The 72,089-nt window shown below is 42.8% G+C and overlaps 1 protein-coding gene across 1 annotated transcript; it reads left to right on the top strand.

Moving 5' to 3' along the window:
• The first annotated feature begins 21,886 nt into the window (after window positions 1-21,886).
• Window positions 21,887-43,688, top strand: nrtn (neurturin). Its single transcript, XM_029706805.1, has 3 exons — window positions 21,887-23,132; window positions 37,736-37,985; window positions 43,191-43,688. Exons 2-3 carry the CDS (start codon window positions 37,763-37,765, stop codon window positions 43,607-43,609), a joined length of 642 nt encoding a protein of 213 aa, XP_029562665.1. The 5' UTR covers window positions 21,887-23,132; window positions 37,736-37,762; the 3' UTR covers window positions 43,610-43,688.
• Window positions 43,689-72,089: the final 28,401 nt, after the last annotated feature.

Here is a 72,089-nt window from a genome sequence, read left to right as displayed (position 1 = left end):
ATTCATTTTGCAGCATGTAGTAAAAAACACAATAAACACATGACAATAAATATACACAAAAACAAAGGATGAAGGAGAGTGTAAACCTGTTAGTTTTAAACTTAGGGAGCTTGTATCTGCGCTCTGAGGGAAGCATCGTATATTCATCAAATAAGGGATGCCGGGACTCCCTCAGAACGGATTGAGCCTTGCGTCTGACTCGTGTCTGATACAGGTGAGAAAGCTCAGTGAAGCTAATAGCAATGATCCTGCTACTTTGTTTCACAATGTTACCCAGCCTGTTCTTACCCTTTAAATGAATATTACCAAATCATCAAAGCATATTGAATGTTAAAATGGATTCAATTAATAATCTGTAAAAGATGGTCATCAGCTTCCTTGAAACTGCAGAGTTTCCTCGGGAAGAGCAGGTGCTGATTTCTCTTTGCACAGATTGCATCCACATTGGCCTCAACTCAGTTTGCTATCAAGGAATGTGTCAAGGTATTTGTAATGATCAACAATCTCCTCTAGCTCAACATCAATCAGTCTGCATTGGGGATTTTCCTCTGAAAAACAATACACATCATTGGTTTTATTGACATTAACCCTTTACACTCGTGGGAATTGACCTACTATAAATGGATAGGGCTAAATGTAAATGTTTCTTACAAAATAAATATGAAAAGCAAAACCATGGTAGAAATTGAAAGTGAACAGTTTGGAGATTATGGGAAAATAATTATACTAAAGCTGAGGACAAAACTGTTAATCTGATACAATGCTGAATCCAAACATTGCCCTATTGATTTTATGTGCATTTTACATTTACTGTTCTTTTTTCCATATTTGTTGATAATAAAATCTGAAAATACTCTGGATACAATCAGTAACATGATAAGAATACTGACAGAGCTCTAGAGTTCCTCTGTGGAGATGGGAGAACCTTCCAGAAAGACAACAATCTCTGCAGCACTCCACCATTTAGGCCTTTATGGTAGAGTGGCCAGACGGAAGCCACTCCTCAGTAAAAGGCACATGACAGCTCGCTTGGCGTTTGCCTAAAGGCACCTAAAGGACTCCCAGACCATGAGAAACAAGATTCTCTGGTCTGATGAAACCAAGCGTCACATCTGGAGGAAACCTTGCACCATCCCTACAGTGAAGCATGGTAGTGGCAGCATCATGCTGTGGGGATATTTTTCAGCGGCAGGGACTGGGAGACTAGTCAGGATAAAGGGAAAGATGAACGGCCAACAGGACAATGACCCTAAGCACACAGCCAAGTACTGAGTAAAGTGTCTGAATAGTTATGTAAATGTGATATTTAATTTTTATACATTTTTGTATAAATTTGCAACAATTTCTAAAAACCTGTTTTTGCTTTGTCAGTATCTGGTATTGTATGTAGATTGACGAGGGGGAAAAACAATTTAATCCATTTTAGAATGACAGTAATGTATCAAAATGTGGAAAAATTCAAGGGGTCTGAATACTTTCCGAATGCACTGTAGTTATGAAGATTGATGGTTGTAACTTCCCCGCCTCTCCCGACACAAACAAACTGCAATGGGTCTAACCGGTCCTGAACCTTGGCCATAATCTCACCCCTAACAATATGTTTAAAGGCTTCCCAGGACATACATATAAAAGCACAAGACATGCATGTCCTCACTGTATCTCCCTTCGGTGCACTCTGCCTAATTCTGCTGAACATGTTCAAGTTGAGGTGACAAGTAATGAGAGGGTGTCAGAGAACTGACACACCTTCAACAGAGTCATCCCCAAACAGCAGCCAATCATATTATCTACAGAGCCAGTCACCCACAGTCATCAACCAATCACTGTACACCAACAGACCTGGATAGCGTTCAGGCATTGAGTGTAGTGACACTCTTCTGTTCACAATCCAGCTTGTTGGTTTTAGCAGTATGCACATACACTATTCTTATAGTGTACCAGCTCAACTTGAGAAGTCTTCTATCTGGGCACATTGGCCTCCCTCTGCACCCAGGAAACAAGTGCAGGCATAGGGCCTTTCTCTTTTTAGTGCATAGCTTCCTGCCCACTTTGCTCAAGTGTTTATTTTAGCAAAGATTAGAGGGAAGAGGGTGTTACCTGGCGGCTTGTCTGATTGTCTGCTGTGACACTGCCAAACACAATACAGAGAGAGACAAGAGTTCCTTGTAGAGTTATAGTCCCTGGCTGTGAAATATTGGATTAACACTGAAACACAGTAGTTGATAATTGGTGGAATACTCCCTATTTTCCATCCACTGAGGCATTTTAATGTGAATTTACTCTTAAATGTCCAACATACTTTGATGTTTTTTAACATACAATGCTTTTAGAAAGTATTCAGACCCCTTCACTTGTTCAACATTTTGTTACGTTACAGCCTTATTCAAATATGGATTGAATACTTTTTCCCCCTCATCATTCTACACACAATACCCCATAATGAGAAAGCGGAATTTTTGTTGTTGTTGCGAAATTGAGCTCAGATACATCCTGTTTTCATTGAACATCCTTGAGATGTTTCTACAACTTCATTGGAGTCCACCTGTGGTAAATTCAATTGATTGGACATGATTTGGAAAGATACACACCTGTCTATACTTTATAAGGCCCCACAGTTGACAGTGCATGTCAGAGCAAAAGCCAAGCCATAAGGTCGAAGGAATTGTCTGGTCATCACCTGGACAATACCATCCCTACGGTGAAGTATGGTGGTGGCAGCATCATGCTGTGGGGATGTTTTTCAGCGTCAGGAACTGGGAGATTAGTCAGGATTGAGGGGTAGATGAACAGAGCAAAGTACAGAGAGATCCTTGATGAAAACCTGATCCAGAGTGCTCAGAAACTCAGATTGGACAGGACAACAACCCCAGGACAACAACCCTAAGCACACAGCCAAGACAACGCAGGAGTGGCTTCGGGACAAGTCTCTGAATGTCCTTAAGTGGCCCAGCCAGAGCCCAGACTTGAACCCGATCGAACATCTCTGGAGAGACCTGAAAATAGGTGTGCAGCGACGCTCCCCATCCAATCTGACAAAGCTTGAGAGGATCTGCAGAGAAGAATGGGAGAAACTCCCCAAATACAGGTGTGCCAAGCTTGTAGTGTCATACCTAAGACTCAAGGCTGTCATCGCTGCCAAAGGTGCTTCAACAAAGTACTGAGTAAAGGGTCTGAATACTTATGTAAATGTGATATTTCAGTTTTTTTTGTTTTTATAAATGTGCTAAAATGTCTAAAAAACAGTTTTTGCTTTGCATTATGGGATATTGTTTGTAGATTGAGGATATTTATAAAAGAAAAGAAAAGTGAAGGGGACAGAATACTTTCTGAATGCACTGTATTCTCATCAATCATTTTGTCCAAGCAAAAGCTTAGAATAATCATCTTTGTGAACTTTCCACGCCAGTTAGGATGTTTTTGACACTTTCTCTTTCAACACATTCACTTCCACATCCTCCCCTAGGTGTCCATCATGCAGTGTACTACTTATTGTGCTCAATGTTGAGGAAGCCACTCTAAACATATAGTTTACCAAGCTACCAATTACTTCACACTGGAAGAAGTTAAACTACACTAAAGCAACCCTTAAAGTTCCATTGCAGTCAAAAACTGTGTGTTTTATTTTTCTACACTGAGGTTGGAATAATACTGTGAAATTGTAAATATGATGCTGATGCCCTTTTAGTGTAGGAGCTTTTTGAAAAGACTGCCTCAAATATCAACCTGTTTTGGTGGGATGGAGTTTTGGCTGCCTAGTGACGTCAATGGCCGGTAAATTAGTTAATAGACCAATACGAAAGAGTTCCAAACCTCTGCCAATAACAGCTAGTTTTCTGTTTTCCCCTCCCCACTACCAGACAGTTCTAGTGAGTTCATAAATGTCAAAGTTCACTGAATGTCAGCCAAAGTATACTTAACACTGAAAGGTCCTTCACAGAATAGTTGGAAACACTTCATTTTAAGGGGTCCTTATTACACTGTAATTACATATGTAATTACACTGAAACAAGTATTGTAATTAATCGTAATTATCACACTGTAATTACATATGTAATTACACTGAAACAAGTATTGTAATTAATCGTAATAATTAGTAACACTGTACTAGCAACATGTAACTGGTGGTAATTGCAGTCTGTATTTACAAAGGTGTAACAACAAATGCCTATTATCATGCTTTATAAATGCACTTATTTATTCAAGTAATGGTTGAAGAACATTCTCACTTTTGGATGGGATGCATTGGTGCACTTATTTATTTAATTAAGGCATCATGTCAAGATCTGCCCATCTGCGCAACCCATTCGAAACAACGATCACCTTGAACGTGCCCACAATTTGCGTTGACACTGACATCATAGAGACAGTGTGCAAAGAACCGGGATCGAGAAGAAGGTGTTGTGCAAAATCCAAACATAAGACAAAACGTCCACACAGGAGAGAGAAGGTTGGTTTCCCATGCAATGTGTTTAGCTTTTTGGATACAGAAATGGTGCTGGACAATTTAGCATAAGTAGTTAGCAAGCTAGCGAGCCAACTACCCATGCTCAATCATTCAAAAGAATACAAAAAACTAGATAGCTAGCTAGTTAGCAAACATAAACATTTTTGGCAGGCCGACCAACTAGGCTAGCTAGCTAGCTAGCTAAATTAGTTAACATCTACAGAATAGACTTTTCATGTAATTTATTGATTTTGGGGGGGATTAGCGTATTGCTAGCTAGCTAGCAAGTTTTCTAACCTTGACAGGTAACATAAAGATTTTTATAGCTAACCCAAGACAGACCACAGCCTGTCATTTCTAATGGTAGCAAATTAATCATAGTGGGCAGAACAAGCAAGGATGTGGGCAGAGCCAAGCACAAGCTAGCAAGATCCTATTGGCGCATTCTAGTATTTATGTTTCCGTAAGGGAACTCCTACTCTGTGAAGTGCACGTGTGCAATAACCCAATTCGCTCTCAATTCGTTAGTTATGGGAACAGAAAACTGTTTTGAGATAAAATGTTTAATCGAGTTCCATTGTTACTTGTAATTATAAAAATGCAGAAAAAGACAATCCCGTTTTCTCTGAACTAGCTAGCTATACTACTCCCCACACAATAGGCTGCAGATTTGAGTCACCGATAAAATAGTTTGGTTATTGAGTAGACCTATATATTTGTTTAATCTAATTAATCAAAATATAATCCTTATTATTTTGTAAGAAATGATAGGGCTTTTTACATGTTGCAATAAAGTTGACTAAAGTATAAGCTCATCTTTTGTTTGTAGTTATTTTCACTTGGTTATGAGTAGTAAGTAAGTTTATGGTAATCAGGGGTGGAAGTAACGAATTACAAATACTCTCGTTCCTGTAATTGAGTAGCTTTTCCAAGTATAAAAAAAAGAAAATGGGAGTGTTTAACAAAGTCAGTAATTTTACTTTTACTTAAGTATTTTTTGAATTAAGTTATGGGTTCGATCCCAGACTGTGTCGCAGCCGGCTGCGTTCGGGAGACCCATGAGACGGCGCACAATTGGCCCAGCGTCGTCCGGGTAATAGGAGGTTTGGCCCGTCGGGATGTCCTTGTCCCATCGCGCTCTAGCGACTCCTTGTGGCGGTCCGGGAGCATGTGCGCTGACTTCGGTCGCCAGCTATACAGTGTTTCCTTTGACACATTGGTGTGGCTGGCTTCCGGGTTAAGCGAGCAGTGTGTCAAGAAGCAGTGCAGTGCTGCAGTGCAGCAGCATTACTCTCAACCTTCACCTCTCCCAAGTCCGTACGGGAGTTGCCGCGATGGAACAAGACTGTAACTACCAATTGGATTTCACGAAATTGTGGGATTTTGTTTTGTAAAACATATGCTCATCGTTATTTAGTCAGTGATCTTTCAAATTTCACGCATTGTGCCAATACAGGCCAATTAAATCAAGCTTTGCATACAAACTGAACAATGATGGTCGGAAGATTTTCCAAAAGGCAAAAATAACTTTGTTTGAGACGTATTGTGAAAGAGAGAAAAGGTTTTTATCAAAGCAGTGTGTGAAAACAATGGAGCGGAGGAGACTGTGACCAGTTTTCCTTCAAGCACAGGAGAGGCGACGCAATGCAGCCCAGGATGGCGGAGGAGGCAGCCTACAAAAACTCTGCCTAGAAATATTGTAGAGGTAAGATAGCTAGCTAGCTATGAATTATCAAATACTTTCGCGTTAGCCTAGTTGTCTAGCATGCTAACGTTAGCAAGCCGGAAGTTAGCATACACCTTAGCCAAATACATTTAAACTCAGTTTTTCACAATTCCTGACATTTAATCCTAGTAAAGATTCCCTGTCTTAGGTCAGTTAGGATCACCACTTTATTTTGAGAATGTGAAATGTCAGAATAATAGTAGAGAGAATAACTTATTCCAGCTTTTATTTATTTTATCACATTCCCAGTGGGTCATAAGTTTACATACACTCAATTAGTATTTGGTAGCATTGCCTTTAAATTGCTTAACTTGGTTCAAACATTTCAGGTAGCCCTCCACAATCTTCCCACAATAAGTTGGGTGAATTTTGGCCCATTCCTACTGACAAAGCTGGTGTAACTGAGTCATGTTTGTAGGCCTCCTTGCTCCCACACGTTTTTCAGTTCTGCCCACATATTTTCGATAGGTTTGAGGTCAGGGCTTTGTGATGGCCACTCCAATACCTTGACTTTGTTGTCCTTAAGCCATGTACTTTTCACACCAAAGTACGTTCATCTCTAGGAGACAGAATGCGTCTCCTTCCTGAGCGGTATGACGTTTGCATGGTCCCATGGTGTTTATACTTGGGTACTATTTTTTTGTACAGATGAACGTGGTACCTTCAGACATTTGTAAATTGCTCCCAAGGATGAACCAGACTTGTGGAGGTCTACAAGAAAGCACAGGGGCAGAGCTTCGGTGGCGTGCCCGAGCGCTGAGAGAGCACGGCTCCTATGCCAGCCTCGGACGCGTCCACCTCCACCATGAACGCCAAAGAGGGATCTGGATGGGCCAGCACGGAAGCCTAGGTAAACAGAGCTCTTAGGTGCCCAAAATTCCTGTCCGCCTCAACCGACCACTGCAGACGTACAGGATCCCCCTTCAGCAGTGAGGTAATGGGAGCAGCCACCTGGCCAAAACCCCGGATAAATCTCCGGTAGAAATGGGCAAACCCTAAAAATCGCTGCACCTCCTTTACCGTGGTGGGAGTCGGCCAATTACGCACGGCTGCAATGTGGTCACTCTCCATCTCCACCCCTGATGTGTAAATGCGATACCCTAGGAAGGAGATGGCCTGCTGAAAGAACAGGCATTTCTCAGCCTTGACGTACAGGTCATGCTCCAACAGTCGTCCAAGTACCTTGCGCACCAAGGACACATGCTCGGCGAGTGTAGCGGAGTATATCAGAATGTCATCGATATACACCACTACACCCTGCCCGTGCAGGTCCCTGAAAATCTTGTCTACAAAGGATTGGGAGACTGATGGAGCATTCATCAACCTGTACGGCATGACGAGGTACTCATAATGCCCTGAGGTGGTACTAAACGCTGTCTTCCACTCGTCTCCCTCCCGGATAGGCATCAGGTTGTACGCACTCCTGAGATCCAGTTTAGTGAAGAAGCGCGCCCTGTGCATTGACTCAATCGCTGGGGCTATAAGAGGTAGCGGGTAACTGTACCTCACAGTGATCTGGTTTAGACCTCGATAGTCAATACACGGGCGCAGACCTCCATCCTTCTTCTTCACAAAAAAGAAACTCGAGGAGGCGGGTGAAGTGGAGGACCGAATGTAACCCTGACGCAGGGATTCGGAGACATATATGTCTCTGCTTGCGACAGGGGATACACGTGACTCCTGGAAAGTGTAGCGTCTAGCAGGAGATTTATCGCACAATCCCCCCCGTCGATGGGGTGGTAATTGAGTCGCCTTCGTTTTACAGAAGGCGAGAGCCAAATCGGCATATTCTGGGGGGATGCGCACGGTGGAGACCTGGTCTGGACTTTCCACCGTGGTAGCACCAACGGAAACCCCTACACACCTCCCCGAGCAGTCTCGCGACTACCCCGTGAGAGCCCTCTGTTGCCAGGAAATGGTGGGGTTATGACGAGCCGACCAGGGAAGGCCTAGTACCACGGGAAACGCAGGAGAGTCAATGAGGAAGAGACTGATTCTCTCCTCGTGACCCCCCTGCGTCTCCATGACCAGGGAGATGGTGGATTCCCTGATTAGCCCGGACCCTAATGGTCGACTATCCAGAGCGTGTACCGGGAAAGGTCTAACCACAGGAATAATGGGGATCCATTTTACATTTTGGGCGAACGCTCTGTTGATAAAATTCCCAGCTGCACCTGAATCGTCGAGCGCCTTATGCTGGGAATGCGGGGAAAACTCAGGAAAACAAACAGGTTGACAACAGAAGACTCTGGATGAGAGTGGTGCAGACTCACCTGGGGTGACGCCAGAGTGCCCTGCCTGCTGCCTCGACTATAAGGAGGGACCAACCCGGCACCGACTGGCAGTGTGCCCTCTGCAGCCACAGATGGTGCACGTGAAGGCCCCTCCTCCAGCCTCCCTACGCGCAGCCCCTCCCAGCTCCATGGGCACCGGAGCGGGGGTACTGGAAGATGGAACCGACAGAGCCCCCTCTGGACGTCCGCGGGTGACCAGCAGGTAATCCAACCGGATGGACAGATCCACCAGTTGGTCAAAAGTGATGGTGGCATCCCTGCAGGCCAACTCCCGTCGGACGTCCTCGCGCAGGCTGCATCGGTAGTGGTCGATGATGGCCCTGTCGTTCGATCCTGCTCCGGCGGCCAAGGTCCGGAATTCCAGTGCGAACTCCTGTGCGCTCCTCGTCCCCTGCCTCAAACGGAAGAGCCGTTCCCCCACCGCTCTTCCTTCGGGTGGATGGTCGAAGACAGCCCGGAAGCGGCGGGTGAACTCCTCGAAGTGGTCCAACACCGCGTCTCCTTCTCCCCATACGGCGCTTGCCCACTCCAGAGCTCTCCCCGAGAGGCATGAGACGAGGGTGGACACTCTCTCCCTTCTCGAGGGAGCTGGGTGAACGGTGGCCAGGTATAGGTCCAGTTATAAGGGGAACCCCTGGCACTGTGCTGCCGTCCCATCATACTCCCTGGGAAGGGAGAGACGCATCCCACTGGAACTGGATGCGGACGGGACGGGTAGAGGTAACCCCGGTTGCGCTGGTCGAGGCGCTGGAGAGACTGTCTCTCCCAGCGGTCCATGGTCTGAACAACATGATCCATCATGGCACCGAGATGATGCAGCATTGCTGAGTATTCCTGGAAGCGCTCCTCGACTCCTCTGACCGGACTCCCTACTCCTGCTGACTCCATGGTAGGTGTGAAATTCTGTCAATGGTGTGCGTACTGGGAGCGGAGTCAGGTGCAGGAGAACAGAGAGTTGTGAACAGGTGCACACTTTATTTAGGCAGGAGAACCAACAGACGGACGCCACTGCGTCAATCTCCAGCCAATTGGTAAAAGTGCAAAGCGCGCTAACAGTCACAATAATTATATACAAACAAAATAACATACCTTGTGAATAAAACACGGAATAACCGAACCCCAGTCTAGCGTGTCAAAATTGACACGTAACACAAAACAATTTCACACAAAGACATGAGGGGGAACAGAGGAATAAATACATGTAGTGTGATTGGGGAATGAAAACCAGGTGTGCAGGGAACAAGACTAAACAAATGGATAAATGAAAAATGGAGCGGCGATGGCTAGAAAGCTGGTGACGTCGACTGCCGAACGCCGCCCGAACAAGGAGAGGAGCCGACTTCGGCGGAAGTCGTGACATACATCCACAGGTACACCTCCAATTGACTCAAATGATGTCAATTAGCCTATCAGAAGCTTCTAAAGCCATGACATCATTTTCGGGAATTTTCCAAGCTGTTTAAAGGCACAGTCAACTAGGTGTATGTAAACTTCTGACCCACTGGAATTGTGATACAGTGAATTATAAGTGAAATAATGTCTGTAAACAATTGTTGGAAAAATGACTTGTGTCACAAAGTAGATGTCCTAACCGACTTTGTTAACAAGAAATTTGTGGAGTGGTTGAAAAACAAGTTTTAATGACTCCAACCTAAGTGTACAGTCGAGGCCAAAAGTTTTGAGAATGACACAAATATTAATTTCCACAAAGTTTGCTGCTTCAGTGTCTTTAGATATTTTTGTCAGATGTTACTATGGAATACTGAAGTATAATTACAAGCATTTCATAAGTGTCAAAGACTTTTATTGGCAATTACATGAAGTTGATGCAGAGTCAATATTTGCAGTGTTGACCCTTCTTTTTCAAGACCTCTGCAATCCGCCCTAGCATGCTGTCAATTAACTTCTGGGCCACATCCTGACTGATGGCAGCCCGTTCTTGCATAATCAATGCTTGGAGTTTGTTCAGAATTTGTAGGTTTTTGTTTGTCCACCCGCCTCATGAGGATTGACCACACGTTCTCAATGGGATTAAGGTCTGGTGAGTTTCCTGGCCATGGACCCAAAGTATCGATGTTTTGTTCCCCGAGCCACTTAGTTATCACTTTTGCCTTATGGCAAGGTACTCCATCATGCTAGAAAAGGCATTGTTCGTCACCAAACTGTTCCTGGATGGTTGGGAGAAGTTGCTCTCGGAGGATGTGTTGGTACCATTCTTTAATCATGGCTGTATTCTAAGGCAAAATTTTGAGTGAGCCCACTCCCTTGGCTGAGAAGCAACCCCACATATGAATGGTCTCAGGATGCTTTACTGTTGGCATGACACAGGACTGATGGTAGCGCTTGTTTTCTCCGGACAAGCTTTTTTCCGGATGCCCCAAACAATCGGAAAGGGGAGTTCATCAGAGAAAATGACTTTACCCCTGTCCTCAGCAGTCCAATCCCTGTACCTCTTGCAGAATATCAGTCTGTCCCTGATGTTTTTCCTGGAGAGAAGTGGCTTCTTTGCTGCCCTTCTTGACACCAAGCTATCCTCCAAAAGTCTTTGCCTCACTGTGCGTGCAGATGCACTCACACCTGCCTGGTGCCATTCCTGAGCAAGCTCTGTACTGGTGGTGCCCCGATCCCGCAGCTGAATCAACTTTAGGAGACGGTCCTGGCTCTTGCTGGACTTTCTTGGGCGCCCTGAAGCCTTCTTCACAACAATTGAACCGCTCTCCTTGAAGTTCTTCATAATCCGATAAATGATTGATTTAGGTGCAATCTTACTGGCAGCAATATCCTTGCCTGTGAAGCCCTTTTTGTGCAAAGCAATGATGACGGCACATGTTTACTTGCAGGTAACCATGGTTGACAGAGGAAGAACAATGATTCCAAGCACCACCCTCCTTTTGAAGCTTCCAGTCTGTTATTCGAACTCAATCAGCATGACAAAGTGATCTCCAGCTTTGTCCTCGTCAACACTCACACCTGTGTTAACGAGAGAATCACTGACATGATGTCAGCTGGTCCTTTTGTGGCAGGCCTGAAATGCAGTGGAAATGTTTTTTGGGGGATTCAGTTCATTTGCATGGCAAAGAGGGACTTTGCCATTCATTTCAATTAATTTTATCCCTCTTCATAACATTCTGGAGTATATGCAAATTGCCATCATACAAACTGAGGCAGCAGACTTTGTGAAAATTAATATTCGTGTCATTCTCAAAACTTTTGGCCACAACTGTATGTAAACTTCCGACTTCAACTGTATGTACCCTATATTGCCTGTATAAATTAGGATAACGTCAATATAAAAGCCAGATACTCAATAAGTCTAACTGTGCATATAACTGTAACTGTGAATCTGTGTGAGAACACCGTAACTGTGTGAGAACATCTGACAACACACTTCAGTATCTGAGAATAACAAGTATGGAAAGTCTTTGTTTGAGCTATTGTTAATGTCACTGATATGATGAGCTAAGTTACCAAATGAAGCAGAATTTGCTGAAATATTCAATATGTGAATTTGACACCATGACAATGATATCTTCTCATCACTGAGCTGGAGGGGAGGGGAGCTGGAGGGGTACCTTGCCTGTGTGTCAGAAAATATAGACTTGCTTCATTCCTTTCTATACATAAAGAAGCTGTCCCTCAAACTGAATACCTGCCTCTGCCGCTTGTATCTTTTTAGCTGTGCTGGACTACTCTTCACTGCAAAGTGAGCCAGGATAGACTCAATTCACTTTGAAAATCAGCTCCTGCTGAAACTGAACAGCAAGTTCTTAGAAGTGAAGGTGTCAGAACAGAGCTCCTTTGTTTTTGCTCAAGCAACACTACATAATGTACTCTGTACATGTAGCCCATAGTTGATCAATCGAATACAACTTTTATAGTCCCTTCTCTAGTTCTGGGAGGTTTGCTCATTCATTTTTATTACCATGATGTTCTGTTGTTGCCTACAGAGCTAATTGGACATCAAATCCAGCGTGCCCTGACACTCCTCACTTGACCTCATATGGCTGAGGGAGTGAGGAAATTAACTATAAGAGGGAGTGAGTGAGGGAAAGAGGAAGTGAATGAGTGAGGAAAAGAGCGTGGTTGGGGGATTTTTTGTTTATGCACTTAATTTTTTATTGGTTATAATTCATAAAGACATTTTTATTGCCTGAATGTTTAATAAATGTTTTGATATTAATAGTATTGGCAAATCCTATATTTTTTATATACAGATGTGGATTGCTGCAACTCAAACAATAAATTAACTTAGTTCATACTATACATTCATTTCCTCTTCCATTTTCAATGTATTGCATGGAAAAGATAATGTGTAACAATGTTCAGGTAACCTTACTTTTACTCTGAGTACTTTTTAAATGAGATACTTTTACTTGAGTAGTTTTTTACACCAGTGGAGTGTGCAAAGCTGTCATCAAGGCAAAGGGTGGTGTAACGGCTGTCGTGAGAGAGAGTCGACCAAGGTGCAGCGGAGTTAGTGTTCATCATTGAATATTTAATAGACAAAAGAACACTATACAAAAATAAGAAAACCGACAGCCAAACAGTCCTGTCAGGTGCAAAACACTAACAGAAACAATTACCCACAAAACCCCAACGGAAAAACAGGCACTTATGTGTGACTCCCAATCAGCAACAACACTCTACAGCTGTGCCTGATTGGAAGCCACACGGCCAAAATCAATGAAACAAACCAACATAGAAAAATGCACATAGAACGCCCACCCAATGTAACACCCTGGCCTAACCAAAATAAAGAACAAAAACCCCTCTCTATGGCCAGGGCGTTACAGGTGGCTACTTTGAAGAATCTCAAATATAAAATATATTTTGATTTGTTTAACACTTTTTTGGTCACTACATGATTCCATGTGTTATTTCATAGTTTTGACATCTTCACTATTATTTTACAATGTAGAAAATAGTAAAAATAAAGAAAAACCCTTGAATGAGTAAGTGTGTCCAAACTTTTGACTGGTACTATATTTTTTTTTTCAGGATTTGGCCTAGGCTGAAGCATACAAAGCAGAAACACAACCATTTCCAAATAATCTGAGTGACAACAAAAATATTTGAATCCTACAGTTGTCTGTCTGACCACTACTCCCAATCACAGAATGAAAAATGCAGAGGCCATCCCACGGGAATGCAGCCCTCTACATGCAATTACACTGTAATAAGAACCCCTTTAAAATGAAGTGCCTCAATTGCTGTCCATTGAATTGAGACCTTTTCAGAATATTATGATACCTCAATGACTTTTCAGTTTCTCAATCAAATTAGATCGCTGGTACAGTGGGGCAAAAAAGTATTTACAGGCCTCTCATATTTTTAAGTGGGAGAACTTGCACAATTGGTGGCTGACTAAATACTTTTTTGCCCCACTGTATATGTGACCTACCCTAGAATCTATACAGTTGCCCCAACAAGCAGTTGTCATGAAGCAGCTACATGGGCGCGGACTCACCGGACAGAAATCCACATGAATAGCACTCCTCTTACATTCACTATTTAGTTCATGCCCTCCCTGCAAACATAATTTATTATGTAGAGGAGAGAGAGTCATTTTAGCAAACAAAGTGATCACTACTACTGTCCATTCTTTTAGACCACACCCACCACCCTTCCTTTTTTATTTGACATTTTTATTTAACCTTTATTTAACTAGGCAAGTCATATTGGTGTATCTATTGGAAAACAAAATGGAAAACATTGCTTTGATTTTTCATTTTAAGCGCTGTAATCCCAAACAAGTAGAAGTCTTGTGAATGTCATTGAATTTGAGCCAAAGGCTGCATCTGGACATTTTCCAAATGTCTCCCATTGGAATGGAGTTTGACAAAACGCTCGCATTGATTGTTCTCAAATCCACATATTTCTCTCCTTAGAGATGCGTGTGTATCCACGCGAGGAATGTATTTAATATGCAATAAAATACTTTTAAATTATACTTTTTATTACAGAAGGCCAGTGTTGTGAATGAGTGGAGTGAATGATCATGACAACAGGAGTTAGGGGTTGTCATGGGGTTGGCCTTAAACGGACCATTAAATGTAAATGAATAGATTAGCACTGAAACAACACTGTCAGAAGACTCCTCTTATATAGGTGGGGCCTGTGTGGGCCTATTGGCTTTTTGCTTTGAACCATAGTCTTTGGGCTGGTGAAAAGCAGTTGGAAGGTAAATGTAAACCCGATACCTAAACATTTGTAAGTATTTTCCAGGTCTTTATGTATGTGTACATATGTGTTTATGGATGTTAAAGACCCAACCCAAATGTGCCTCCCAAAACCCCTTCCATCTGCATATTTCTTGTCAGGATATTTATGTTCAGCATAATGGACTTTTCGCACAGTTGATATTGAAAACCAGATTTGATGTCTGGTAACTAGCCAGAACATTTTTTTTTACAAATTGTCACGGTTGTCGTCGGTGAAAGAGGACCAAAATGCAGCAGGTACGTGTATGCTCATTTTGACTTTTATTTAACTATCAAAAGAACACTCCAAAACAACAAAACACGAAAACGAACTAACAACAAACAGTCTGGCAAAGCCTAGGGCTGAACACAGAACAATCACCCACAAATCACAAACACACCCTTATATATGGGACTCTCAATCAAAGGCAGATAGACAACACCTGCCTTCAACTGAGAGTCCCAACCCCAATTAACCAACATAGAAACACACTCACCAGACTAGACATAGAAATACAGAAACAGACTATAAACCAAAACCCCGGAAATACTAAATCAAACACCCCTTAACCAAACACACCACCCTGAACCACATAAAACAAATACCCTCTGTCACGCCCTGACCAAACTACAAAACAATTAACCTTATATACTGGCCAGGACGTGACAGTAACCCCCCCCTTAAAGGTGCTACCCCGGAAGCACCTTAACAAAAAAAAAATACCCCTAAACAATACCCAAAAGAAAAATTCCCCCTTACTAAAGGGAGGGAAGGGAGGGTGGCTGCCGTCAACGACGGCACTGTGCTACACCCCCCCTCCCCAACCCACCTATTTTTGGAGGTGGCTCCGGCTCAGGCCGTTCCAGGCTGTCTGGGCAGTCTGGCAGCTCGGGACAGTCTGGGCAGTCTGGCAACTCGGGGCAGTCTGGGCAGTCTGGCAACTCGGGGCAGTCTGGGCAGTCTGGCAACTCGGGGCAGTCTGGCAACTCGGGACAGTCTGGGCAGTCTGGCAACTCGGGACAGTCTGGGCAGTCTGGCAACTCGGGACAGTCTGGGCAGTCTGGCAACTCGGGACAGTCTGGGCAGTCTGGCAACTCGGGACAGTCTGGCCACTCGGGACAGTCTGGGCAGTCTGGCAACTCCGGCAGTTCAGCGCAGTCTGGCCACTCCGGCAGTTCAGCGCAGTCTGGCCACTCCGGCAGTTCAGCGCAGTCTGGCCACTCCGGCGACTGTTGACTGGCGGGCAGCTCCGACGACTGTTGACTGGCGGGCAGCTCCGACGACTGTTGACTGGCGGGCAGCTCCGACGACTGTTGACTGGCGGGCAGCTCCGACGACTGTTGACTGGCGGGCAGCTCCGACGACTGTTGACTGGCGGGCAGCTCCGACGACTGTTGACTGGCGGGCAGCTCCGACGACTGTTGACTGGCGAGGCTGGGTTTACGCACTTGCCGTTTAGTGCGGGGAGCGGGAACAGGACGAGTCGGACTGGGTGGACGCACTTCCGGGTCCGCACGAGAGACAGGAGCTGGAAACCCAGGGCTATGGAGGCGCACAGCCGGTCTAGATCTTACCTCCTGCACAACCCGCCTTGGCTGCATGGAACTAGTAGCCCTGTACGAGCGGAGTGCTCGTACAGGGCAGACTGGGCTGTGCAGGGGCCTGATGGTAGCCGTGCGTAGAGCGGGAGTTGGGTAGCCTGGACCTCGGAGGCGTACCGGCGACCAGATGCGCTGCGCAGGCATCCTCCTACCAGGCTGGATGCCCGCTCTAGCACGGCACCTGCGAGGGGCTGGAATAACTCGCACCGGACTGTGCATGCGTATGGGTGAGAGTGCGCTTCTCAGCAAAACATGGCGCTCCCCACCTCATACGCTCCTCCATATAACCACGGGTAGCTGGCTTCCGGCTCTTCCTTCGCCTAGCCAAACTACCCATGTGCCCCCCCCAAAAAAAATTCTTGGGGGTGCCTCTCGTGCTTCTCCCTCAGCGCGTCTCTGGCCTCGTACCATCGCCTCTCCGCCTTGGCTGCCTCAATTTCCCACTGCGGGCGCTGATAATCCCCAGCCTGATGCCAAGGTCCGGCCCCGTCCAGAATTTCTTCCCAAGTCCACTTCTCCCGCCAGTCCAACTCGAACGCCGTCTGCTCCTTCCTCTGCTGCTTGGTCCTTGAGTGGTGGGTGATTCTGTCACGGTTGTCGTCGGTGAAAGAGGACCAAAATGCAGCAGGTACGTGTATGCTCATTTTGACTTTTATTTAACTATCAAAAGAACACTCCAAAACAACAAAACACGAAAACACGAAAACGACCGAACAACAAACAGTCTGGCAAAGCCTAGGGCTGAACACAGAACAATCACCCACAAATCACAAACACACCCTTATATATGGGACTCTCAATCAAAGGCAGATAGACAACACCTGCCTTCAACTGAGAGTCCCAACCCCAATTAACCAACATAGAAACACACTCACCAGACTAGACATAGAAATACAGAAACAGACTATAAACCAAAACCCCGGAAATACTAAATCAAACACCCCTTAACCAAACACACCACCCTGAACCACATAAAACAAATACCCTCTGTCACGCCCTGACCAAACTACAAAACAATTAACCTTATATACTGGCCAGGACGTGACACAAATAATATAACCGATTGACGAAAAGACTAATGAATCATTGTATTTAAAAGGAAAGTTCACCCAAATTACAAAATGACACATTGGTTTCCTTATCCTGTAAGAAGTCTATGGACACGGTACACTATATATACAAAAGTACATGGACAACCCTTCAAATTAGTGGATTCGTCTATTTCAGCCAAACAACTTGCTGACAGTTGTATAAAATCGAGCACACAGCCATACAATCTCCATAGCAAAACATTTGCAGTAGAATGGCCTTAGTGAAGAGCTCAATGACTTTCAATGTGGCACCGTTATAGGATGCCACCTTTCCAACTAGTTAGTTTGTCAAATTTCTGCCCTGCTAGTGTTGCCCCGGTCAACTGTAAGTGATGTTATTGTGAAGTGGAAACGTCTACAACAGCTCAGCCGCGAAGTGGTAGGCCACACAAGCTCACAAAACTGGACCGCCGAGTGCTGAAGTGCATGAAAATTGTCTGCAACACTCACTAGTGAGTTCCAAACTGCCTCTGAAAGCAACGTCAGCACAAGAACTGTTGGTCGAGAGCTTCATGAAATGGGTTTCCATGGCCGAGCAGCCGCACAGAAGCCTAAGATCACCATGCGCAATGTCAAGCGTGGTGTAAAGCTTGCCGGCAGTGGACTCTGGGGCAGTAGAAACGCGTTCTCTGGAGTGATGAATCACGCTTCACCATCTGGCAATCTGATGGACAAATCTGGGTTTGGCGCATGCCAGGAGAACGCTACCTGCCCCAATGCATAGTGCCAACTGTAAAGTTGGTGCAGGAGGAATAGGGTCTGGGGCTGTTATTCATGCTTCGGACTAGGCCCCTTAGTTCCAGTGAAGGGAAATCTTAACGCTACAGCATACAATGACATTCTAGACCGTTCTGTATTTCCAGGTTTGTGGTAACAGTTTGGGGAATGCCCAAAGTGAGGTCCATGCAGAAATGGTTTGTCGAGATCGGTGTGGAAGACTGGCCTGCACAGAGACCAGACCTCAACCCCATTGAACACCTTAGGGGTGAATTAGAATGCCGAATGCAATCCAGGCCTAATCGCCCAACATCTGCACCCGACCTCACTAATGCTCTTGTGGCTGAACGGAAGCAAGTCCCGCAGCAAAGCCTTCCCAGAACAGGCCATTATAGCAGCAAAGGGGGGACAAATTCAATATTAATGCCCATGATTTTGGAATGAGATGTTCGACGAGTAGGTGTCCACATATCTTTGGTCATTTAGTGTATGACAGCAATCCATGCTTTGGTTTAGTGTCCCTGGCAGTGGCTGGCACTGTTTCCAAATGCTAACGTTTTAGCAAGTCATCAGACCAATATTAGCATTTTTTTCTCTCATCATGTTCAAATAATCTATAAATGACTTTCAAAGCATCTATAAATTACTGTCAAATCATCTAGAAATTACTTTTCAATTGAGCTTCACAATCAATTTTAGATACTTTTGAATAATTTGGACATTATTCGACAAAATTATAATATCGATCCCACAACTTGCATGGGATTTGTGCCAGGGAAACAGTGCCAGAGAAACTAAACAAAAGCATGGATTAATGTCATACCTTGTCTATAGACTGCTGACAGGGTAAGGAAACCAATATGTAATTTTGTATTTTGGGTGAACTACCCCTTAATGAATAAATCAGACCAGCCATCAGCACACAGGATAGAAAGGATTGCATTATGTCGCTTACTCTTTTGGCTCCTGCCATGTACATACATAATTCATGTTCCGTGGTTGCCATGGAGCTGTAAGGCAGCCTAAACAAAGAGCTCTGTACATTTTGCACATATTTGAGATGTCTTTAAGTGTTTCTTGTTTTCTATCAGCTTTTTTTGTGGCATCACCATCATCAAACCATCAAATTACTCAGTTTAGGAGCCCGAGATCACTGATCTACTGAGGAAATCCTGCTCTATGACAATGTTGTCCTGTCCTTTGTTTTGTTATGTACTATACAGTGCATTCGGAAAGTATTCTAACCCCATGACTTTTTCCAAAATTGTTACGTTACAGCCTTATTCTAAAATGGATTAAATCGTTTTTTTCCCTCATCAATTCTGGATAATGTGTATCCAATTATGTAGCGTGTTGTGGTGTCAACAAATTGCAAATCTCCTTTCATTGGAAATCCTAGCTTTTGAAAACTATCAGAAATAAACAGCGCAACGCGGAAGCGTCAATTATCACTTCGCAACGACTATGGAGGAGAATGTGGCACTCTTGGAAAGTTCAGACAGAAACTGCATTGGCACAAATCTCTCCATACGGTGCATTCGGAAAGTATTCAGAACCATTGACTTTTTCCACATTTTGTTACATTACAGCCTTATTCTAAAATGGATTCAATCGTTTTTTTCACTCATCAATCCACACACTACCCCATAATGACAAAGCAAAAACTGTTTTTTTTTTACATTTTTGAAAATGTATTAAAAATAAAAATGCAAATATCACATTTACTATTCAGACCCTTTACTCAGTACTTTGTTGAAGCTCCTTTGGCAGCGATTACAACCTTCACTCTTCTTGGGTATGATGCTACAAGCTTGGCACACCTGTATTTTGGGAGTTTCTCCCATTCTTCTCTGCAGATCCTCTCAAGCTTCGTCAGGTTGGATGGCGAGTGTCGCTGCACAGCTATTTTCAGGTCTCTCCAGAGATGTTCGACCAGGTTCAAGTCCGGGCTTTGGCTGGGCCACTCAAGGACATTCAGAGACTTGTCCCGAAGCCACTCCTGCATTGTCTTGGCTGTGTGCTTAGGGTTGTTGTCCTGTTGGAAGATGAACCTTCGCCCCAGTCTGAGGTCCTGAGGTTTTCAGCAAAAATCTCCCTGTATTTTGCTCCGTTCATCTTTCCCTTGATCCTGACTAGTCTCCCAATCACTGCCTCAAAAAGAAATCCCCATAGCATGATGCTGCCACCACCATGCTTCACCGTAGGGATGGTGCCAGGTTTCCTCCAGACGTGAAGATTGGCATTCAGGCCAAAGAGTTCAAACTTTGTTTCATCAGACCAGATAATCTTGTTTCTCATGGTCTGAGAGTCCTTTAGGTGCGGACTGTCATGTGCCTTTTACTGAGGAGTGACTTCCGTCTGGCCACTCGACCATAAAGGTCTGATTGGTCGAGTGCTGCAGAGATGGTTGGTATTCTGGAAGGTTCTCTCATCTCCACAGAGGAACTCTGGAGCTCTGTCAGAGGGACCATCGGGTTCTTGGTCACCTCCCTGACCAAGGCCCTTCTCCCCCGATTGCTCAGTTTGGCCGGGCAGCCAGCTCTAGGAAGAGTCTAGGTGGTTGCAAACTTCTTCCATTTAAGAATGATGGAGGCCACTGTGTTCTTGGGGACCTTCAATGCTGCAGACATTTTTTGGTACCCTTCTCCAGATCTGTGCCTCAACACAATCCTGTCTCGGAGCTCTACAGACAATTCCTTCGACCTTATGGCTTGGTTTTTGCTCTGACATGCACTGTCAACTGTGGGACCTTATATAGACAGGTGTGTACTTTTCCAAATCATGTCCAATTAATTAAATTTACCACAGGTGGACTCCAATGAAGTTGTAGAAACATCTAAAGGATGATCAATGGAAACAGGATCCACCTGAGCTCAATTTCGAGTCTCATAGCAAAGGGTCTGAATACTTCTGTAAATAAGGTATTCCATTTTTTTCATTTTTAATACATTTGCAGAAAATTTTCGCAGTTGTCATTATGGGGTATTGTGTGTAGATTGATGAGGGAAAAAATTATTGTATCAATTTTAGAATAAGGCTGTAACGCAACAAAATGTGGAAAAAGGGAAGGGGTCTGAATACTTTCCGAATGCAGTGTGTGTGTAACCCAAGTATGTCTGGTAGGCTAGGTCTGTTATGTCAAGTTTGTTACTTTTTGAACCATTTATTTAAGAAGACCACAATAGAAAAAAGTTGTCAAACTGTTTTGTGTCATCCTCAATGATTTTAAATATATTATCCACGTGTGGTTGTATTTTCTGTCTGTCTGTCTGTCTGTCTGTCTGTCTGTCTGTCTGTCTGTCTGTCTGTCTGTCTGTCCGTCCATATTTTTCCTTGGTGCAGAAGGTGGGTGCAGACTGTGAAACACACACACACACACACACACACACACACACACACACACACACACACACACACACACACACACACACACACACACACACACACACACACACACACACACACCAACTGCAGTCCAGAGATATTCCAAGCCAGCATCGTTTGATTTGACTCGAGTCTGCCACTGGCCTGAGCTCTGGAGAGGTGGAGCTAGCGTGTGTGAATGTGTGTGGGTGTGCCTGCATGCGCGTTTGTATTTATGTCTGGAATGGGAGGGGAGGAAAGGAGGAGGCTGAGGGGGGTCAAAATAGTGATGAGGCCATTCAATCCCTCACCCCGCTTCTTGCACTTAGCTCCCCCCTCTGTCCATCCTGCGCTCCCATCCCTCTAAACAGTCTAAAGCTGGGTGCTCTGATAGGAGCAAGCTCGAGCCAAGCAGGAGAGTACTACTACATTACACTGTACATCAACAAAAGAGGATACTTTGAACTTTTCCAGGAGGAACATTGCTTCAGCGTCTGCCTGTTTCTCTCTCTCTCTGTGATTGACAGGTAGCAGCTGCCACACTTACAGTCAGCGGGGCTCCCACTTAGTCGGGACACTCAGTATCTCTGACACTCAGTATCTCTGAAGTTTCCATCACTGGAGCACCGAGATTCACAACGTCTCTCTTGTGTAACTAAGAACAACGCTGGAGTTATTCTCTCTCTCTCGCTGTCTGTGAGTGAGGACGGAGCTGGAATTAACTCGCAAGGACCCAAAGGAGGATACACCTTTCATGACGCACATTGATATATTTGTTTCAACCTTTATTGATGTTTTAAATGAATGGAAAACTTTGGCGGGTTACTGGAAAACCTAAACTGACATTAAGAGGTCTGTAAGAGCGTATCATGAATCAATTATGATCCTCTTTCCCCTCACTTTTCCGCAGTGTTGAAGATATCTGTGGGGTGAACAGCTCAGTCAAGCTGGCCTGGAACATCTCATATTGTTCACAGATTGTTGTGCTATAATCTAAACATAGGGAAATGGACAGACTGAACTCATCTGGATCTTGGAGTTTAAAAAGTACTCTCATGAGATTTGACCATATTTCAGTCCTGCATAAATAACATTATGTTTACTTAACAACGCACTGCAGGAGATTTTCTAGAGAATTGATGTTGTTTTCCACATTTTCTTTTCTTTGAAACACAGTGTTGGTGTATGGGAGCTGTGGACTGATTATTTATTACCATAAGAGGTGCTGGATTTCCAGGGCTGGTTCTCTCTCGGAGAGTCTGTCAGGTCTCCTTCAGCACACCTGACAGTCTGGCTGTGTGTGAAAGGGGAAGAGTCATCTGGAGGAAACAACTCTACACTACAGGCATTGTATTTTATACCTTTACAAGACTATCTGACCTAACACCTTGGCTTTACTAAGACACTCTGAGCACCTGGAGGTAAAACTATGGGGATTCTGGGCTTCTTCCTCCACCAGCGGAGCCTTTGGATGTGTGATGACAGTCTTCAGCAGATGCCCAGACACAGCAGCAGCAGCCTGGTAGTCCTGAGGGCCAGCCCCGCTACTCTCTGACTCTGACCAGCGAGTTGGACTGCCTGACCACTGGGCTGAAGGGAGAGCTGCTACGACTCTCTCCTCTACTCTGCCTCGCCTAAGCGGAGGTCAAGCGAAGAGTTAGACACGCAGACGAGTCTGGATAAGCCGGGCGATAGGTAAGGACATGCGGTATCCTCTTTTGTCTGATTAAGCTTGGGGCTTAGGTGGGAGGACGGTAATCACTGTTAAGTGCTTGGACCAACAGAACTACGTAAGGTGCTAAGTGGCTATATCCAAATCACTGTCCCAGAAGCTATTGTTAGTGCTACAGTTTCAAAATTGGTTTGGTAGTGTCATGCTTAGCAGACCTGTACATGTCTGACCAACATAATAATATCATAAAGTAAATCGCCAAACAACTCTGCTGGCTGTATTTTCTGTCCCAGAGAACAATTGGAAAGGGCAACCCTTATAAAACTTAATTCAACCTCAAAAAGATACTTTAAGTCAACATTGTGAAAGTCAAGGAACTGAAATCTCACTTGTATTAGTAGTTAGCTGCTTAGGGAGAGATTCTGAGGCGACAGTCTGTGAGGACAACATGGTCAGATCAACAACGATTGACATACGATTGACACATGAGCATAAAGCTGAATGTATTACAACCACAGGAGGTTCGTGGCACCTTAATTGGGGAGGACGGGCTCGTGTTAATGGCTGGAGTGGAATGAGTGGAATGGTATCAAATACATCAAACATGTGGTTGATGCCATTCCATTTACTCTGTTTCCGGCCATTATTATTAGGCAGCCTCCACTGTTTACACATTATGAACGTCATGCGAAGTAACGGGGGAGGCATGTGAAGGACTTTTGTTTTTAGTTCATGTCTGGGTTAGAAGCACTTGAATCTGGTCATATTGGAGTAACCCAATAATAAGTAAATGGGAAATGAGTGCCCCCCTGTCTCAAACACATTTTGCAACACTATGTTGAGGAAGAGGGAAACCTACATTCTGTAGGAAGTGCACTAACATAGCTGAAATCCACCCGTGCGAAACCGACAGGGAATAGTCAAGCCCATGCTTACCAGATTACATAAAAGACATTGCCGACATTACATTCTACGTAATACTTTGGTAGTATCTTTGCTCATTCATGTTTAGGACCAGTTGAGCTTATAGATTTATTGATTTGTTTGTTAGAGACGGAGCAGATATGAGCCCGTTCACTTGTGTCTCTCAAATGTTTCTTCCAGCTGTGATATAATTTGCAGAGAAAATAAACGCTTTTCCATCTTTTCCACGCCTGTGGCGAAGGCAGAAGCTCCTGCAATAGCTGATCACTCTTTTTGAGATATGACTCTAGTCCTAACCATACTTCCAAATACTCTGGTATTGTATATCATATGTTATACCATGCAATATCATATCATTTACAAGTCTTGACCAAAACTAACTAAACAACATACATGGTTTGGAAGCTTAGCCTACTAATGTATCAGGCATATAGGCTATAGTATAGGCCTAAATGGGCACCATACATAAACAGACAAATACACCAGCCGTAAGTGGAGTAAATTTTAGTAGCCTCGATCTACTGCTAAGACAAACAAATCTAAAAACTATTGACGTTGATTCAAGGTCACGGCTTCAGGCTGAGTTTATTTTAGTAATAGTCTCCAACTCATAGGCCTTTCTCTTCCATTTCAGATGAAAACAGCGTACTGTCTCTTGTGCCTTTCAAGATGGTATGACTTATGGTGCCATTCATGTAGGGCACTAAGGGGAATAAAATACCTATAGTGTTTACAGTACTGCCTTTACAGCATGGAAGCGTTGCCTTGATAATAATTATAATAATACATCGAATTTATAACGCGCTTTTCATTGAAAACCAATTTCAAAGTGCTACAGTAAATGCATTCAAATAAATAAAAACAAAAGACGTAGACAAGAGAATGGATATAACTAGACAGGGACACTCACATAAAGAACACAGGTGAGTCTCAAGGGACAAGGACAACAAGGAGCACAGCTATAACTACCAGAAGGCCTTCCTAAAGTTGATGTTTTTTAGGCCATTTTTAAAAAGCTCCAAGAGGCTGTGGTGCATTCCAGCTTGGTCCTGGAAACGTTGAAGAGAAGGCTATCGCTCCACTGGACGTTGTGGGTGGGGTTATGGGATAGCAGCAGGTCTTTGAGGTAAGGATGGATTCACTGGAATGTCAGCAAGAGGGTTTTGAATTTGATTCTGAGTGAGACGCGGAGCCAGAGCAGAGATTCCAGAATGGTGGTTATGTGTTCAGGCTTACTCACGCTCATCGGGATCCTGGCAGCATTGTTTTTAATGTACTGGAGCTTCTAGAGCTTCCTGCCAGGGATCCTGAATAGAGTGCTTTGCAATAGTCCAGCCTTGAGGAGCCAAATGCACGGATGAGCTTATCTACATCAGACTGAGTAAGAGTGGGACGGAGTTTGGCAATGTTTTTGATGTGACAGAATTATGCTTTGCACAGCTGTCTGAAGGGATCATCGAAGGTCACAGAGGAGTTAACACTCAGATTGGAGATTGAAGATGAGAGAGGGATGTTCTGGACTGCAATGGTGAGGTGGGTTATGGGCGAGTGCTGGACCTGGAGAGGGGTGCCAACTACAGGTGTTCACGGATCCACCTGTACCCTATAATTGGCCAGAACTTCCGGGTCCAGGTTGGGCTTCTTTAGAAGGGGGCTGATGACACGTCTTGAGTGCAGTTGGAGATGGTATTTCCTCAACACCAGGGAGGTATTAATGAAATACCTCCCCGAGTGACTTCTAGGAAGCAGGAGAGAAGCCGAGGTTGCGTTGGTAGAGGGTCGAGGGTGGGAGGAGACAGAGGTAGTAGAGCTGGAGATGAGAACTTGAACTAACCAAGCGATTCAGACCCCTGGCCCTTATGGTAGATTGAACAGTTTATTGATCAGTTTTTCTAGACAGGTTGAACATTGGGATTTCAGACCCCTGGCCCTTATGGTAGATTGAACAGTTTATTGATCAGTTTTTCTAGACAGGTTGAACATTGGGATAACAACATGTCCTTGAATCCACCCCTTCACTTTCAACCTGCATGCCATCTTGAATGGCCACGTTCTCTGAAATGTAATACGTGTCTGAAGACATTTCAGATGGAGATATTAATTGGTGTATTGCATTGGTGCAGATTAGGATGTGCATTGGTATATCAACACAGTACAGATTGTTCCGTTTGGATTGTTTTAATATTGCTGCAGTAGTAAGATAAAATATGATTAGAGACTGTAGCTGTTGCTTTAGCTGAGTGGGAGATATTTTTACAGTATTAGAAAATACAATAGTTTAAATAAATGTTGCCAGTGTATATTCTACACACTTTACACACCAATCACTAAAAGGAAAATAAAGAATATTAATATAGTCTTAACAATACTTGAGATGGCAATGGTTGTTGACTTAGTTTTTGAATAGTTTTTGACTTGAGCAAATTGGCCATGCTTCGTATGTTTACAACTTGCCTGCTACTGCTTTGCTGAAAGAGAAAACAAAATGACAAGGCGTTAAAACACAATAAACTACATCATAATACAACAATACTGTGAGAATGGCAATTCCCCCAGCATATCTGCTAGTCAGAGAAACAAAACTATCACTGAGTGCTTAAGGAAAATGTCTGAATGTGTTACGACAGCGCAGCCACACCTACAACGTGAATAGCATTGAGAGAAAAAAAACTATCAAAAAATGTAATACAGAGTTGGCATCATTCCTAAGGCCATGTATTGTGTAAAGGGGAAAATGAACGATATTTACTGCCTATATCCCCTGATCTTTCACCTCCACTTGGGAGACTGCATCTGAAAATTATTACTCTGTTAGAAGCCAAACTTTTTGTCATTTTTATTTGTGTTGTGATATGGTAGGTATTAGTCACGCTTGAACTCTCCAAGAGATTCAGAACCCTGAGCCAGCATGTAGGGTAGCCCAGAGGAGTGAGTGTTTGAGTGAGTCAGGAGTACACCCTCTGCACCCCATGATGGCCCGTGTGGCTCAGTTGGTAGAGCATGGTGTTTGCAACACCAGGGTTGTGGGTTCAATTCCCATGGGGGACCAGTACGGGGGAAAAAATGTATGAAATGTTTGCATTCACTACTGTAAGTCGCTCTGGATAAGAGCGTCTGTTCAATGACTAAAATGTAAATGGGGTGTAGGCCACATCTCATTTGTGAGGTCATCACAATGAGACCACAGACTAACTGGTATCTATTGGTTTCAGCGCAGAAGTCACCCCTGCTCATCAACAAAACACTTCAGCCTAGTTAAATAAAGGTTACATTTAATTTTTTTTTAAATGTATGTCTTTGAATCTCAGGTTACATAAAACATCTGGTGGTCATGATGAACAACAAAATCAGCCTCCAGCTCCAGCATCAATGACAATGTTACATTGCCTAATTGTAAAATCATGAATGGAAGTAAACTGATAGTGTTATTGATACAACCATTCCAACCACAGTATGGCACAGTAACAGAGGTTTCTCCATGAAGATGTTATCTAATCAATGTAAACCAGTGGTGGTTGGTGCCGTTCAAGATTAGGGAGGCCGATTTATTTTATTTATTAGCATTGCTTTATTTCTATTACAGCGTATTGGATGACTGTCATTCAGATTACATTCACTCAGCTCAATGTAACATCAATAGGTTTAGGCCACTACATGATGCTACAATTTGCCCTATACCCATCATGAGGTTGCTACAACCTAGCATAAACATTTTTATAACGTAGGTGCACAGGTCTAGAGACAAATTGGAGTAATCAAGGTGACAGACAGTGACACATTCAATACTACCTTACACACTCTTGCCTGCATCTAGCTGATCTGGGGTGTATTCATTAGTCCAAAATTAGAGTTTCTATCGGACAAATTCAGGTAGGTCCTCCCCGTTTTGTTCCGCTTGCTTTCGTTTAAGAAACGTTTTGCAACAGAATCGGCGGAATGAATACACCCCTGATCCCCTCACACACAGTTCACTTTCATAGCAGCCATTTACATCATCATCACTTTGCTTGTTGTATAAGAGCGTCTGCTAAATGACTTAAATTTTAAATGTATAATTCCTTCTCACATCTATGCGCTCTCCTTCTCTCACCTTTTCCCTTCGCTTGTGGACTTCAGTGCACAACACAACAACTGTCTGTCAGCAGGCGCAAAAACCTCTCCAAGCCAAACCTTCATACCATAACCGCAAACCGCTACACAGTCTACATCGTTGTCACCATATTAACTTTATAGTCAACAAACTAGAACTAACGCGTTAGTAAACCCACAATTCAATCCATGTGTCCAATCACGCAGTACAGTGTAAAGTAAGCAGTTTAGCAGTTACACCAGCGGGCCTGGGTTCCATTAAATGAATAAAACCGAAAGCGTATCTTGACTTGGAAGAGTTTCCGTGTTGGATAGCCTTAGACAGCTAGCTAAAATAAATAACATTCCTCTCTGAGTCAGCTTGTTGAGTAGACTAAATCAGCTGCATTAGCTAAGTAAGTGAAAGGTAAACTGAGAAGAAATAAAATACAACAAAATATAGCTAGCTCTCTCTCTCTCTTCTCTTCAATTTTAAAACTGTTCAACTACTGTCTCTCTCTCATTGAGTCAACTACTCACCACATTTTATACACTGCAGTGCTAGCTAGCTGTTGCTTATGCTTTCAGTACTATATTAATTATCTGATCCTTTGATTGGATGGACAACATGTCAGTTCATACTTCAAGAGCTCTGATAGTTTGGAGGATGTCCTCCAGAAGTCGTCATAATTACTGTGCAAGTCTATAGAAGGGGGTGAGAACCATGAGCCTCCTAGGTTTTGTATTGAAGTCAATGTACCCAGAGGAGGATAGAAAATAGCTGTCCTCCGGCTACACAATGGTGCTACCCTTTGGGGGTAGGCTTCTGTTGACCTTCATTGCAAAACATTGTGTTTTAATCAGTTATTTGGTGACCTGTGAATATATTTAGTATCGTTTTATCTATTTTTCTGAAATTCTGGTCCTACCCTTCCTCCTCTGAGGAGCCTCCACATTGTGAACTAAACCAACCAGAGGTTCATTTATTTAGCTGGTGTCCTTCACATAACCCCAACCTGACCCCACAAGACAGTTGACCTCTGGGATGAGGGACACCACCCTGGGGAGCCTACTGGTATTTCCCCTGATCTGCACCACACATAATGGGAACTGTGGTCAGTGCCCTCCATCTAGTCCTCTTTCGACATGCCTCAAAGCAGTCTGGATCTGCCCCCTCTAATACTGACAAAGTACCTTTAACCCTCTCTGTTCTCTGGCAGAAGCACCAATGGGTAGATATAATGCGGGGACTGAATTGCATTAATAGTATCTTACGTAATGGAAACCAGTTATCCTTACCCGTGTCAAAGCGAGGACGTGGGGTTTTAGAGATTGTTGTGAGTGTGTGTGTGTGTCATCCTGAGTCTGACCATCCCAATGGAGGACCATACTACAGTTATTGACTCCTTCAGCATGTGTAGTGGAGTGCTCTCTGAATCCTGCAGATGAGGCTCATGGTGGTGGTAAACAGATTACCCCCCCACGGCCATCCCCACACCTCCAGGCGGTGACTCCCTCCAGCCAGGCTGGGTAAATCGCGGCCCACGTGATGGAGATAAACTGGGAGGCATTAGCAGCGCTAATCCACGCCTGATCTTAGGAGCCATGCTGCTCTCTATAGTCCTCCCTGGCTGCTGCCGTGCCGTTTAGCCTTGAAGACATCTGACCGTACAGTAGACCATTAGGAATTCAGCCCAAGCCTTCTCCTCTGCTTGGGAAGAGAAAATGTAGGTACTGTATCACTTTTCCTTGCTCCTGCTGTGATGTTCTCGTGTAGTGGGTCGAGTTTGAGTCTTTTTGGCTTGCGTTTTGGTGCCTTTCTCAGGACGGTTGGTTACGGAGGTACCTTTGATCTAAGTGATTGTGCTTCTGTAGAGGATTGCAGCCATTGACATTGCTGTAAAACTTGAACTTTGTGTGTCAAGTAATGGACTGCACCTGAGGTACCTTTATACAGCACATGTCTCCACCTCCTCCAAACACTTAACCCTTAAATGACCAAAGCTTATGGACCTCACTGTGGATGTACATTTGATTCTCTTGTAGCACTTGGAATGTTCCTACTTTTTATACATTTTCTTATAATACTGCAATTGATCCATGGCATAGAGTCTAGTAGTAAACCCAAACAGCGTTCACATTCACAGTGATCCAACTCAACAGAATTAATCCCGATTTGTAAAGTGCTAAACAGCAGATTGTGTTTTTATCTCTACCAAGAGCATGGCACGTGCTCATCAATGTCCTAGAATTCAAATATAAGGTAATCTTTCTGAATATAAATTCTGAATAGTTTTTTTGTTGTTGTGAGAGATCATTGTAGAGTTGAGTTGATGATGTAAAGTTGCATGTATGGACAACTCCCATTAGTGATTTACTTCCCCCTCTTGCACTTGTTTATTGGTTACTGAAAGACCCCACTTTATCACGTCTCCATGTATTTTTACTCAAGTGATTACAGCATGTAAACACAAAACAAGACAGACAGATGGGCTGAATTCGTCTCTCTATTGTTGTTGAGGCCTGAGAACGCCTACAGAGGAAGAGTGGCCTTGGAACTACATTGTGGATCTTTACCAAATGTGAAGGACCTACTTGACTATAGGAATAAGAACAATTTGGTTTATTTGACTTTGTTTAGAATTATTCTATAAATACTCATAAAGTTAATTGATTTCATTTCCTGTAGGGTTTGGAATAGATATGTATAAAACCTGACATTTCAATTTACAACTTCTTTCCCAAAATGTCCTATGTGAATTGAATTGTCTTCTTGTGAAGGAAGAGGGTGTACTGTTCTTGGATAAGTGGTCTATGAATTATTATCCTAGTTGTTTTCCAAATGATATACAAATGAGCATCATGAGAAAAGAATGCATTTTCGTTTAGGCTAGTTGATGAAGAGCTCAGATAAAAAATGCATGATAAGAGACTGAACATAAACAAAAATCCATGCACACATACTGTATAACCCCCCCCCCCACACACACACACACACACACACACACAGCTGAAGTTTATGCACAATTTGCAGATATAAAAAGTTACTTACATGACAAAGACATCCAACCTTTAAAAAGTCATCTTTCACAGAGGCCGGCACACTCCACTGTAATGAATGCAAAAGTCTGAGAATATTACCTGAGGAAATTCTCTACTCTGGCTAATCTCCATTGAAGAGTGAATGAGGGATTAAAACAGTCCTGTGGAGTCAGGAGATAGAGAGACAGAACAGAGAAGACACAAAAGAAGCCCCATGCTGGATCTGATAGACCATTGGAGGTCAAGAAAGACATTAGGTAAAAATAGACTCTGAGGGCCAAGATGACATCACACTTTGCAAAGCACAATGGGGAGCCAGTTTGCTACAGAAGGAAAATAAAATAAAAAATATGATCAGGTAAATTGACTGAGAACACATTTTCATTTACATAAACAACCTGGGGAATAGTTACAGTGGAGATGAATGAGCCAATTAGAAGCTGGGGATGATTAGGTGGTAATGGTATGAGGGCCAGATTGGGAATTTAGCCAGAACACCAGGGTTAACACCCCTACTCTTACAAGAAGTGCCATGGGATCTTTAGTGACTATAGAGAGTCAGGAACCCCATTTAAAGTCCCATCCAAACGACAGCACCCTACACAGGACAATGTCCCCAATCCCTGCCCTGGGGCATTGGGATATTTGTTTTAGACTGGAGGAAAGAGCGCCTCCTACGGACTTCTGCCATTACCACTTCCAGCAGCATCTGGTCTCCCATCCAGAGACCAACCAGGAACAACCCTGCTTAGCTTCAGATGCAAGCCAGCAGTGGTATGCAGCAACAGGAAATGTGAATTATTATATGGATTATAATTAACAGGCCATTTTTTTATGGGTTGATACATTTTTTTAAGGGAAAATCAAGTCTGAAATTGTGGAAATTACAAACTTCAGAAGCCTTTTTAAACATCAAATACACTACAAGTTTTACATTTCCTGCATTGCAGGTATGTTCTCCTGCAAAAGGGTGATCGAATTAAGATCATACATCTGTACACCACTTAAACTGCACAAAAGCTGATATGATTCAGTGTCTGGATCACTGGTGTTTATTCATGGATACCAAGAGAAGCCAGGTTACCCCCAAAAAATGACCAAGAAAAGAGAAAAAATGATTTAGTCTCTCTGTGTTTCATAATTCTCTTTCAATTCGCAAGAGGTTGAATGTATCTCACCGGAGATAGCATCCAAGCGAGTGAACGAGCGCGTCTCTGTATGTGTAGGCAATCGATATGATGCTGTCTGGTCATAAAGCTTAGGACATTGTTGCCGCCGGTAGCATTGAATGCAAGGGAAGCCAGCGAGCATTTGGCCTCCCTTGATAAAAAAAATATAAAATAATAGCCAATCAGCGTTGCACTAAAATGGGTGAGCTCAACTGTGAAAGGTACTGGCGAAGAAAAAAAGTTTGGCGTTGGCTTCCCTCCAATCACATCCCATCAAGTGCAATACGTCATTGACAGAAACAACTTGATTGTTGCATCTCGTTGTTCTCTGGTGGATAGCTAGCTAGCTAAAAGTGTCTCTTTTCTAAATTAGCCATGGATGGAGATAGAGATTTGGACTTGTAGTTTTACTTAATTTTCCGTACTGGCCAATGCTTACAAGGGCGATTCTGGATCCAACCATAAATTCAGACATTGTGCCCCTGGCCTGAGAGGATGGAAGTTCAATATGTAGCTAGTTGTAGAAGCCTAATGTTGAAGAAGGCTAGCTAACGTTGCACATGAAAGGAAGTCAGGCTAGCGAGCTAGCATTTTAGCCAGGTAGTCTAGGACAACAAAACATAAAAGTGTGTACTGTATGACAGTCATAGACCGGTTCGTCAACATGAAAGACAGGAGGATGGCATTGGCGTTTCTTTACAAGTAGGGTGAGTCAACATGTTTTTTCTACTTGCGCACGCACGCACACACACACACACACACACAAAGAGAGAGAGAAATCAGAACCATGGACAGCCACATCATATTTAGCTTACATTGATTGGACTAAATTGTTATTTGTATAGTAGTCCGTAAATGTCAGAAACATTAACTTCCTTGACCATGCTGTAGGTCATGTAACTGTTTGTTACATGCAAAATACTTTGTGGACTTCATCGGAGAGATGTTGTTCTCTGGTTTTATGATGAAACAAAGGTGTGGTTGAATTTATTCTGCCACTGTGTCTTCTTATTGTTTTAACCTTAGGCCTATATATGACGGTGGCAAGGCATAAGAACTAGCTGGTTATAGAGCAAGCAACACAATTATCACATAGGTTGTAAAATTGATTTTTTTTCTGGCTTGGCTTCCCCACTAATTTGACCCACGCACCACTACTGGTCTGGATTAAGACCCTTTCTCCCATTGAGGCCTGTAAGTCAACCACAATATGGAGGTAATGCTTCTGTTGTACAGAGATACCAGAGGAAATATTTAGCTTTACCACACCTTTTACTGTGTGTCAGGCTGTACAGAGACACACAAGCAAATGAGCGACTTGAAAAGGAATCTGTAGCTACAATTTCATGTAATAAGAAATTAATGCAATTCATTTGGTGTTAAACCTTAAGGCATGTTTCTGCTGGAAATTAACATGCCTACCGCTCAAATGGGTATACTATTCAGGAAGGTAATACAGAGTAGTTAAGACCATTGTATTTTGAATTAGCATAGTAAGGGCCTACAATATAGTAGTGTGGTATGGATGAAAATGAATAGGAACAGTTCGTGTTGTTTGAATGCCTTTTTGTGTTTGTGTTGTTTGAATGTTTTCTATGAGTACCAAACTGGCACTACAGTGCCCTACATATAGTCAGTAATCCTTTATAACGTGCTTTGTAAAGGCGACTGCAGACTAGATTCTGTTTGCTCCTAGCAGAACTCGGCTAGACGTAAGCAAATGACTGTGCTCGCACACTCGCATACATTTTTTTGTGTGCGCACGAACAGCCCAAAAAAACCCTGCCTAACACCAAAACGAACGAATAACGCACAGAATGTCGTCACAATATATGCGCGAAACGGCGCCACACGTTTCAACTGGATAGTATGCGACGGCCTTTAATCCTGAGGAGACGATGGGGCACATTTATGGGACTGGTAGTACCTGACTCAAACAACAAAAACACTCCACAACAGGAGGCTTCTGTTGACAAGGCAGTAAACCATTAGTGATGTTTCAAAGACATTCGCAGGTCCCAGTGGGTAGTGTCTCTGACTAAAAGGCAAATAACCAGCGCGTATTGACAGGAGGCCTGCATTCTTTTCATTTCTCCAAGCACGTTTTCACTCCTAGCGTGCCACACTACAGAGAAGACCAGAAAGACAGACCCTGACGAAGCCCCTACAGAGGCCAAAGCACTCACCCCCAGTCTTGCAAAACACTTTGACAGAGCTGGTCTGGATATGTCCTCAGCCACTGTCAGTTCACCATTTCCTGATCTGGAGAAATGTTTTGCACCCCGCCAAGTCTCACATGCATTTGGATGAAAAAGCACTTACACACACACACAGGTGCTCGAGCCCACAAACAACAACACACACACACCTTGTAGGGACACACAATTCAGTCCCATTCAAAATCCGATTTTCCCTAACACCTATCCTAACCCAAACTCAAAAACCTAACCCTAAACCTAACCCTAGCTCCTAACCTTAACCCTAAAATTAACTCTAGCTCCTAAACCTAAACCTAATTCTAACCCTAACACTAATTCTAACCTTAACCCTAACCCCCCTAGAAATATCATTTGACCTTGTGGGGACAAGGGGCTTTGAAGTCTGGAACATTAGTGGAAGAGGATTTTTCCCTATTTAGGAACAAGGACTATCACTCCTTTTGTCTACACTGACAATTAGTGTAAAGATTCCAGTTATGAAAATGAATGCTAAGATTGACATGTGATGGTATTGATTAGCAGAAGCTTCTAGAATATTAGTCATAATATTTTTTGCACAACAACAGAAAGAATTTGAGAACCCTCCTACTGTGAACAGTAGGGTCGAAGGGTTTTCAAATGCTTTCTGTAGTTGTGCAAAAAAAAAGAATGGCTAATGTTCTAAAGCCAAATGGGTTATAATTCAATGCAGACAAATCACAGTATGGAAGCATGCAACACAACACCAAACACTTAAAGGAGCTTTCAGGATAGTTACCGCAGAACATAATTTATGGTTGTGAGACAAGAATTGCTTACACACAGAGGCATCACTGAGAGATACCACAACATTGTGAGCCTAAATCAAACTGTGAAGCCAATAAAACACTCTTGAGAGATAAATAATGAAAACAAAATCTCTTGCTGCATAGTTCAGTTTTAACCATTTCTACGCAGCCAATCCCTCAAGCAAAGCCAACTAGAAGATCGTGGAAATTCATTATCGCTCAGATCTTTCAAGGAACAATTGCGTAATTTTCTTCTTTGGCCGGGGTTTCAAGGTTACATATTTACGTCTTTCTTGTGACGGCGAGAAGTATCTTCTGTAAACTGATGTAAGGCTGGCTTACATGAGAACGACTGTACATTCAAAGCTGCCTATTCAAACACAGACATACCCGACAAGTCTCTGTCCTGCGAAATGGAGACTACAACTGGAACAAGATAAATCTTGGTGGAATGAGATACTTTTGGAGGCTACTGTGGTAATAGACTTTTCATCTGGGACTTGACATGATGCCAAAGGAGTATCCGATCCATGCTCATAATAGACTCACAATGGTATCCCATCAGTCAGCATACAGCTTGTGCAACCTTCCTCACAGAGTTGTATGCTGACTGCAATTCCCTGTTCACTTTTGATTAACTGAAAGATACAAACAAAAAATAAAGGTGATCGGGGACCTCTTGCATGGGTTGCCGGCATTGAAATACCTATTTTATCTGGGCAAAACCACACTTAGCGAACCACACTTAACCTCTCTGGGCTACTCAACAGCCAGTTGAATCCCGTGGCGCGTTATTCAAATACCTTAGAAACTTCAATTTCTCAAACATATGACTATTTTACACCATTTTAAAGACAAGACTCTCGTTAATCTAACCACACTGTCCGATTTCAAAAAGGCTTTACAACGAAAGCAAAACATTAGATTATGTCAGCAGAGTACCCAGCCAGAAATAATCAGACACCCATTTTTCAAGCTAGCATATAATGTCACATAAACCCAAACCACAGCTAAATGCAGCACTAACCTTTGATGATCTTCATCAGACAATCTTAGGACATTATGTTATACAATACATGCATGTCTGTTCAATCAAGTTCATATTTATATCAAAAACCAGCTTTTTACATTAGCAGGTGACTAGCATGTGACTAGCATTCCCACCGAACACTTCCGGTGAATTTACTAAATTACTCACGATAAACGTTCACAAAAAACATAACAATTATTTTAAGAATTATAGATACAGAACTCCTCTATGCACTCGATATGTCCGATTTTAAAATAGCTTTTCAGTGAAAGCACATTTTGCAATATTCTAAGTAGATAGCCCAGCATCACAGGGCTAGCTATTTAGACACCCAGCAAGTTTAGCACTCACCAAAGTCAGATTTACTATAAGAAAAATGTTATTACCTTTGCTGTTCTTCATCAGAATGCACTCCCAGGACTTCTACTTTAATAACAAATGTTGGTTTGGTCCCAAATAATCCATTGTTATATCCAAATAACAGCGTTTTGTTCGTGCGTTCAAGACACTATCCGAAAGGGTAAATAAGGGTGACGAGCACGACGCATTTCGTGACAAAAAAATTCTAAATATTCCATTACCGTACTTCGAAGCATGTCAACCGCTGTTTAAAATCAATTTTTATGCAATTTTTCTCGTAAAAAAGCGATAATATTCCGACCGGGAAATCGTTTTTTATTACAAAGAGAGCGAAAGTAAAAGCATGGGATCCCCTCATGCACGAGCCTCAGTCTGATGGCTTTCTGATAGAGCACTTGCCAAACGCGCTAGTGTGTTTCAGCCTGGGGATGGAATTACGTCATTCAGCTTTTTCCCGGGTTCTGAGAGCCTATGGGAGCCGTAGGAAGTGTCACGTCATACCAGAGATCCCTTGTTTTTGTTAGAGATGATCAAGGAGGGCAAGAAATGGTCAGACAGGCCACTTCCTGTAAGGAATCTTCTCAGGTTTTTGCCTGCCATATGAGTTCTGTTATACTCACAGACACCATTCAAACAGTTTTAGAAACTTTAGGGTGGTTTCTATCCAAAGCCAATAATTATATGCATATTCTAGTTACTGGGCAGGAGTAGTAACCAGATTAAATCGGGTACGTTTTTTATCCGGGAGTGCAAATACTGCCCCCTATCCCCAACAGGTTAACAATCCACACCTCTAAAAGAGCCTCAGCAGAGGGACAACGTATGTTGTTGAAGGCAAAAATACTTCAGATAACGTTTTGAGAATGAGATCTGTTGAAATGAAGGCCACTAATAATGAGAGGCTCGTTCCACTGTTTATGGCAGTGGGACTGTGAAACATACTGTAATATGTCATCAATTGCATGAAGTTCTGTGATTTTATGATGTTCGGTGTTGCATTGAAAACATTCCTCTTAACTTCTTTCCTTGTGCTTCCTTGTCTTTCAGAGTGTCAATGCTCCTACTTATTCTAAGATGAAGTTATGGAAGTGCGCCGCCATCGCCTTGACTCTCTGTGGAGCAGCACTGTCCCTCTTCCTCACTCGAACCATGGTTCCCACGCCACCGCATCACATCCCCTCCTGGCACACGTCTTCGTCGCGGACGTCCTCGTCCTCCAACTCCTCTTCCTCCCTGATCGGCGGCCATCATCGCAAAGCGCGGTCGACGGAAGGCATTGGCAACATTTTGACAGAATGTAAGCAAAATCGTTATTTTCAGTCACCAACTATTTTGGTCCAGATGTTCTGATTGGTTTGGATATTCTGATTGACCTTTGCTAAAGCTCTGATGTCATTGGTCTGTGAAGAGAATGTGGTAGAGACCAGTCAAGAGAATGTATGCTTTGACACCCATGTGTTGGTGTCAACAGTAAATTGGATAATTCTCAGCCAGTCTGAGGGTCACCATTAGTGTTCCTTTACAGACAAAGCCACGGTACATCTACTGACAGAGCATGACAGCATAGCAGCCAACCGCAGCTTACAGACAGACAGGGTAATCAAATCAAATGTGACGTCCAGAGAACAGATAACTCCATTAAGGTCTGGAGCGTCATCTCAAAATCCCAGGAGCATTTGCACTTTGAGGGTGATAAAACAGCTGTAACGTCCTGATATGGTTTTAGAGGGTATGCAGTATTCATGAGAAAATGTGACATAAAAAATTCAGCGACGTAAAATGTCAGTGATGGTCTCGGGGTATGTCCGTTAGGATGGGGATAAGAAGAGTTTCAGATAGTTCCACTAAGTGGGTTAGTGGAGGCTAGAGAGTTGACATCCCTGGCCATGTGGTTGAAGAGCCACCTGGCTGGTGTAAAGACAAAATGTACACACTGTCCCTTTGGCTTTGGGCTGTACATTACTGTGGGTTCTCGTTATCAATCATCCGCTGATGTCATTCAAATCTTCAAACAAATAGGAAGTTGGCTGCGAAACTGAGCGTGACTGAGGGGAATTTCTCTAGAGTCATTTTTACCAGACCGAAACTTTCTATCCAGTGTCCTTTTTCTGGCCTGGACTCTCAGACCATTATTCAGATTATCCAATAGAGATTTAAGGCCAGGTCAAGCGTAAAATCAGCTAGCTTAATTACCTCATCTGTGATGCTACTGCCGGGGCATGGGGAGATCTTCACACAAAACAAATGACCAAATTTCCAACCCTTCACTTTGGGAAGGCCTTTTTCAATTTCGTTTGTGAATGCAGAGAACAGCGAAGTGTTATTGCTTCAAGAACACCATTGATTACAGAGTGTCAGTCAGTGAGCCAGGCTAATACAGGGCTATTACTGTCCATGTCTTTCAAGTGTCTGAGTTTATAGGGTTCAGGATTTAACATGCCCCCTGGCGCTGAAAAAGATCCTGAGCCTTTTAAGTAAATGTTGTGTCCTGGAGGGGATAGAATGAACAGTTAATTACAGCTCTATCTAACTGGAGAACAGTACGGTGACCCTAAGGGGCAAAGTAGAACAGAATTGTCAGACAGAAAAGCATTGTTTTTCATGATATCTGAACCTCTTGTGAAGGAAATACCTGAAAGTATCTTTAAAGGGGTAATCTGTGATTACTAAATACATTTTTGGACTTTTAAATGAATGGTATATATACCCATTGATTCTTAAATAATATAACTTGGAAATGCCTCATGACCTTAGCCAGCAGCATACCACCCTGCATCCCACCGCTGGCGTGCTTCTGAAGCTAAGCACGGTCACTCCTGGATGGGAGATCAGACGCTGCTGGAAGTGATGTTGAAGGGCCGGTAGGAGGGACCCTTTCCTCAGGTCTAAAATAAAACGTCCTAGGGCAGTGATTGGGGACATTGCCCTGTGTAGGGTGCTGTCTTTCAGATGGGATGTTAAAAAGGTGTCCTGACTCTCTGAAGATCCCGTGGCACTTATTGTAAGAGTAGGGGTGTTAACTCTGGGGTCCTGGCTAAATATCCAATCTGTGTCTCATACCATCATGGCCACCTAATCGTCCCCAGCTTCCAATTGGCACATTAATCTCCCCTGTAACTATTCTGCAGGTTGTTGCTGTAAATTACAATGTGTTGTCAGTCAATTTACCTGGTTAAATAAAAACTGTTGAACCCCAAATATAAGCCTATTTTTATCCAATGTTTGTAAACAATGTCATTTCAAAGAAATACTGTATAGCTGCAAAACATCTTGATCTCATGGATGGTCAGTCCTTGCATCCATATCTCTGTCTATGAATTGGAAAGTGGTTACATTTCTCCTGCCCCATCCCTCAGCTCTTTACCAAAACAGAGGAGGCTGAACGCTTTGTTATTGTTTGAACTGCAGATCGGCCCTTTTAATTGATATGCATATGTTTTGGTATTTGGTAATCCCTCTGGCATGAGGTTCTGGATCAGGTGTCCAAATGCACTGGATACGTTTCAATGCCCAACGTACATCTCACTCCACTCCTACACATCTGGGGAACAAGTTTCATTGACTCCTAATGTGTTAAATGTGCTTATATTTAACGTGTGTAAACTTGGCAAATATAGTTCAACAAAGCCACCGGTGTACCAGCCAAATTGCCATGGTCTGAAAGGGGTATTCCATTTCTATGGACTCTGCAGAAAATATGATTTTCTCTGTCAAGTATATAGCTAGCAGCTGTACTGGTGCTCAATATTTGCACAACTGACAACGTGTTAACATTGGAAAAGGCCCATGTCACTCCCAATGTATGTGTGCATGTCCTCCATGAGAAATACTATGTCCACTATGAAAAAGTCCTTGGACTATCAGGTTTTGAAAGAAATCACTTAGTTAGACACACCTGTCATTGATGATAGATAGACTGATTTTAGAGAACTTATTGTTCCCCAAGCCAATGATCCGTGCAAGTGGAAAGGATGAACATGTTTCAATCGTTTGCAATTCATCTCTACAAACTGAGGGAAGGAAGGGATGTCTGAAGCTAGCATTATACAGGTACTGCAACTGCCAAAATAAAGGAAACACTTGAGTAAATGAGGGATACAAAGTATTGTATATTGAAAGCAGGTGCTTCCACACAGGTGTGGGTCCTGAGTTAATTAAGCAATTTAAACATCCCATCATGCTTAGGGTCATGTACAGTGAGGGAAAAAAGTATTTGATCCCCTGCTGATTTTGTACGTTTGCCCACTGACAAAGAAATGATCAGTCTATAAAATAATTTTAATGGTAAGTTTATTTGAACAGTGAGAGACAGAATAACAACAAAAAAATCCAGAAAAACGCATGTCAAAAATGTTATAAATTGATTTGCATTTTAATGAGGGAAATAAGTATTTGACCCCTCTGCAAAACATGACTTAGTACTTGGTGGGAAAACCCTTGTTGGCAATCACAGAGGTCAGACGTTTCTTGTAGTTGGCCACCAGGTTTGCACAAATCTCAGGAGGGATTTTGTCCCACTCCTCTTTGCAGATCTTCTCCAAGTCATTAAGGTTTTGAGGCTGACTTTGGCAACTCGAACCTTCAGCTCCCTCCACAGATTTTCTATGGGATTAAGGTCTGGAGACTGGCTAGGCCACTCCAGGACCTTAATGTGCTTCTTCTTCAGCCACACCTTTGTTGCCTTGGCCGTGTGGTTTGGGTCATTGTCATGCTGGAATATCCATCCACGACCCATTTTCAATGCCCTGGCTGAGGGAAGGAGGTTCTCACCCAAGATTTGACGGTACATGGCCCCGTCCATCGTCCCTTTGATGCAGTGAAGTTGTCCTGTCCCCTTAGCAGAAAAACACCCCCAAAGCATAATGTTTCCACCTCCATGTTTGACGGTGGGGATGGTGTTCTTGGGGTCATAGGCAGCATTCCTCCTCCTCCAAACACGGCGAGTTGAGTTGATGCCAAAGAGCTCCATTTTGGTCTCATCTGACCACAACACTTTCACCCAGTTGTTCTCTGAATCATTCAGATGTTCATTGGCAAACTTCAGATGAGCATGTATATGTGCTTTCTTCAGCAGGGGGACCTTGCGGGCGCTGCAGGATTTCAGTCCTTCACGGCGTAGTGTGTTACCAATTGTTTTCTTGGTGACTATGGTCCCAGCTGCCTGGAGATCATTGACAAGATCCTCCCGTGTCGTTCTGGGCTGATTCCTCACCGTTCTCATGATCACTGCAACTCCACGAGGTGAGATCTTGCATGGAGCCCCAGGCCGAGGGAGATTGACAGTTCTTTTGTGTTTCTTCCATTTGCGAATAATCGCACCAACTGTTGTCACCTTCTCACCAACCTGCTTGGCGATGGTCTTGTTGCCCATTCCAGCCTTGTGTAGGTCTACAATCTTGTCCCTGACATCCTTGGAGAGCTCTTTGGTCTTGGCCATGGTTGAGGGTTTGGAATCTGATTGATTGATTGCTTCTGTGGACAGGTGTCTTTTATACAGGTAACAAGCTAAGATTAGGAGCACTCCCTTTAAGAGTGTGCTCCAAATCTCAGCTCGTTACCTGTATAAAAGACACCTGGGAGCCAGATATCTTTCTGATTGAGAGGGGGTCAAATACTTATTTCCCTCATTAAAATGCAAATCAATTTATAACATTTTTCTGGATTTTTTTGTTGTTATTCTGTCTCTCACTGTTCAAATAAACCTACCATTAAAATTATAGACTGATCATTTCTTTGTCAGTGGGCAAACATACAAAATCAGCAGGGGATCAAATACTTTATCCCTCACTGTAAAAATGCCCAGTTGCTCATTATTTTGGCTACCACGGATAAAAGAACATATCTCAGTGACTTTGAAAGAGGGGTCTCAAAGGAGCATAGGGGGTTTAAATGGTGTGTGTGTGTGTGTGTGTGTGTGTGTGTGTGTGTGTGTGTGTGTGTGTGTGTGTGTGCGTCAGTCACCAGACCTCAACCCAATGGAACACTTATGGGAGATTCTGGAGCAGAGCCTGAGACAGCGTTTTCCACCACCATCAACAAAACACCAAATTATGGAATTTATTGTGTAAGAATGGTGACGCATCCCTCCAATAGAGTTCCCGTCACTTGTAGAATCTATGCCAAGGCACATTGAAGCTGTTCTGGTGCTTCTGGTGGCTTGTGGCGGCCCAACGCCCTATTAAGACACTTTATGTTGGTGTTTCCTTTATTTTGGAAGTTACTTGCATGTTCCAGTACATTTCACAGGTACAGGTGAAGCAGCTGTTTTCAAAGCCTTTTACCCTGTCACATTACTAGTATTTGAAAACCTGTACCAACAACCGTATGGATCTTTTATCTTTCTATTTTCCAAACTGCCAATGGTTGAGGCTGGGGTCTCACAGACATTCGAAGCTCTTCATTGTATCACAGGCCATGCTGTATATACAACAGATTGATTGGACGTTTCTAATGGTTGTATCTTCCTCTAGCCTAACACCATCTCTTCTTCTCTTCTCTGCAGTCATGCACATGTTCCAGAGCTTCACAGAGGGGGAGCTGAAGCAGATGATCGGGACTCTGGTGGAGAAGAAGGCACGGCAGGAGGCCAGGCAGGAGGCCAGGCAGAGCAAAAGGACTAAACGGGCTAAGAAAGCATCGAAGCCATGTTCCCTGCGGGAGGTGGAAGTGACTGTCAGTGAGCTGGGTCTGGGCTACCACAGTGATGAAACGCTGCTCTTCAGGTACTGCAGCGGGAACTGTAAAGCTAGCCGACGCAACTACGACGTCATACTGAAGAAATGGACGAGGAAAGGCATCTCGAAGAGGGAGAAGAGCCCCTGCTGCCGGCCCAAGGAGTACGATGACATTTCCTTCCTGGACAACAATAACAGATACAAGACGCTCCACAACTTTTCTGCTCTGGCCTGTGGCTGTGTATAACGCCTCTATAGCCATTTTGATTTCCCAGACACTGTGTCGAACATGGGAAACGCAACAACTACTGCTACAAAATCAAAAACAGGAGTACACAAGAATCGATCCCTACAGTACAATGCCAGGGAATACGGACATATAAACTACTACTATTTAAAACTGTTCATTTTGTGTTCGTTTTTAAAAGACATCAGCAAACGTCTGTTTTGCTTTCCTTGCCTTTCATGGGATACTTCTCTGTCGGTGGTGAGGATAATATATTACATGACCTATGTGTTATCATGGGGCAATAACAGTAACTGCAATGATTTGCTGCTTGATTGTGGACTATGGAGCAATGGCTCCATTACCTACGTATGTACAAAATACCAGCTGAGGTATAACTAGTGCATGCTCTATTGTCAGTCTGGTCTGATACCACACTTGTAAGAGGCCTGGTACATTTTTTTTTTTTCCAGAAATGAGTTTGTAGGAGTGTGTTCATGGAAAATACTAGAATAAGCTAGCGAATGCAATATGAAGCTTCCACAGTAGGCTTCTCCACAACGTCTTGATCTGCACCATTAATAAGGCATGAGATATCACTAAGGCAAGTCCAATGGAGCAGCAACAACAGTACAGTGGACTAGGAAAGACGATCGGCTTGGAGAAACACGCATAGCAGGCTTCGCACAATATCTTATATGTCATTCCTTCACATCACAGGTAATGAACTAAATAATGACATCTCCAGCCTTTATCGGTAACCATGAAAATCTACCTCATTTACGTCGAACGATAATGGAAAACAACACCCAATATAAAAGAACCCTTAAATGTTCTTCAGCTGCTTGCTCTGTATTCATCACTAGAAACAGACTGAAATAAGATATTTTAGTAGTAGTAAATACACTAATGACTTGTGTTGGCATAAGAAGTTGCAGGGTAAAATGGCCATATGCTTGTCGCATGCATTCTAAGTGGAGCCTGTATGGGTGATTTAATCTTAATGACAGCAGCTTGTTAATTAAATGGAATGTCTGTGTCTGTGTAAGCCTTTTCCCGGAAAATAGAAATCCAACAGAAAAACAACATGCTATCAGAAATCCCTATCCTTCTACAGCAAGATCCCTATAAACTCATCAAATACAGCCTAGATGGTGGAGTAATGCAGTCTTGTTTGATCATCTAGGCAGAGTGGTACATTAACTGGGTGACTGCTGCATCGTAAACGTGACTGCGAGAGGGATTGTGCTTCAGTCTTACCCTGAATTAGCCTCCACAAATCCATACCATTTGTGAAAATCCCATAATAGACTACCCTAATCCACTTACCTCCTTTATAACTGACTTGGCCAAAAGCACTGAGTACAAAATAGAGAAATGCAAGCCACTCTGCAGCGCTAACAGCTATTTTTAGTCACTACATGATTAGAGAACACTGGAGATACTGGAGACATTTTGAATTAACCACACATGTAATGTTACCATAACAGGTTTGACAGCCTAATACGTGTTTCGTTAAACAGAGTCATTTTGAAAACAAAATAGAAATCATTCTCTTAGATTAATTGTGGCCAAATATACTTAGAATAAATAACCTTATCGTAAAACACCTTGAGCAGGATCCAGAGCATGACAAAAAAACTCAAATGACATGAGTTCAGAAAAAATCTTTCATACTCGAAAACTGTAAACAAATCATTTTACACTGAGAGCTGCATCGAAATGGTAACTTTCATCCCAATTAGATATTTCACCTGAGCATCTACAGTATAGTGAGAGGTACAGTAAGGTTTAAGTCTGAAACCAGTGGAGATACCTCTTAAGTTAAAACCAATCATATAATTAGAGCAGAAAGTTAATTAAAGGCCCATGCTGGCGTTAAGCTAAGAAAACAGGCCTCTCCAGCCCAGGACCATAATACCCTCAAGTCTAAATGTGCTTAAAAACCAAAGTATTCCTCCCTTTCTGAATAATCAGTACACAGACACTTGCTGTCCACATTAGCTGTAGACTGCCCCTTGCATGTAGAGAAGGTAGTATATCTCTGGCATGTTACAATGGTCCACATTGTTGAGGATGTCTCAAGCAAATAATTAAAGGGATAGTTCACCCAAATTACAAAAGGACACACTGGTTTCCTGTAAGCAGTGTGTGGACAAGGTACATATGACAGCACAGCAATCCATGTTTTGTTTCCTGTTTCCTAATGTTAATGGCACAAATCCCATTCAAGTCATGGGACAAATATTAGCATTTTCCGGGCATCATGTTTAAATCATCTAAGTGGCTTTGTTGAGCTTCACAATCAATTTTAGATACTTTCGAATCATTTGGACATAATGCGTGAAAATTGCTTATATTGGTCCCATGACTTGAATGGGATTTGTGCCACAAATGCTAAAACGTTAGCATTTGGAAACAGGGCCAGGGAAACTAAACCAAAGCATGGATTGCTGTCATACCTTGTCCATAGACTGCTTACAGGTTAAGGAAACCAATGTGTAATTTTGTAATTTGGGTGAACTATGCCTTTAAGTCTTTTTTGAAGGACAAAAATTATATGTAATTTATTTTTGCCTTTTCAAATGGATTACAATTTAAGAGAAAAGAGCAACTAGAAAAACAAATTGCTGTCTTAATGTTGATGATATATACTGTATGTATTTGTCGTTATATATTTTCATAACCCCTATATTTGCCATCACGAATTACTAAGTCTATTCAGCGCTATAATACAGTGTATCTATGGGTTTAAATTCCCTCAGGTTTCCTTAGTTTCCTCTCGTTACCTCCCTTGAACTCCCTCTCAAAATGGGAGGGAAACGTTTGGGAAATAACAAACAACACCCTTCAGTTCTGGCATTGTTGGACTATGTTGACCGACTGCAGTAAAGTTGATGCAATGCATCTGTATTATAGATAATGTATATTTATTGGAGAGTAAGTTATGGTTTATTTATTTAGATAGCATCATCGAAAAAGAGGAATATGTTTATTTATTGAACTATTGGTGCCAAAGTGGACTTTACATGTATGATATTCTACATATTATGACCGTTGAATAAACTTAATCTGGTTCAAAATATAACGTTGTATGTTGTTCTTTTACAAACACTCATATCGTTCAGTGAGACTATCAATTATTGGGTCAGTTACAACAAATCATGGTTCTAAATCACGCACAATGGCACACATATCCCATAAGAAGCTGATTTTCAGATTCTCCATTGGCAATGTGGTGTAGGATATTGCATAACTGTTGCTAATGAATGAGCATCGTGACTCATTGAATCTACTTGTCTGCATTTCAAGTAAAAATATTCTAAATGATATTTGTAGTAAAGGAAAGCTACAGCCCATGCATCAGACTATGAGGTAGGCAGGGTGGTGGTATGGAGGCCTCTCCCCTCTCATATGTATTTTTTTAATGGGTTTTACAGTAAAGACATGAAATTTAACTGTAAAAGTGTATTACCTTTTAATGTGCCATGGACCCAACCAGTCATGATGTTTTCATCTGATTGTCAAACAAATCACTTAAAAAGTAGGTGACTATTTTCATACAAAATAATTCCAGCATCCGAACAGTGAACTGTGCACCCGCCAACTTTCCTTCAATTCACAAGTGGCTGAAACTATCTCACTGGAGAAAGCATCTGAGCGAGCGAAACAGCACCCTTCTGTCTTACTATATGTAGCCCATGTATCTAGTGGTGTCTGGCCAAAAAAGAGTATGATATGCTATACTCTGAGTATGATAACGCATACTCTTTTTGGCCAGTCAGCATCATATACAGTACATAGGCTACACTTCCAGTGCCTTCAAAAAGTATTCACACCCCTTGACTTTTTCCACATTTTATTATGTTACAGTCTGAATTTAAAATTCATTAAATGTAGGATTTTTTTGGGCACCGGCCTATAATATCAAAGTGGAATTATGTTTTGAATTCTTTTTAAAGAAATTAATTAAAAATGAAAAGCTGAAATGTCTTGAGTCAATAAGTATTCAACCCCTTTGTTATGGCAAGCCTAAGTTCAGGAGTACACGTTTGCTTAACAAGTCGCATGAACTCTGTGTGCGATAATAGTGTTTAACATGATTATTAAAAGACTACCTCACCTCTGTACCCCACACATACAATTATCTGTAAGGTTCCTCACTCAACAGTGAATTTCAAACACAGACTCAACCGCAAAGACCAGGGAGGTTTTTCAATGCTTCGCAAAGAAGTCAACTATTGGTAGAGGGGTAACATTATAAAAAAACAGACATTGAATATTCCTTTGAGCATGGTGAAGTTATTAATTACACTTTAGATGGTGGATCAATTCACCCAGTCACTACAAAGATACAGTCGTCCTTCCTAACTCAGTTGCCACAGAGGAAGGAAACCACTCAGAGACCAATGGTGACTTTAAAACAGTTACAAAGTTTAACGGCAGTGAAAGGAGAAAACTGAGGATGGATCAACAACATAGTAGTTACTCCCACAATACTAACCTAATTGACAGAATGAAAAGAAGGAAGGTTGTACAGAATAAAAATATTCCAAAACATGCATCATGTTTGCAACAAGGCACTAATGTAATACTGCAAAGAATGTGGCAAAGCAATTCACTTTTTTATCCTAAATACAAAGTTTTATGTTTGGGGCAAATTAAATGCAACACATTACTGAGCACCACTCTCCATATTTTAGAGCATAGTGGTGGCTGCATCATGTTATGGGTATATGTTGTAATCATTAAGGACTGGGGAATTATTCAGGATAAAAAATTAACGGAATGGAGCTAAGCAACAGCAAAATCCTAGAGGAAAACCTGGTTCAGTCTGCTTTCCACCAGACACTGGGAGATGAATTCCCCTTCCAGCAGGAAAATAACCTAAAACACAAGGCGTACACTGGAGTTGCTTACCAAGAAGACAGTGAACGTTCCTGAGTGGCCGAGTTACAGTTGTGACTTAAATCTACTACAAAATCTAAAGCAAGACCTGAAAATGGTTGTCTATCAATGACCAACAACCAATTTGACAGAGCTTGAAGAATGTTGAAAAGAATAATGGGCAAATGTTGCACAATCCAGGTGTGGAAAGCTCTTAGAGAGTTATCCAGAAAGTCTCACAGCTGTAATCGCTGCCAAAGGTGCTTCTACACCAAAGTATTGACTCGGGTGAGAAAACTTATGTAAATTAGACATTTCTGTATTTCATTTTCAACAAATTTGCAAAACATTTCTAAAAACGTGTTTTCAGTTTGTCATTAAGGGTTATTGTGTGTAGGTGAAAAAAAAATATTTAATCAATTTTGTAATACGACAAAATGCAAGGGAGTCAGAGCAAAACAATCAAGATAAATAAACAAATAATAAAGGTGGTCAATGTAAATTGTCTGGGTAGCAATTTGATTAAATGTTCAGCAGTCTTATGGCTTGGTGGTAGAAGCTGTTCAGGTGCTTTTTGGTCACAGACTTGGTGCTCTGGTACCACTTGCCGTGCGGTAGCAGAGAGAACAGTCTATGATTTGGGTGGCTGGAGTCTTTGACAATTTTTAGGGCCTTCCTCTGACACCACCTGGTATAGAGGTCCTGGATAGCAGGGAGTTCAGCCCCAGTGATGTACTGGGCCATACGCACTACCCTCTGTAGCACCATGCGGTTGGATGCCAAGCAGTTGCCGTACCAGGCAGTGATGCAGCCAGTCAAGATGCTCTCGGTGGTGCAGCTGTAGAACTTTTTGATGATCTGGGGCCCCATGCCAAATCTTTTCAGTCTCCTGAGGTCCCTATAAGCTGTCTCATCGTCGTCGGGTGATCAGGCCTACCCCCGTCGTGTCGTGTCATCTGCAAACTTAATGAATGTGTTGGAGTCGTGCGCGGCCATGCAGCCATGGGTAAACAGGGATTACAGGAGGGACTGCGCAAGCACCCCTGAGGGGCCCCCGTGTTGAGGGTCAGCATGGTGGATGTGTTGTTGCCTACCCTCACAACCTAGGGGCGGCCCGTCAGGAAGTACAGGATCCAGTTGCAGAGGGAGGTGTTCCGTCCCAGGGTCCTTAGCTTAGAAGACACAATGGTGTTGAACGTTGAGTTGTAATCAATGAACAGTATTCTCATGTAGGTGTTCCTTTTGTCCAGATGGGAAAGGGCAGTGTGGAGTGCAATAGAGATTGCATCATCTGTGGATCTGTTGGGGCAGTATGCGAATTGGAGTGGGTCCAGGATTTTTGGGATGATGATGTTGATTTGAGCCATGACCAGCCTTTAAAAGCATTTCATGGCTACAGATGTGAGTGCTGCGGGGCGGATGTCATTTAGACCGGTGACCTTAATGTCGGTAGGCACATGGACTATGGTGGTTTGCCTAAAACATCTAGGTATTACAGACTGGGTCAGAGTGAGGTTGAAAATGTCAGTGAAGACACTTGCCAGCTGGTCAGCGCATGCTCTGTGTACATGTCCTGGTAATCCATCTCACCCTGCAGCTTTGTGAATGTTAACCTGTTTAAAGGTCTTATTCACATTGGCTACGGAGAGCGTGATCATACAGTTGTCTGGAACAGCTCACACTTTCCACTAGATGTTGGTACATTGCTGCAGGGACTTGTTTCCAATTCAGCCACAAGAGCATTAATGAGGTCTGGCACTGAGGTTGGGCGATTAGGTCTGGCTTGTAGTCGGCATTCCAATTCATCTCAATTGTGTTAGATGGGGTTGAGGTCAGGGCTCTGTGCAGGCCAGTCAAGTTCTTCCACACCGATCAAGACAAATACTTTCTGTATGGATGGACCTTGCTATGTGCACAGGGGCATTGTCATGCTGAAACAGGAAAGTGCCTTCCACAAACTGTTGCCGCAAAGTTGGAAGCACAGAATCATCTAGAATGCTATTGTATGCTGTAGTGTTAAGATTTCCCTTCAATGGAGCTAAGGGACCTAGTCCGAAGCATGAAAAACAGCCCCAGACCATTATTCCTCCTCCACCAAACTTTACAGTTGGCACTATGCATTCGGTCAGGTAGCGTTCTCCTGGCAAACCCAGATTTGTTTGTCGGACTGCCAGATGGCGTGAATCATCACTCCAGAGAACGCGTTTCCACTGCTCCAGAGTCCAATGGCGGCGAGCTTTACACCTCTCCAGCCAACGCTTGGCATTGCGCATGGTGATCTTAGGCTTATGTGCAACTGCTCGGCCATGGAAACCCATTTCATGAAACTCCCGACAAACAGTTCTTGTGTTGACATTGCTTCTAGAGGCAGTTTGAAACTTAATAGTAAGTGTTGGAACTGAGAACAGACGATTTTTCTGCCCCCTTCTGTGAGCTTGTGTGGCCTACCACTTCGCGGCTGAGCCGTTGTTGCTCCTAGACGTTTCCACTTTACAATAACAGCACTTACAGTTGACCGGGGCAGCTCTAGCAAGGCAGAAATTTAACGAACTGATTTGTTGGAAAAGTGGCATCCCATTATGATACTACTTTGAAAGTCACTGAGCTCTTCAGTAAGGCTATTCTACTGCCAATGTTTGTCTTTGGAGATTGCATGGCTGTGTGCTCGATTTTATACACCTGTCAGCAACGGGTGTGGCTGAAATAGCCAAATCCACAAATTTTAAGGGGTGTTCACATACTTTTGTATATACAGTATAGTGTATTTGTTTTGAAATTATTTGTTTATCTATTATGAATTATTATTCGGCTGTATGGATTTGTTATACTATTTGGGCGCCTTCTTTTGTAAACAATGTGGTCTCATTAACCTGGGCACAGTGAACAGGCAAAACCCCCCTCCCTCCTCATTTCATTTAGAACTTTGAAGCTTCCCGCAAAGTTGCTATTGCTGAACCAACCTGCTGTAGCGAGACAGAAAGAGAGTGATGAGCTGAGCAGCCCACAACAGCGGGTAGTTTAAAAAAGATGACAAGTATTATTGTTCGTATTATGCACAGCTCATGAGGCCCCTTGATGATGTGAGGCCTGAGGCAATTTCCTCTTCTGCCTAATGGTAACTATGCCACTGGGGGTAGGCCACATCAAATTAAGAGGTCATGATGAGAGTATTAAGAGCAGTCCAGATTCATGCAATGAAAACATTGCCTCCATTTTGGATGAAAGACTTGTATACTTGCCTCCCGAGTGGCGCAGCGGTCTAAGGCACTCCATCGCAGTGCTGAGGTGCCACTATAGCCTCGGGTTTGATCCCAGGCTGTGCCACAGCTGGCTGTGACCGGGAGCCCCATGGGGTGGCGCACTATTGGCCCAGCGTTGTCAGGGTTAGGAGAGGGTTTGGCTGGGGTGGATTTCCATGGCTCATCGTGCTCTAGCGACTCCTTGTGGTGTTGCGGGCCGGGACCCAGCAAGCTGACTTCGGTTATCTGTTGGATGGTGTTTCCTCTGACACATTGGTGCCTGCTGGCTTCCGGGTTAAGTGAGCAGTGTGTTAAGAAGCAGCAGGTCATGTTTTGGAGGGCGCATGACTCTTGACCTTCGCCTCTCCCGAGTCCGTTGGGGAGTTGCAGTGATGAGAGAAGACTGTAACTACCAATTGGAGATCACAAAAAAGGGGTAAAACAGACGTGTAAACATTATGTGTCTTGTACTTGTTTGAAGTTTAATTGGAAAGGGGTGTAATTAGGAAGGGAGAAGTTACTCATTCATTGTACTAGCTGTTAAACCTGTTTGTAGACCTACACAACTACATAGGAACGAAAATGAAAGCAACTTTGACCTGTCAACCTTTAAACCTATGTTCTTAAGAATTTCTTCAGAAAACGCTATGGTCATGAAAGCGTACATAGGCTTTGCACTTGAAATTAGTGTTTTTATGCACCAATCATGAACTTGAAAGATGTATAGTCCATGCCAAGTTTATCTGTAACGCTACTATGTCTATCTTCACACCAGTATCCAGATTTCAAAAGACATCAGGGCCTATATGATACTATTTGTGTTTTTTTGTTAAGGCCCTAATGACAGTGAGTAAGTGGTTTAACTGGAAGAGGCTGATAGCATCTCTTTATCTCTACAACCAGCTTCAGTTCTAGTTGGAAGTCACGTATCTGGGTGTCCATAATGATCAGGGTGGCAAAATAATGTATTTTTGCCTGTATATTAATCTCTGACAATCATTTCAGGGAAGGCTGTTATGACAATTCACTCCTTTACCGTTAACACCTGTATGAAATTGCTTTGTTTCTCCTGTTTCAATAAGAGATCTGAACGTGATGACAGACTAGCGTTAACAAGCGAACATGCTGTTCTTTCAGGTATGTTCTACAGTTACTGAATAGGTCTACCTGTTTTCACAAAGTACTGTGAGGAGTGATGGGTTCATTTATTTGCCCAGAGACATACAGTTGAAGTCGGAAGTTTACATACACTTAGGTTGGAGTCATTAAAACGTGTCTTTCAACCACTCCACAAATTTCCTGTTAACAAACCATAGTTTTGGCAAGTCGGTTAGGACATCTACTTTGTGCATGACACAAGTAATTTTTCCAACAATTGTTTACAGACAGATTATTTCACATATAATTCACTGTATCACAATTCCAGTGGGTCAGAAGTTATATACACTAAATTGACAGTGCCCTTAAACAGCTTGGAAAATGCCAGAAAATGATGTCATGGGTTTAGAAGCTTCTGATAGGCTAATTGACATCATTTGAGTCAATTGGAGGTGTACCTGTGGATGTATTTCAAGGTCTACCTTCAAACTCAGTGCCTCTTTGCTTGACATCATGGGAAAATCAAAAGAAATAAGCCAAGACCTCAAAAAAAAATTGTAGACCTCCACAAGTCTGGTTCATCCTTGGGAGCAATTTCCAAACGCCTGAAGGTACCACGTTCATCTGTACAAACAATATTACGCAAGTATAAACACCATGGGACCACGCAGCCGTCATACCGCTCAGCAAGGAGACGCGTTCTGTCTCCTAGAGATGAACATGGGGACAAAGATTGTACTTTTTGGAGAAATGCCCTCTGGTCTGATGAAACAAATAGAACTGTTTGGCCATAATGACCATCGTTATGTTTGGAGGAAAAAGGGGGAGGCTTGCAAGCTTAAGAACACCATCCCAACCGTGAAGCACGGGTGTGGCAGAATCATGTTATGGGGGTGCTTTGCTGCAGGAGGGACTGGTGCACATCACAAAATAGATGGCTTCATGAGGAAGGACAATTATGTGGATATATTGAAGCAACATCTCAAGACATCAGTCAGGAAGTTAAAGCTTGGTCGCAAATAGGTCTTCCAAATGGACAATGACCCAAAGCATAGTTCCAAAGTTGTGGCAAAATGGCTTTAGGACAACAAAGTCAAGGTATTGGAGTGGCCATCACAAAGCCCTGACCTCAATCCTATAGACAATTTGTGGGCAGAACTGAAAAGGATAGTGGTGTGAGGATAGTAGTGTGCGAACAAGGAGGCCTACAAACCTGACTCAGTTACACCAGTTCTGTTAGGAGGAATGGGCCAAAATTCACAAAACTTATTGTGGGAAGCTTGTGGAAGGCTACTTGAAACGTTTGACCCAAGTTAAACCATTTAAAGGCAATGCTACCAAATACTAATTGAGTGTATGTAAACTTCTGACCCGCTGGGAATGTGATGAAAGAAATAAAATCTGAAAGAAATAATTCTCTCTGCTATTATTCTGACATTTCACATTCTTAAAATAAAGTGGGGATCCTAACTGACCCAAGACAGGGAATTTTTACTAGGATTAAATGTCAGGAGTTGTGAAAAACTGAGTTTAAATGTATTTGGCTAAGGTGTATGTAAACTTCCGACTTCAACTGTATGTGAAATGTTGAAGTTGAATCGCAGATGCTTTGTTGTACACTTATTCTAACATTAGTATTTTATTAGGATCCCCATTAGCTAATTCCAAGGCAGCCACTACTCTTGCTGGGGTCCAAACGGGAACGAAGCAACACATCACAACTACGGCTGTTGCGGTCACGAAATTTCGTCAGCCGGTGATTGTCAAACAAATAACTGTCGGTCTTACGAGTAATTGACCCAGAATTAACATAAACACATTTAGCATCTCCTGGCTTTGGTTGAGTTCTCAACTAATGTGAATTCAATGTGAAATCAACAACAACAAAAAACACCATGTCATTGGATTTGGGTTACAAATTGGGTGAAAAAAATATGAAATGCCCTTACGTTGATGACTTTTTGCAAATACAATACGTTTTCCACATTGATTCAACCTCATCATATTGATTTTTTTGGGTTGAAATGATGTGGAAACAATGTTGATTCAATCAGTTTTGCCCAGTGGGTAATGACTGGTTTGTTCTTTGATAGCCATCATAACAACACTGCTAGAATCTCTATCTTCTGCATATTTTACTCAGGACGCTGAAGACTTTTTGAAGGGAGGCCCTCCTATAGAATCATTAGCTTTATACTGTAGGCCTAAAACCAGAAACATCATGCTGTCCATAACCTATTTTGAGCTAGCATGCAGCTCAGCATACAGTATGGTCTTGGAAAAGAGGGCAGGCCTCTGCGATGATAACTGAACTGTGTCTTCCCTCTGGCTGTGGTGTTTTGAAAAGTGAGCAGGATAAGACTGCTCCACTCTTGTTCAGTATGTGTGGCCCTTTACTGTAGTCTTTTAGGCTACCACAGGCCATCGCCTTTGCCTCTGTCATTGGAGCAGCACATTAACACTGAGGGGCAACACTCTGTTTCCCCTGTTTTTCCATAGCCACCTAACACACTGTTGGCCAAGTGTGAACTGAACACACAGTAGCACCGAGAGGCTCATTTGCATGCAGATCGTTTCACACTCCATTCGAGTGCATCGTGCGATGTGTGTCCCTCACTTCGATGTGATAGTAGGCCTATTTATCCCCATTCAGACTGCTTGGTGTTCAGAAGGATTTATTGATGAATACGGTCCCCTATGTACTGTACTGTAATAACTAAATTCAGATTGTGTGTTCATCAAATCAAAGTGTATCGGTCACATACACATATTTAGCAGATGTTATTGCAGATGTAGCGAAATGCTTGTAATCCAAAATGTGTGCATCATGGATTACAATATAATATACAAGTTAAATGGACACATTAGGTAATAGCCTAACAGAATATCATGCCTAAATTATTGACCATGCATGTCTTAGGCACTTCTGGTAAACCCTAGCAACAGTGAAGATGTTTTAAACAAGGGGCATGTGAAAACCTGCTTTGGACTGCTGACATATTTTCAGTACGCTAGTATAAAAAAATTCAGTAGCACTGAACAAACAAAACAAGACTGCTAAGCAGTGGCATTCCAAACACATTTAACAAACTTCCCAATAGTTTCAGAGAAGTAACCGAACATAAGACTATTGATGACTATACAAAGATTAAGGACTGCATGATCTCGTCCCCCTATTATTGGTGTTGCGTCAGTGTCTGTGTCTTAAAAGTAAAGGTTGTGTAAAAACAACTATACCATTATTCATCTGCAACATCTAGCTATTGTACTACAGCCAACACAACAAAGAAAGGAACACCTCCATTTCCGAAACGAAAAACGCAGACTTCTCTAGTACCCAGACCTGTAGTCCTTACAATGAACCTCCTGGTTGGCTAAACAGACCTTTTGTCACGACACAGTAAGACAACTCTATATGGAGCAGGGATCAAAGGAATTGAGTGCGAGTCACTTTGACGTGCGTCTGTATCATGTTTTCTTTAGCCAGATGCATCATCAATCATGGTCCCTCAACCATGTTTGTTTTTCCCTTTGTACTCAGCCTGTGGATGAGGTATGAATATCATTGGGCATAGAGTTGTATGTGTGTGTGTGTGTGTGTGTGTGTGTGTGTGTGTGTGTGTGTGTGTGTGTGTGTGTGTGTGTGTGTGTGTGTGTGTGTGTGTGTGCGTGCGTGCGTGCGTGCGTGCGTGCGTGCGTGCGTGTGTGTGTCAAAGTGTCAGAAACCATCATAGACACACACACAGACAAAATACACCTGTGGAAATGCATCTTTGCATAGATATCCAATACTTATCTCATGACAGGCTGCACTTTATGAGTCATGTACAAATATGGCAGTTGCTTAACCCTGATCAAACTACAGTGAAGAGTTCCACAGAAAGTCAACCGCAATATCATAATAAGCAAACGTTGAATAATGTTGTTTCCTCTTCTCAGTGTAAGAAATGCCGCCTCTATTCCAGAGAAATACAGGTAGTCTAGCAGGTGCAGAGCAGGGCAGAGAAGAAAATAGCATTTCTCAGAAAACAGTTTACGGTCACCAAATGGGAAGTGTCTTTCCATATAACTTTCCACATAACAAGCACAGTAATAATCCCACACATTTTACTGTACTTATCAGGACTCAGGATAAGACCCAAATGCAGACAGTTCGAATCACAGATGTTAATTTACAAAACAGGGGGCAGGCAAATGACAGGTCAAGGGCAGGTAGAGGTCAGTAATCCAGGGCAGAGTCAGAAAGGTACAGAACGACAGGCAGGCTCAGGGTCAGGGCAGGCAGAGGTCAGTAATCCGGGCAGTGTCAGAACGGTACAGAACGACAGGCAGGCTCAGGGTCAGGGCAGGCAGAGGTCAGTAATCCAGGGCAGAGTCAGAAAGGTACAGAACGACAGGCAGGCTCAGGGTCAGGGCAGGCAGAGGTCAGTAATCCAGGGCAGAGTCAGAAAGGTACAGAACGACAGGCAGGCTCAGGGTCAGGGCAGGCAGAGGTCAGTAATCCAGGGCAGTGTCAGAAAGGTACAGAACGACAGGCAGGGTCAGGGCAGGTAGAGGTCAGTAATCCAGGGCAGTGTCAGAAAGGTACAGAACGACAGGCAGGCTCAGGGTCAGGGCAGGCAGAATAGTCAAAACTGGGAAGACTAGGAAAAACAAAAACTAGAGTACAGAAAACAGGAGACAAAGGGCTGTGAGACATGGGTTTAATTCTAGATACATGGCAAGTGGGATGTATACGGTGAGTACGGGGCAACAGAAGGTGAACAGCAGAGGGGCTAATGACCTTAGAGATGAAGAAAGGGCCAATACAATGGGGGGAAAGTTTGCGGGACTCCACCCGGATGGGCTGATCCCGAGTGGACAGCCATACCCTCAGCCCGAGATGATAGTGGGGAGCAGGTGTCTGGTGGTGGTCCGCCTGTTGCGATACCTGCAGGTGGTCTTAAGGAGGGCGGACCGAGCTCTCTTCTATGTAGCAGGGAAGGGTGTTGCGAGCGTATTCCACCCACACGAGTTGCTGGCTCCAGGTAGTGATGTTAGCGGAGACGAGGCAACTCCGACTGGCTGTTAGATTGTGGGTGAAAACCGGAGGACAGGCTGGCCGATGTCCCAATGAGGGTGCAGAATGCCTTCCAGAACAGGGACGAGAACTGAGGACCGCGATCGGTGACCAAGTCCATGGATACGGAAGATGTCCTCCACCATGAGCTGGGCCGTTTCCTTGGCTGAGGGTAAGTTGGGAAGGGGAATGAAATGGGTGGTTTTGGAAAACCTATCCAACACCGTGAGGATAGTGGTGTTGCCATCTGATGGAGGGGGATCTGTGATGAAGTCCTGGGATATATGGGACCAGGGACGGTGAGGAATGGGAAGAGCTTGAATTAGGCCAGCCGGAGCTTGCAGTGGAGTTTTATTCTGGGCACACAAGGTGCAGGTGGCGACGAACGCGGAGACAGGGAACGGGCAGAGTTCGGGAACGGGCAGAGTTCGGGACAAACATCCGGTTAGTCGGGAACACTGCGCCTCACGGACCTGGTTCACTATCCCTCAGATCAGTGCAGCCGCGAGACATGGTCTCGTTGTCCGATGGTGTAGTAGTGGGGCTATAGACGCGTAAAAGAGCATCCGGCTTCACATTCTTGAACCCCGGGCGGTAGGAGATGGTGAAGTTGAATCAAGTGAATAGCACGGCCCATCGAGCTTTCCTGGAATTGAGGTGCTTGGCGGTGCAGAGATATTCCAGGTTCTTGTGATCTGCCCATACTATCAATGGGTGTTTAATCCCCTCCAACCAGTGCCTCCACTCCACCAACACCATCTTCACCGCGAGTAGTTCTCGGTAAACCCACGTCGTAATTCCTTTTCGTGGTGTTGAGACGATGGGAGAGAAAAGCACAGGGATGCAGCTTTTGGTCTTGGGCCGAACGCACAGGACAGACCCCACTCTGATGTCAGAGGCATCGACCTCCAACACGAACTGCCGGGACAGATCCGGATGGATTAGCGGTAGTGAATTGTTGCTTGAGGTCCAAGAATTTCCGGTCTGCAGCTGGAGACCACCTGAACGGGACCTTGGGAGAGGTGAGTGCTGAAAGGGGGGAAGCCAGGGTGCTGTAACCCAGGATGAACCGGTGGTAGAAATGTTGGCGAACCCCAGGATACGTTGCAGCTGCACTCTGGAGGTGGGTTGCGGCCAATCCACCACCGTTCTCACTTTTCCAGGATCCATGTGTATGTTGCCTGCAGCTATGATGTATCCAAGGAAGGAAATGGTGGAGCGATGGAATTTGCATTTCTCCACTTTGACGAACAGCTGGTTCTCCAGAAGACGCTGGAGGACTTGTCGGACATGTTCAGTCTGTCTAACCGTTTGGCAGGAGATAATCTAGCTCTGCCAAGTTGCATAGGCTCCGGAGGAGGTGAGTCAGCAGACCTCCTCTCCCTCCTGTGTTCCCGTAGTCGCCCATTGATCCGGATGGTCAAGGCGATGAGAGAGTCGAGATTGATGGACAGCTCCCAGGCTGTGAGCTCGTCTTTCACCACCTCCAATAACCCGTGAAGGAATGTGTCGAACAGGGCCTCCGGGTTCCAGGCACTCTCGGCAGCCAACGTGCGAAAATCGACCGCATAGTCTGCCACACTACGGGAGTCTTGGCGTAGCCAGAGTAACTTCCAAGCAGCCCCTCTGTCAGACCACGGAGAATCAAACACTTTCTTTACCTCCGCCATGAACTCCTCTAGACTGAATCACACAGTGGCGTGCTGCTCCCACACCGCCGTAGCTCAGGCGAGAGCCCTCCTGGACATCAGTGGTATAAGGTAAGATACCGTAGAGCGGTCAGAGGTTAAAGAAGAGGACTGTAGCTCAAAGATGAGGGAGCACTGGGAGAGAAACACCTGACAGGTCCCTGTATCTCCAGCGAAGCGTTCCGGAGGAGGTAAGCGGGGTTCTCAGGAAGCCGGGGTGGGTTGGGGGGGACGCGCTGCTGACAGCAGGGTTACTGAGAGGCTGGGAGGTTACGGCAGTGGCTGGCTGTCTAACAGAAAATCCATGGACTTGCTCCAGCAACGTGTGGAAAGCACGGTTGTGGCGTTCCGCCAAGGTCTGGAATCCTTCCATAAGGTTGTGAAGTAACTCCTCTTTTCTTCCAATGGTGGCTCTGTGGGAGGAGACGGCGTCACGGACCTGGTCCGAGTCTGCTGAGTCAGTCATGGCCAGTTCATACTATCAGGACTCAGGATAAGACCCAGATGCAGACAGTTCGAATCACAGATGTTTATTTACAAAACAGGGGGCAGGCAAATGACAGGTAAAAGGCAGGCAGAGGTCAGTAATCCAGGGCAGAGTCAGAAAGGTACAGAACGGCAGGCAGGCTCAGGGTCAGGGCAGGCAGAGGTCAGTAATCCAGGGCAGAGTCAGAAAGGTACAGAACGGCAGGCAGGCTCAGGGTCAGGGCAGGCAGAATGGTCAAAACTGGGAAGACTAGGAAGAACAAAAACTAGAGCACAGAAAACACGGGAACACGCTGGTAGGACTTGATGGGACAAGACGAACTGGCAACAAACAAACCGAAAACGCAGGTATAAATACACAGGAGATAATGGGGACAAATGGGAAACACCTGAAGATAGGTGAAACAGATCAGGGTGTGACAGTACTGTCTGGAACATAAAGCACAGCACACAAGGGGCTTCAATTCCAAGAGGAACAACATGATTTTCATATTCTCTAAAATATGAAATACACAGGTCGTTGAGGAGAAACCAAGTGAAGCCATAAGCTCTAACTTTCACTATGTTATTTCTTGATACAAACTGTGGCGATTTGACGTGTAATTACAAACTGTGGGAAGTAAATGAGGAGCTTTGGCTGTGTCCCATGTTTACTGAAGCTTCTGAGCCCAGGCCAACCAATCAGCACACCGTGTACAAGTACAGTATACAATACATGTTTAGACAGAGAGATATAAGAAGCTCATATCCCTTCAGACTGTGGAATTTATCCATAGCAGTGTGGTGTCAACACACTACATTTATAGAATAGAAAGGTGAAAGAGACGTGCAGTGCCTTCAGAAAGCATTCACACCCCTTGACTTTGTTGTGTTACAGCCTGAATTACATTTCGATTCTGGGTTACTGATCCACACACAATATCCCATAATGCCAAAGTGGAATTTTGCTTTTTAGAATTTTTTACAAATTAATTCAAAATGAAAAGCTGAAATGTCTTGAGTCAATAAGTATTCAACCCTTTTGTTATGGCAAGCCTAAATAAGTTCAGGAGAGAAAAAAATGCTTAACAAGTCAGATAATAAGTGCCATCGACTCACTCAGTGTGCAATAATAATGGATAACATTAATTTTGAATGACTACTCCATCTCTGTACCCCACACATAGTATAATTATCGGGTGTGAATACCTTCTGAAGGCACCGCATACCTGTTGATGGAGAACTGACGATTGAAAGGTTTTCAATTTAATATCAGAATGTTCTACAAATATTATTTAGTATATTTTGTGGATGGTAGACAGTTCTACCATCCTATATAAGTAGGATGGTAGACAGTTCTACCCACAAATCCCCAATTTAACCCTTAATTGCATATCACAATATCACATATCACAACAGATCTGTTCTGGTCCACAATGTAATACTATAGGAATATTCCCACAATTCACACAAGCATTGACCATTGAAATGATCATGACAACAAACACATAAGACAATACAGATGCATAACCTAAGACAAGTGGACAGCGTCTCCATTTGTTGTCAAACTGCAAGACTGGGCAGTCACTCCGGTTAATTGTAGTAACTATAGAAAAACTGGGAAAGGTCTTGAAATAGCAAGGAATTAGGAATGTGAGCTGCCTTAAATCATTTAACTCATGACTGCTTCAACAGTTTTTTATAATAGGAGAATCAAGAACTGTAACTATGTACTAGTTTTAATCTCTAGATTCCCACGTTGTGTCATGTTGAAAGTGAGCTGTTCTTATTATGTTCTAGAAAAGGTGTCATCTTGGATTGTGGCTGTAAAGACTCATAATATTAATTTGTATATACCCTTATAATTCATTTCAGCTTTTTTGTGTTTTTTATAACCTTTATTTAACTAGGCAAGTCAGTTAAGAACAACCCAGACGAAGCTGGGCCAATTGTGTGTTGCCCAATGGGACTCCCGATCACGGCCGGCTGTGATACAGCCTGGGATCGAACCAGGGTCTGTAGTGATGCCTCTAGCACAGATCCTGTGCCTTAGACCGCTGCGCCACTCAGGAGCCCCTATCATGTGTGCTATTAAGACATTTATAGACAGCCACACAGCTGGACCACTTTGTGAGTCAAATAAAAAACAATGCATTAAAACAGCATTAGTGCATTGGTAATCGACTCATCCTCATAATTTATTTTCATTGTGTGTTGGAAAGGGAAAGTCCTGAAGAACGTCCTTTTAAACAACCTCTTACTATGTCATTTGTTATTTGTGTATAATAGAATAAAAGATCAAGGGAGGGAGAGGGAGAGAGAGAGAGAGCGAGAGCAAGAGCAAGAGAGAGGTTATTGTGAAAGTCCTAAAGGCATAATGAGTGGGTTGGCCTGGAATAAATAAATAAAAACCTGATCATGGGGCCTGTAGAAGGTGATGTGACTCATATCTCTTCCAGTCCTGACACTTCTCTGATATGTTTGTATTGTGGTAACTACAGCCAGACAATGTATTTGTTTTCCTTTTTAGTCATAATTACTTTTGTGTATATACCCTTTGGTGAGAAGCCATCAAAATGCATAAACCTTAAGGAAAAATGAAAATAAATAAAAATGTTTCCAACCTCCCTAATCAGTCCAGATCAGTCCAGCCTGAATTTTTCAGTGAACATAGCCATTGAGAAATAAAAAAAATGCAATTCCTAATTGGAAATTATATAGCATTTGGAAACAAAAATCCCTAAAAACACTACCTTAAACGTAAACCACAATGACGGGCTATCAGGACCTGTGGGCTACGGTCCAGTGGCTTAGAGAGTCACAACACACTCCTGTTATTTTGAGAAACAGCCTTTTCAAAACCGTGTCTAGTTGGAGAGCTGCTCTACTCTACACTCTTAGAAAAAAGGTGCTATCTAGTGCCTAAAAGTTGTCCGGGGCTGTCCCCATAGGAGAACCCATTGAAGAACCCTATTTGCTTCCAGGTAGAACCCTTTTGGTTCCAGGTAGAACCCTTTTAGGTTCCATGTAGAACCCTTGGGGATGGCCAAAGAATACTTTTTTTTCTAAGAGTGTAGCATAACATGTCTATCAAACTCTGGCTGCCACCGTTTCCTTCACTGCTCCACAGTCAGATAGGCAGCAGCGAACCATGTTGTATCTGTCTGGCCGAAAGCTATGTGATTTAAATAAAGACTTTCAGATGCTCATTGTGTGGGGCCATACCACATGACAAATGGGGCCACACCAATAATCCACACTAATTTCAAGTGCTCAATTTCAAGTGCTAATTTCAAGTGACATTGACGCCCCCTTAGAGTTTGGGTTTAATATTTATCTTTCAGAATCAGTTCCACTAATTGAGGGGCCTAGTATTACCACTGTCCTGGTGGAAGGTTGAAATGAACCACTGGTATCCAGACATGGGTTCAGTGAGAGAGCCAAGCCCCAGGGTGAGACGCCCTGTACTAGGATTTCACACTCGTTACTCGTAAAGCTACACAATGCTGTGTTTACTAAAAGGGGAAAAGTGGGACCTACGTGATGAACAACGTTCCCGAAATATGCACTATATTTACATCTGTGACGGAAAAAAAGATGGAGAGTATTTACACTGAGCTCAACTCTGCACTGTGTCAGTTTCCCGGAGGCAGATGTGTTCTCTAAACAAAGCCATGGCCACTTGAAAGTTTAAACCGTTTGAGCTACGGCTATAATGGCACACTTCTCATAACAGAGGCCTAGACTCACATTATTTACAATGGACTGGCAATGATATTAACATACACTAGTTATACTGTACTGTCTGGGCAACCTGTCACATTTACAGGTGTGACATTAGGTAGCTACTTCACACGTAGTATAGAAGGGCAATGATAGCAATGATAGTATTCCAATCAAATCATGCCTCGTCACACATTTCGCATATTATCGAAAAATGTTGCCCTTTACTGAAAAGGATCATTTGGACTTTGCTTCCCGCCATTCACAACCCTTGAATGTGGACTTCTGCTTCTGTGGGGTGATGATCACCAACTCGATGGAACTTTCCAGATTCCTGCATTTTCGGGGAAGAGTGCCGTAAGAGTTCAGAGCTTTCCACACACACTCCTATAACACCCCTGTGTTTACGGCTTAGGCCAATCAGAGAGCTAGAGGAATGGAGACACATATGGAAGACATCTTTACAGGATTTGGGGTTTCGTGCCTCTCACTCAGCCAAAAGCTTCATTTTTAGACATGCTATGAGTGCCGTTCTGAGAAATTACACCAATTGATTGGACAAGTTGGGTTTCAACACGATGGACTTTCAATTAGTTGCTTTTCCAGTCAGTTTTATGAAAGCACTGCTTTGGTGTCCTGGAACATTTCCCCCCACTATTATGACTCGTAGTAAAAATATAAGTCTGTATATAGTTCTTGTGAATCAACTAGTGATGGGGGAAATTACGTATACAGTTACGTATCGGGTTATTTTTTACAATATATCATATCGTTTGGACACTATCCCTATATTACTTTTGCACTTGTTTCCTGTGCTTTTGTTCAGTGTCTATTGCTGTCTAATAACAGTGTAATTGCAGCGGTGAGTAACACATGACAGTCATGGCCGTGCTTAGAGGTCATTAAGTGTTTGTCCTTCAAAGGAAAATCTCCTTCAGCTCTGTAACTATTTCTGATAGCTACCTAGCAGAATGACTGGCATTGACCTAGCAGAGAAATAATCCCCATGTCTAGGCTACATGGTTATTCCTCTCACAGACCCATTGGGTCAGGTATGATTGAAGTTAAATGGTTCATATTGGGTCTTTAATGATGGCCCCTCCATCCTGTTCTAACCCAAGCCAGGCTCTTCTTCACCTGGCCTCCGTTGACCGTAGGGCATCAAAAGACATGTCGGAATGGAAGCTTTTAAGAGAAACCTGTTCAATATGACAAGGATCATTTGTACTCTATTACGCAGTTCAAAGAACATTCTCTGAATTACCCCCAAATGACTCTCCCACAAACTCATTTGTCGATTTTCGAAAAGAAAATTCACAAAAAAAAATCTAATTTTGGACTTGACTATGGGAACAACCTAATAACACACATTTTATGGTCTTACCAGAATGTAGCAGAATCTATTATTGTGCCAATGTCGCCAAAACAAAACAACAAATACAGAGTGCCACAAACACAAACAACCAAGTATTCAAATGACACTTGTCACAAATGCCACTCCCCTTTAGAAAAGCCTTCAATCCAAAAGTAGGCAGTAAAATTGCATATGACATGTATATTTGGTTGTGAGGCCTGCCTATCTTCTGTATCATCTGGTAGTTGTCACCCCCCCACCTCCCCTTCTGTAAACAGAGACTGGGAGAGAAGATCTGTGGCGTTCCTGCCGTGGAGTTCCTGTAGGTACACCACCTCCTCCTTTCCGGCTGGGAATCTGGGACTTCTCAAAGACTATGTCGCCTCCAAGTTCAGGGGAGGTTGAGCCTTTCACTCGCTTAAAATTCCTCCCTGATCGCTTACTTCCTGAAAATAGCACCTCTGGCCCTGCCACACACACACACACACACACACACACACACACACACACACACACACACACACACACACACACACACACACACACACACACACACACACACACACACTCCTGTACTAATACCAGTCAAAACGCCAGACTGAGCAAATCATTAATTGTCTCTAAGACTGGCAACTGAAAGGCACATTACTTGAATTTCTTGTTAAAACAAACAAGGTTGTACCATGTCAAATGTCTTTATTGTCACAGAAATGGGTAGGTAAAAAAGAATGGAAAGAAGGAACAAATTAAAGCAGGTGAAGAACGAACAGTGAAACATTGGATGAGCTGAAACAGTGTTCATCAACATGTTCTACTTTGTAGTCAACTTACATTGCTCTCTCTTCCTTAAACATCACGATTAATACTTTGATGAGTGACTTGACCTTATGTGAGGGTCAAATTCACAGTGCAATGTGAAAAGAATTCTTCAACAACGCATTGACTGGCAAACCTCTCCCAAGAGAGCACTGAAGAAAATATTACCTGGGTAAAAATAGTCTAATATTAGCTCTCTTGCTGAGAGACAGACAACGCTACAGATAATAACTCAAGTATTTAAAAATGTGCCCAATAAATAAAACTCTTGATGAAAAATATGGAGGCTTATACTTGCTTTTAAGATGCAAAGATAGACACGCTAAGCTGTGATCATTTATATCAAGACATAACTTTTCAGAAGTTTCATGATGAATATCTTGTGAATCTAAACACATTTTCTCTAAATAAATATGGTCTTAATAATTGTGAGTTGCATTGACACAGTTGGAGTTTGAATTGAATCATTGCATACAGTACCAGTCAAGCGTTTGGACAGACCTACTCATTCCAGAGTTTTCCTTTATTTTTACTATTTTCTACATTGTAGAATAATAGTGAAGACATCAGAACTATAAAATAACACATATGGAATCATGTAGTAACCAAAAAAGTGTTAAACAAATCAAAATATATTTTATATTTGAGATTCTTCAATGTAGCCACCCCATTGCCTTGATGACAGCTTTGCATACTCTTGGCATTCTCTCAACCAGCTTCATGACATGAGGTAGTGCCCTGGAATGCATTTCAATTAACATGTGTGCCTTGTTAAAAGTTAATTTGTGGAATTTCGTTCCTTCTTAATGTAATTGAGCCAATCAGTTGTGTTGTGTCAAGGTAGGGGGGTATACAGAAGATAGCCCTACTTGGTAAAAGACCAAGTCTATATTATGGCAAGAATAGCTCAAATAAGCAAAGAGAAACAACAGGCCATCATTACTTTAAGACATGAAGGTCAGTCAATGCAGAACATTTATATTACTTTCTTCAAGGGCAAAAACCATCAAGCACTATGATGAAACTGTCTCTCTATGTAGAAAATTGTAAAATAAATAAAAACTCTTGAGTAAGGAGGTGTGTCCAAACTTTTGACTAGTACTAGACTAATTGGACATGTTTCCGTGTTTATATATATATATATATAAATTAAAACCATCTTTCTTTGTTATTCTTTGTCAATGTTCACCATGTAAGATTGCGGCTCAGTTGGTAGAGCATGGTGTGTGCAACGCCAGGGTTGTGGGTTCGATTCCCACTGGGGGCCAGTACAAAAAAAAAAAGCATGGTATGAAATGTATGCATTCACTACTGTAAGTCGCTCTGAATAAGAGCGTCTGCTAAATGACTAAAATGTAAAGTTCAATCAATGTATTTTGTAAATATTTTAAGTCTTACCAAATCACTATGAAATGGAAATATTGAATGAATATAATAATGTATACAATTAACAGTTTTCCAGTTGTTCACAATAGTTGTTTTGTTTATGTCACACTTGAAATGAAAATGCTAAGTGTAAGTGGCAAGTCTGATTCTGATTGTTGCTAGTTGCAGTTCACTAAACAAACAGTAGGGAGACTGCATTTGTATCTCAACAAGTTACAGCAGAGAACGTTTTAAAAAATTGGAGTGATTATCTTAGAACATACAATTCTATTGTGCATAAGGAAATGTTTTATACTTTTTGGGGGGAATTTTTGGTTCATTGAAAGAAGCAGACTCACATGTAGGCATTATGCCCAGTGCCAATATGTAGACATAATTTATGTACAGTGCATCCGGAAAGTATTCAGACCCCTTTACTTTTTCTACATTTTGTTACATTACAGCCTTATTTTAAAATGGATTAAATAGTTTTTTTCCCTCATTGATTTTTTGGGGGTGGAAAATGTATAAAAAATGTAAAAAACTGAAATATTACATTTACATAATTTTTCAGACTCTTTACTCAGTGCTTTGTTGAAGCACCTTTGGCAGCAATTACAGCCTCGAGTCTTCTTGGGTATGACGCTACAGGCTTGGCACACCTGTATTTGGGGAGTTTCTCCTATTCTTCTCTGCAGATCCTCTCAAGCGCTGTCAGGTTGGATGGGGAGCGTCTCTGCACAGCTAATTTCAGGTCTCTCCAGAGATATTTGATTGGGTTCAAGTCCGGGCTCTGGCTGGGCCACTCAAGGACATTCAGTGACCTTTCCCCAAGCTACTCCTGCATTGTCTATGCTGTGTGCTTAGGGTCATTGTCCTGCTGGAAGGTGAACCTTCTGAGAGTCCTTTAGATGGGGGCTCCCGAGTGGCGCAGCAGTCTAAGGCACTCAGTGCTTGAGGCGTCACTACAGACACCCTGGTTCGAATCCAGGCTGTATCACAACTGGCCGTGAGGGCGGCGCACAATTGGCAAAGTGTCGTCTGGGTTTGGCCGGTGTAGGTTGTCATTGTAAATAACTTAACTGACTTGCCTAGTTAAATAAAGGTTAAATAAATAAATAAAAAATATAGGTGCCTTTAGGCAAATTCCAAGCGGGCCGTCATGTGCCTTTTACTGAGGCGTGGCTTCCGTCTGGCCACTCTCATAAAGGCCTAATTGGTGGAGTGCTGCAAAAATGGTTGTTCTTCAGGAAGGTTTTCCCATCTCCACAGAGGAACTCTGGAGCCATGTTAAAGTGCCCATCGAGTTCTTGGTCACCTCCCTGACCGAAGCCCTTCTCCCCCGATTGCTCAGTTTGGCCTAACAAGAATATTGGTGGTTCCAAACTTCTTCCATTTAAGAATGAAAGAGGCCACTGTGTTCTTGGGGACCTTCAATGATAATTTTTTTTCTAAAAAACAGTTTTTGCTTTGTCCTTACAGGCATTGTGTGTAGATTGATGAGTAAAAACATGTATTTAATCCATTTTACAATAAGGATGTAATGTAACAAAATGTTTAAAAAGTGAAGGGGTCTGAATACTTTCCAAATTCAGTACACTGTCAGAAATAAACAGTCATGTCTTCATGAAGAATTTGGCCTCATGAACATTGACCCTAAGACTTACAGCAATATCTCCAAGTATTACAGCAGGCACTCATCTAATTTCCTATTACATGGCTCCTCAAGAGATAGGCCGGTAACTCATGCGTGAGGTCGTTTTGTGCTCAGGAAATAATCAAAATATTAAACTTCTGACAAAACTCCAGCAGGAACAGATACAGTGAATTCGGAAAGTATTAAGACCCCTTCGCCTTTTCCACATTTCGTTACGTTATAGCCTTATTCTAAAATGTATTAAATCGTTTTTTTTCCCCCTCATCAATCTACACACAATACCCCATAATGACAAAGCAAAAACAGGTTTTTAGAAATGTAGGTTCCAGTCCTTAACCCTAATCCAACCCTAACTCTACGTCTCTACCCAAACAGGACATCACAGTGCCTGGGACATGGTCTGCATATGTGAGATTTGAGCGTGCCTGCTCCTTGCTGCAGCTGGATACTGTATATTGTGGGGCAGCGCTACAGAAGAGTGTTAGGTGAACTATGGCGCTGGGAGAGAACAGCGTCCAAATCCATCTGATTTATTATAGGGATTAACGTGTCTCTGATGAACCCTGAATCCTCATTGTCATCCAACCCTCTGCAGGTGTAACCAATTACCAGCCTTTATTACAGACACAATGCCCTTAATCACTGGCCGTATAAGAGCACTCACGGATATTGTTATAAGTTAGTGTGTGTATACGGTTTGTGGTTGTGTGTGTGTGTTATACACTGCCTAAGCCTATCAGATGTGTCATTGTGAGTCAGGAGAAGAACATGCCAATTGTCTGGAAGTTGAAATGAATCTACTGTATTAGTCAATCATTTGTGGTCTCAATCATCTGAGTACATAGGAATGCCAGGGTGGCCTTACCAAAATAGTTATGCACCACTTGCGAGCATGTAATATGGAAAATACATAAATGTACTATACTGTAGGCTATTTATTCAGCAGGAACTGCAGAAATAGCATACTTAAACAAATACATGTTAGCATTGTTTTCAGAGGTATTATTCGAAAATTATAATAATGTTTTAAAAATATGATTCATGTCCTTTACACAATTTTGATTACATTTTGAGGCTTTGGTATTGCTAAGATGAGCAGTCTCTGTTGATCCTTTCTTGACACTGTACAATCTTCAAACCAAGAGCACCCTCCTGTGGTGAGATACCAACACTTACACGGACAGCGACGGACTGAGCTTTCAGGCTTGTCTACTAATAGGTCGTGCTGAGCGATTAGTGCTTTTTGCTGTTGCTTCTGTTTCTGTTCGATGATTAAACATGAATGACGGTTTTCGATTTCGATTATTATTATCATTTTTTTTTTTTTTTTACATTAAATGCACTATGCATTATGTGGGTTGGATGCTGTAACAACACTGAATAAAACAATTAATAAAAGTCAAATGATGGTAATGACTGCCCATTACTGCATAATTTACTCACATTACTTTAATAAAATATTTTTTTTTATTTGATGACTATTATTTCATTCCAAGTCATCATCTCATCTCTATTGAGCTGCTGTCTATGCTGTCTTAAAAAACATATATTTTAGTAGTTCTTCAAGTAAATAAGGCATACTTTTATGACTGCTGAATGCCAACTATCAATCACTTAGATCATGTATTTTAAGGCTTGCGAAGCAACTACTTTCTATCCCTCTCGATCGCACATTCTCTCTTCTCTCGGTTTCTTCTCTTAGTTTCGGCGTCTGTTCCACACATTAGGACAAGTTTAAGCGGGTGCGCAATGGATTATGGTCACTGTAGTTAATTATCACGTTTCTGCGCTAAACTATGTATAATATTTACCTGTTGGAAACTACAACTCCCTACTACATAGCACAGTTCAGGCTTGGTCTGATTTATGTCTAGACATGCACATCCAGCTCACAAAAAAAACGGAACTAAATGGAATTCGATCATTTAACCTACGTTGGTCAATTAGTTAATTTATGTTAATCGCTCAGCACTACTAATAGGGTTGCAAAGGGAGGGCATGTTATTGATAACTTTTAAAGTTTACCAGTAAATTACCAGAATTTTGGTAACTTTCAAGTTTTTTATTTTATCACATTACATCTCGTGGCGTTTTTTGGGTACATCACATTATCACAGGCGTCTGTAATTGTCTCTGGCCCCTTGTGTGGGTTTATCATAAAATGTAAAATCCACTGATTAACTCAACTTGCTTTTACAGTCTCACTTCAGAATTAGATGTTCATCCATGTTCCTCAAACTTCAAATGTATTGAAAATGTCACATTTTGAAGTGTTTAAGGTTAAGTTTAGCCATTAACCCTACATTTTGAAGGTCAGGGTTAAGTTTTGGCATTACCTCTGAAAGGTTAAGGTAATGTTTAAGGTTTGGGATAGGCTTAAAACAAAATCACTGGATTCAAACTTGCAACCTTTGGAATCAGACAATACCCTAACAAAACCGAAACCTACTTGATGGTAACAGCACTCACTGTTGCCCCTAATGGTCGGTTCCCACGTCTCTCCCGACATCCTCAGACACAGATGGACGTTGAATACGGACTTGTATCACAGGTGACCTGGCTGGATTAACTTGTCATATAGCAAATTCATTTTTTTTTAGATAGTAACATGTAAATGTTTATCTTTAGAAATCAGCTATGAGATACATAGCCAACTAATATAACTCCGATTTGGATTTCACCCCTCTGAAAAGCGAATGGTTTTGACCGTTCGGAATTTCGAGGAGAGCTGCTCTCTTCTCCCGCGTCGGCCAGTGGGGCTCGCAAAAAATTATTTCGGTCCTTATGAAATTATACCTTTACCCTGTTCATGTAAAATGACCAAATGCAATGACTGTTTAAAGCAGAACTACTAACAATAGTTTGTGTGGTGAATTTGGCAATCGAAAAAGCCCCAATCAGCAGTTAGACGTGCAATCAGCAAGATGTTAGGTGGTGTCCACACTCCGGTAGCCTACACAGTACCCCGATAAAACACATCTTTCTTCAGCGCATTTGGTAACAATGACCCAGAAAATGGCATTGTTAAGCATATGATGTAATATTGCGAAATCCATTTGACAAACATCTGAATGCTGAAGATACCGCTCAGATATAGCCTATGAACATTAGAACAGGGATAGGGTAGGCCTACCTTTCGTTGGCACGAGC

Source organism: Salmo trutta, chromosome 22, assembly GCF_901001165.1.
Source record: "Salmo trutta chromosome 22, fSalTru1.1, whole genome shotgun sequence".
In the NCBI taxonomy this organism is placed as follows: Eukaryota; Metazoa; Chordata; class Actinopteri; order Salmoniformes; family Salmonidae; genus Salmo; species Salmo trutta.
This window is presented reverse-complemented; position numbering and strand designations above follow the sequence as displayed.

Bases quoted from the DNA above. Each gene is read 5' to 3' on its own strand.
- nrtn (XM_029706805.1), top strand. From the start codon at position 37,763: ATGAAGTTATGGAAGTGCGCCGCCATCGCCTTGACTCTCTGTGGAGCA. The intron at 37,986-43,190 runs GTAAGCAAAATC...TCTTCTCTGCAG, and splicing joins TGGCAACATTTTGACAGAAT to TCATGCACATGTTCCAGAGC.